General features: G+C 47.0%; 17 protein-coding genes across 17 annotated transcripts in view; 11 read left to right on the top strand and 6 right to left on the bottom strand.

Annotated features, from left to right (window-relative positions):
• Positions 1–186, top strand: part of LHYA1_G004649 (uncharacterized protein) — a gene marked incomplete at both ends in the record, with an annotated part of 533 nt that extends 347 nt beyond the window's left edge. The window contains one exon of the mRNA XM_031149606.1: positions 1–186. This exon is cut by the window's left edge and continues 11 nt beyond it. Within this exon, the coding sequence (XP_031005990.1) occupies positions 1–186 (186 nt within the window).
• Positions 187–5323: 5137 nt separating this feature from the next.
• Positions 5324–6043, top strand: LHYA1_G004650 (uncharacterized protein; the record flags this gene model as incomplete). The annotated part of the gene is made up of 1 exon (XM_031149607.1): positions 5324–6043. One exon carries the CDS (start codon positions 5324–5326, stop codon positions 6041–6043), a length of 720 nt encoding a protein of 239 aa, XP_031005986.1.
• Positions 6044–16286: 10243 nt separating this feature from the next.
• LHYA1_G004651 (uncharacterized protein) lies at positions 16287–18212 on the top strand (the record flags this gene model as incomplete). The annotated part of the gene is made up of 2 exons (XM_031149608.1): positions 16287–16291; positions 16346–18212. The coding sequence occupies 2 exons, from the start codon at positions 16287–16289 to the stop codon at positions 18210–18212; spliced, it is 1872 nt and encodes a 623-aa protein (XP_031005985.1).
• Positions 18213–20628: 2416 nt separating this feature from the next.
• LHYA1_G004652 (uncharacterized protein) lies at positions 20629–21663 on the top strand (the record flags this gene model as incomplete). Its single annotated transcript, XM_031149609.1, has 3 exons — positions 20629–20784; positions 20841–20993; positions 21049–21663. 3 exons carry the CDS (start codon positions 20629–20631, stop codon positions 21661–21663), a joined length of 924 nt encoding a protein of 307 aa, XP_031005988.1.
• An 890-nt stretch (positions 21664–22553) lies between these two features.
• On the bottom strand, positions 22554–23875 carry LHYA1_G004653 (uncharacterized protein; the record flags this gene model as incomplete). Its single annotated transcript, XM_031149610.1, has 4 exons — positions 22554–23027; positions 23085–23188; positions 23246–23467; positions 23518–23875. Coding segments are annotated over 4 exons (1158 nt in total), but the record flags the coding sequence as incomplete, so codon positions are not given.
• A 1203-nt stretch (positions 23876–25078) lies between these two features.
• On the bottom strand, positions 25079–27414 carry trp-1 (Multifunctional tryptophan biosynthesis protein; the record flags this gene model as incomplete). Its single annotated transcript, XM_031149611.1, has 2 exons — positions 25079–27041; positions 27095–27414. The coding sequence occupies 2 exons, from the start codon at positions 27412–27414 to the stop codon at positions 25079–25081; spliced, it is 2283 nt and encodes a 760-aa protein (XP_031005982.1).
• A 309-nt stretch (positions 27415–27723) lies between these two features.
• On the top strand, positions 27724–31098 carry NUP188_1 (Nucleoporin; the record flags this gene model as incomplete). The annotated part of the gene is made up of 6 exons (XM_031149612.1): positions 27724–27794; positions 27850–28232; positions 28336–28856; positions 28926–29991; positions 30130–30994; positions 31035–31098. The coding sequence occupies 6 exons, from the start codon at positions 27724–27726 to the stop codon at positions 31096–31098; spliced, it is 2970 nt and encodes a 989-aa protein (XP_031005981.1).
• A 671-nt stretch (positions 31099–31769) lies between these two features.
• On the top strand, positions 31770–34014 carry NUP188_0 (Nucleoporin; the record flags this gene model as incomplete). Its single annotated transcript, XM_031149613.1, has 4 exons — positions 31770–32065; positions 32121–32556; positions 32606–32855; positions 32888–34014. 4 exons carry the CDS (start codon positions 31770–31772, stop codon positions 34012–34014), a joined length of 2109 nt encoding a protein of 702 aa, XP_031005984.1.
• A 172-nt stretch (positions 34015–34186) lies between these two features.
• On the bottom strand, positions 34187–37058 carry LHYA1_G004657 (uncharacterized protein; the record flags this gene model as incomplete). Its single annotated transcript, XM_031149614.1, has 2 exons — positions 34187–36949; positions 36999–37058. 2 exons carry the CDS (start codon positions 37056–37058, stop codon positions 34187–34189), a joined length of 2823 nt encoding a protein of 940 aa, XP_031005983.1.
• A 2493-nt stretch (positions 37059–39551) lies between these two features.
• Positions 39552–41328, top strand: stcB_1 (putative sterigmatocystin biosynthesis P450 monooxygenase; the record flags this gene model as incomplete). Its single annotated transcript, XM_031149615.1, has 4 exons — positions 39552–39576; positions 39636–41040; positions 41093–41237; positions 41290–41328. The coding sequence occupies 4 exons, from the start codon at positions 39552–39554 to the stop codon at positions 41326–41328; spliced, it is 1614 nt and encodes a 537-aa protein (XP_031005956.1).
• Positions 41329–41464: 136 nt separating this feature from the next.
• mmf1_1 (Protein mmf1, mitochondrial) lies at positions 41465–42087 on the bottom strand (the record flags this gene model as incomplete). The annotated part of the gene is made up of 4 exons (XM_031149616.1): positions 41465–41563; positions 41647–41832; positions 41909–41949; positions 42024–42087. The coding sequence occupies 4 exons, from the start codon at positions 42085–42087 to the stop codon at positions 41465–41467; spliced, it is 390 nt and encodes a 129-aa protein (XP_031005955.1).
• Positions 42088–43718: 1631 nt separating this feature from the next.
• On the bottom strand, positions 43719–46691 carry rga5 (Rho-GTPase-activating protein; the record flags this gene model as incomplete). Its single annotated transcript, XM_031149617.1, has 4 exons — positions 43719–45781; positions 45829–46186; positions 46235–46370; positions 46429–46691. The coding sequence occupies 4 exons, from the start codon at positions 46689–46691 to the stop codon at positions 43719–43721; spliced, it is 2820 nt and encodes a 939-aa protein (XP_031005997.1).
• A 1603-nt stretch (positions 46692–48294) lies between these two features.
• On the top strand, positions 48295–48769 carry tim9 (Mitochondrial import inner membrane translocase subunit; the record flags this gene model as incomplete). The annotated part of the gene is made up of 3 exons (XM_031149618.1): positions 48295–48302; positions 48353–48422; positions 48578–48769. 3 exons carry the CDS (start codon positions 48295–48297, stop codon positions 48767–48769), a joined length of 270 nt encoding a protein of 89 aa, XP_031005998.1.
• Positions 48770–51523: 2754 nt separating this feature from the next.
• On the top strand, positions 51524–52124 carry fam32a (the record flags this gene model as incomplete). Its single annotated transcript, XM_031149619.1, has 2 exons — positions 51524–51878; positions 52009–52124. The coding sequence occupies 2 exons, from the start codon at positions 51524–51526 to the stop codon at positions 52122–52124; spliced, it is 471 nt and encodes a 156-aa protein (XP_031005999.1).
• Positions 52125–60132: 8008 nt separating this feature from the next.
• Positions 60133–62576, top strand: LHYA1_G004663 (uncharacterized protein; the record flags this gene model as incomplete). Its single annotated transcript, XM_031149620.1, has 4 exons — positions 60133–60216; positions 60283–60540; positions 60598–61933; positions 61987–62576. 4 exons carry the CDS (start codon positions 60133–60135, stop codon positions 62574–62576), a joined length of 2268 nt encoding a protein of 755 aa, XP_031006000.1.
• Positions 62577–63383: 807 nt separating this feature from the next.
• Positions 63384–64988, top strand: mcu-1 (Calcium uniporter protein, mitochondrial; the record flags this gene model as incomplete). Its single annotated transcript, XM_031149621.1, has 2 exons — positions 63384–63729; positions 63793–64988. The coding sequence occupies 2 exons, from the start codon at positions 63384–63386 to the stop codon at positions 64986–64988; spliced, it is 1542 nt and encodes a 513-aa protein (XP_031005993.1).
• Positions 64989–67354: 2366 nt separating this feature from the next.
• On the bottom strand, positions 67355–67932 carry LHYA1_G004665 (uncharacterized protein; the record flags this gene model as incomplete). The annotated part of the gene is made up of 2 exons (XM_031149622.1): positions 67355–67816; positions 67840–67932. 2 exons carry the CDS (start codon positions 67930–67932, stop codon positions 67355–67357), a joined length of 555 nt encoding a protein of 184 aa, XP_031005994.1.
• Positions 67933–69033: the final 1101 nt, after the last annotated feature.

The following is a 69033-nucleotide window of genomic DNA, read 5'->3' on the forward strand; positions in this document are numbered from 1 at the left end:
ATCCCAGGCATAAGCACATTACAACAAGCCGCTTTCGAGCAAGGACCTCCTACAGAAGGAAAGGAGAGCAGTGGACCGCCGAATAGACCGGATCACGATGTGCAGGTGGAAGAATTTCTGAGGAAACAGTATCATAGTAAGAGTGGAGACGGTATGCCGGACTTGGATAAGAATGGTGGGAATTGATGGGGTGGGAAAGTGCTGGCTGAAGGAAGGCGTTCTTCTAATTGGGAAAAGTGCTTGTACTAAGAGGAGTTTGGAGCGGAGTATGTGTTTTAAAACCTGGTGAAGCGGCCAGGATGTATAACATACGGCGAGTGCAACTATATCAGGTTCCGATTGCGAAGAAAGAATATTGTTGTTTTGGCACATCATGAACATTTCAGTTTTTACTGTGAGGTCGTATTCACATTTTCTTATTCTAAATTGAAGGGTACCACCAGCACTGTAACTTCATGGCGAAACCGCGTAATATTTCTGCACTTCATCCATCCCTTCCTCCTCCTCCTCATCCCCCTCGTCACCTGCAACCTGAGCCCCGTTAACCATCGCCGCCTCCCCCTCAAACTCCTCCAACCCACCAACAACGGCCCCCAAAATATCCGGCAAAACCCTCGCCGCATTCCCCTCAAATAAGAAATTAACGCTCCTCAAACTCCCCGCAGATCCCGGTTTTGCAGGCTGGGCAACGGGGTAATTCGTTGAGGGGAATGGTTGGGCTGTTGGAGGTGCAAGTTGATAAAGAGGCTTGTTTTATTCTTGATGCGGTGGAGAGACGGGCTGTTATGGAGGCTTCATCGATGAGGAGGGATGGGTGCAGGGGGTCAGAGAAATTGTCTTTCTCGATGTAGGGGCAGGAGACGCATTTTAGGTCGAAGAGGGAGGAGTGGAGAATCTTTAATTGTGCGGGTGGGCGGTTGGCTTGTTGTGAGAGATCTGTGGTGTTGATAGTATAATACATCAAGGTGAAAATGATTGATACGAAAGGCGAACATGAAAAGGGGGGCAGTCACATGACACCGTTTACAAACAAGGGGGACTCACCATCAATATTCTGCGACAAACACATGAACCCCTCCTCCCCCTTTCTCCCCGCTGGTTCTGCCAAAGCATAATGTCCCATATTTGGCTTCGTATTCAAAGCCTTATGTCGTCCATACGCATAGAACAACCATACCGGCCCCGGATCATGGGCTGCGAGCCCTGTATAGCGCATGCCAAGAGGACGCCGAGGAATAGCTCAAGAGCAAATGGAAACGATAGAGTTGTAATAATATTTTGAAGCGAAGTCATTGGTAGAATGATGGTAGAATCTGATACCTCATAAGGCGTGGAATATTCTGCTCATGAAGAATTAAACACCCACGAATGGGCGTCAGTTTCTGCCCCTGACTCAAGTGTGACAAGTATAGCCCATGTAATAGCTAAGACTGGTAGAGCCCAGACTAATACAACGATATAACGAATTGCCCTGGTCGATCGGTATAGCCTCTTCTGATGATATCGCGGGTTCTTAGCAACGGTCGCATCATGTTTCTCTGACACAGCCATTATACAGGGTCCAGGTACGTGTGTTGTTCCATGGTGCCGAAGTGCTAGAGTATTTTTTAGAGGATTTGAGCTCCATGTAGCAATCTGGTGTAACGAAGACGCAGACCATGTTGCAATATCAGCCTGTCCTAGCAAACCAACAGCTAAAGTTCCAACAGCAAGTCCATTCACAAAGGGCTCTTGGTTGCCGTCATATGCAGTTCTTTGTATGAATAATTGAGAGGTTGATGCGTAGCAAAGAATCAATTCAGCTGTCCAAATTGCGTTTGCATACCAGCGTTTGGCAGGGCTTTTGCGAGCGCTGTTGAAAAGCCTGATATTTGTGTTGAACTTGAGGCGCCCTTCCCAATACAAGGCCCAGCGAAGGGATGTGGAATGGATGAATCCCATTGTATCTATTAACAGTGTGACGATAATGTTGACCAGAAATGCGAGTGCTTCGGCAATAGCATCAGTGATTCTCACTTCGCGAACGAGGTAGCTCTTTACATCAATGGAATCCTCTCCTTCACCGATGCGGTAGGATCCATTAGTGGCAATGATATAGACTGACAAAGATATACAGCATGCGATTCCGACCCAGGCTAGAACTAGGCCTATGATACAGAATTTCTTCGTCTTGGTATCTCGCTCGTAATCCGGGAGCTCGGCTGGTTCATCATGGCGTTCGATTTCCAGAACTGACTGATGCTCTTCGGCTGTATCCATGTCGTTGTAGCATTCTTGCACTTGCGTTGTCGGCATTGCGTTCGTCAACAAGAATAATAGGCAGATCATACGCCTTTTCAAATATCCCGAAGTGACGAGCACAAGCAGACTAGCAGAGGAGCTTATGCTTTTAATATCTCATTGTTCAGCTCAAGCAGCCTCCCCATGGATATGCGAGACATTTGTATACCTAGTACCTACATATCAGCGTTTCAACTTTCAAATAAGGGTATTAATAATACAGGAAACGAAAGTCGGGGGTGGCGGAGGCGAGCATTCGCGAAAGGCAGACTCGATCAAGGAAGCATGAGATGGAAACGGTGTAAAGAGGTGTGGTATGTGGTGTGTGGTGGGACAACTGATGCAGGCTTTTTTGGGGTTTTTATCATTACCTACCTACCTTAGGTATACTGCCTTTTTTGGTTGCACAGCGCGGGTAACACAGCACGCTTCAAGGCACGAAGGAACTAAGCCACAAAGCACACTCCTGATAATCTGAGTCGGTGCGGCCTGAACTTCGAATCTTTCGTGGCCTCATCTCAAAGAACTCAACGTGAAGGCTGGGCCCCCAAACTTGAATTCCCACGCCGTGTGAACACATCTTGCTGCTGTTTGACCCGCAAAGGAGTAGCGCATATATTTCAGGCTAACACAGGTCTGGCGGTAACATGCAAAATGTAATTGCGGACATTCCAGCATCTGGTGTTGATCAAGGTCGAATAATTGCATTGTATAGTCAAGGGAAAGTTCGTCCCTGCAGGCGACGATCTCAGCCGAGAACTCGGGTCCTATGAATATATGCCTACCTTCCACAGCCTTCTTTGAATTGAAGCTTGATAATGTCATATTGTTACTAATCACTTGAGAGGTGTGGCAAGACAAACATGAGGAAATTCGTAAAATTGTGTAATATAATGCTCGGCTGTTTGACCCACGGGGCACGGGGGGAGTATGGTTTCCAATCGTAGGTGAGGTCGGCCCATCCTTGTAATTCTCTTTCTCTCGGTTGCTTCTAATGAAAAGTGGGCTGCGATCTGAAATACTAGTATGCTCCAGATTTGCACTTGTACAAACACAAGATCTCAAGAGCTAGTTCTCCTAACACCTGGCAAGACATTGTGCTATAGATTGTGCTGGGAAGAGCGGCCCAGGCTGCACAGCCGGATATCGCATCATCCTAAGAGTTCCACAATAGCACACTTCCTTTCTCAGCCATCCACGTCCACGTCCATTTCTGTCCCTTCGAATCCTTAATAAGCACGGCTTCTCTCTTCAGCCACTTATTTGCAACTCTGATACAATGCATCAATGTTTCCGGTGGCTCAGTCCCGTACTTTAGCAAAATTGTATACACAACTGTAAACTTCCGAACGGTGCCAAAATACCGGAACCAAAGTTTCGTGACAGCATAGAATTCATGTACATTCACACGTTCTTGAAAATCCATTTGTATATCAGTGATTCGAGTGCCGGGAGGAATATACAACGAGACATCATCTTTGGACCAAGTTTGGCCGGCCCGCTCTATTAATAGAGTATTAGATATGTTTACTTCTATAAGATAATAAGAGTCAGGAATTAACTTACTTGAGACATAACTTAGAAACTCTCTGGGTGATTTCCTTCGGCATCGACCTAACAGTCTCATGATTCCGCTGCTCGAGCACAAACATATGCTCCGCGAACAACGTTTCAAGCACTTCGCCATATAAAAGCGAGTCCGAACGAAGTGCAGTAATCAAACTTGTTGCAAGCCCCTCGTTGGCGATAGCGTTGGAGTATATCATTTTCCGGATCTCAACAGGGAGTTTACGGAGAGAGACATATTTCGATTGTATCACAGACTCTGCGAGAAAACATCCAATAATATCACATCGTCGGAGCTCGGACTCGTGAACGCCGCAATTGGTGAGGGTAGAATTAAATGCGGCTGTTTTAAGAAGAAGGCTGTTCTCGAGCGTACAGTTTTGAGATATGCTGCGCAGACGGTCGTAGGGCGTGGCGATGTCTGGGAGGTTTAAACCTGGTGTTCCTGTACATGTCGAATCAGAAATATCTGTGTCGAGAACCGTACCATGCTCGATTTGGCAATTCGAGATGCACGACATTGACGGCACATAACGTTCCCCAAAAACATTCTTTGCAACGTGACAATCCTTCAAATGCGAGTAAATGATGCTGCTTCCGTAGATGGTGCAATCGATAAGTGTACAGCCGACCAGAGATGAGTTGTGAATCTTCAGTTGAAATAGAACACACTGTTGTATGTCGGCCCAGAGCAAAGTATTGCTTTTTTGGAATTTGGCAGTCTGCTTCCTGACGGCTTGTAGAGCTTTGACTTTGGGATGGTTTCGGGGAACCTTTATGTTTTGGCTATACATTATGATCAATGGGCCTTGGCCTTGGTATTCGGTGGGTAAAGTGCAATTCGACAATTGGTGGTCCGTAATGAAAGTTGGCAATTTGGGTTGGATGCCGTTTCGGGTTGCGTTAGAAGCCATCGTTGTTGTGCAAGCACATTGAAAGTTTTCAAGTTGGGAAGTTGAGATAGTTGAAGTCATATAATATTGAATCTAATAGCGCTAAAAAATAGTTGAGGTGGTGGTGTAACCTGAACTTTGCGCAGCGTGCTTGGTTGATATACCTACCTACCTAAGTAGGTAGAGCCACACCCGCTAACATAAAAATTACAGGAGAACAAATTGCGAGTTAGCGTAGCCCATATATACAGGAGCGTTGTACTATGATATACTCACGTGCAAACGAGGCTCAGTTGAAATGAATCCTTCGTCGCAGCTAAGAACCAATCATATATATTCCGTTTCTACCAACCCTGTCTTTTCACGTAAATAATATACTCAGCCTTGCGGAGGGGCCGCAACGTCATGTCTATACGAGTTACTGAAAGAGACACTCTGCGAAGGAGCGCTAATACAAGAACTTACGGTCTCCCCATAACTTAAACAAAGACCATTTTACTAGTTCTCCAAAACACTCAAAATACCTGCTCTACTAACAGCATATCCAAACACCTACTTGAGCAGAACAACATCATCAGTCCATCATGGATAGCGCTCCCCCAACCTACGAGGCAGCAACCTCGCTCTCAAACCCAGGAGTTCGAGACACCAAATCAGCATATACTCCACAACCACAATACCAGCGCCATCTATTCCCCCCCGCCTTCGGCTTCTACCACGCCTCGGGCTCCCACAGCGACATGCGCATCTCCCTCTCCGCCGAAGCCGCGCCCCTCTTCTACATCAGCACCCACAACTCCCTGTCCAGCCAACCCTCAATAATCCTAAACAGCGCGCCCTCCCCCGCCTCCCCTCCTCTCGCCCACGCAGACCTACACACCTTCTCCTCCGGCACCGACATAAGCATTTTCTCGCCCCCAAACCCGCGCCCCCTCCTCACGACCTCCTTCCAAAAAGCCGGCGTCTTCTCCACAGCGCACACCTTCACCCTCCCCTCCCCCACCGGCTCCGGCTCGCAAACCTTCGAATGGAAATCTAGCTCTGGGCCCGAAGTGCGCGCTCTGCAGGGCAGGAGCCATGGGTTGAAGCTTGTGACGGCGGGTGGGGCTGTTGTGGCGGTGTGGGCGCCGCCGCAGAGCGGGAATAATAAAAAGGGCAAGATGGCGTTTATTGGGGGGGCGAGGGAGCAGTTTGGGGGCGTGTGGGAGGTTATGGTTGTTGTTACTGCGCTGGCATTGATGGAGAGGAGGAGGAGGAACAATAATAATGGCGCGGGGGCTAGTGGGGGTGGGGGTGGATGCTAGATTTATAGGATGTTTACTTGGGCTTGGCATAGGAGCTTAACGTGGAGCTGTATGAAGATTTGGGTTTTTGGCGGGATAATGCCAGGCGTTTAAGTCGGCCAAGTTACGCTTATCAAAGGATTCGAAAATACATACGGAAATCATACGTTTTTTGCGCTGCAACTCGGATTCATTTGTAAAGGCAATGCCATGTTGGACATGTAAAGTAGCTCTATGATACACATCTCTCAATACCCATTCTCGTGCTAGACGCAAAAAGTGGCAATATCATCGAACTTAATTTATACGTGAACCATTTTGAATCGGTGCCGGCCGTTTCCCCACGAGCCGTTCATTTGCTATCTGATGCACTGCTCCATTCGTCCCCCACGTGTCCCCATTTCTCCAGGAAATCTGAGCCCACAGAGGCTTTCCCATTACCATTAACATGCTTCTCCATCTTCTCGACAGTAGCCGCGATGGATTTGCCGTGACCGATACCGAGCTGAGAACGTTAGAAACTTGATAATGTCTCGAAGATCATAGGACATTCTTACCTCCTTGCAAGCAGCGCGTGTCTCCTTTTGATTTCTGGTGCCGGTATAAATCCACCTTGGACCGTTATTCTCAGCCAGCGAGTTAGGTGCCTCAGTGTGAGTTCCATGGACGAAGCCAAATTGCCCAAGCATCTGCTCTTCCATGTCCGCATAGTCATCTTCGTCCATTTCTTCCATGTCTTCAAGATAGTAGTCCATTGCTTCTTGACTGGGGAATCCATCGGCGATCATTTCAAAATCCTGAGGAAGTGCTCCAAGGCCAAGTGCTTCGGATTTCTTAGCCTTCTTTGGCGATGTGTCACTGTTGTCGCCAGGTGCTTTACGCTTACGCGAATCATCGGATGGGACGGGCCTAAAGGAATTCGCAGTCAGATGGTTGTCTTAGGTATTGCAGGACACTCTCTGGGTCCGGAATATCCAGGACTACTGGCCTAGGAGTTCCTCGTAGGGGTCAAAATCGAGATTTTCCGACAATGTCTTGTGAGAAACTCCCAGGTCGAGAATCCCGGATCTTGAACCATTATTGGGTAAAAGTCTCGAAGATTGTGAGACATTGTTGGAAAGACTTACCCCGCATAATCCTTTTCCGTTATTGTGGTCCCAAGGTGCTTCGCCAGCTGTTCAAGTAGATTTACAGGCGGAGGACTCGCAGATGTGCTCGCTTTAGCTTTGGCTCTCTTTCTTAAGGTCTGGTATGAAGGTATAAAGGCAGAGAGGCCTTTATTGCCCTGTTTACTCCAATCTAGTGCGCCTTGGAGGGCTTTTTGGCCATTGCAGCGGAAGTAAACCTCACTGACATCCTTCCAAATTGTCGCCGTTGATTTTGGAAAGGCATCACTAAGCCAGAAAGTCATGGCACCTGTACAATGAATTATCAGCATAAAGAAGCCCTGGTATCGGCTGTCTCATAAAATAGGAATGTTATTTACCTTTCACTGTCTTACACTGAATGAGCATATTATAAGTCCTCGATACGCTTGTGTCGCTGGCGTGCTCACGACCTGGTTCGTTAGCCCACGGAAAGGGAGCGCCGAGTATCATGGCTGAAGAAAAGACAGATGTCAGCGCTGTTGCAAGGGTGAGGTGTCAGGTAAACATGATGTGTCCAAGATTACATACCTTGCACGGAAATGAGAACTGAGAGTATGGTGCTCTTGTTGGGTTGCCACATTTCTGTAATAAGCCAGGTTAGTACTGATATTGATGGGTCATGAAACGCTTGGTACCGAAATCTAGGACCATTGTCATGGGAAGTGTGTGTTCATGGATGTACTTACCATCCGGCATGCCATTCCATGTGTTTAGCAGCGACAGGCATACTGTATCAAGATCAGTACAGCTAACGAGAAAGTTCGAAGGAAGCTACTAACCTGCGCCTCCCATGTGAAGGTTTGGATTGAAATTGTGACCATCGTCATCGGCTGTAGGCAGAACAAAGCGCATCTGAGGTGGAGAGATAGGATAATTGGCGTCAAGGAATAAGTCGAATCTTCGAATATGTATCTATTAGTAAAATTCTTGAATGATATGAATGTGGTGGAACCTACATGAACAAGCCACCAGCGTAGGGTCCTCCCTCTGGGCCAACAATTAGCACCTTCATAACATCCGAACGAGAATCAGCGACTTTGAGAAAGACTCCATCTGGGAGGGAAGTAGCCATATTGGCGATCTCTTTTCCAATGGTACTCATCCGACCAATGTTGGTGGTATGTATTACGGAATACTGCTTCTGAAAACAATGGTTGGCGAGAACCTCATCTGTGAAGGTTACTCTATTCTCCTCCATGAATTCAATCCACTGCAAGTTATCAGAGTTAGCATTGTCTAACCAAGAAATATTTTAGAGTTCGGGATGAGTCCTTAAACTTCCGAATCTGTCTAGTTCGGAGAATAAACAATTTAGGGGATTGGCATACGGGTTCCTTAAGGTCAATGCCAGCCGGTTGTGCCTTTGCCGTCCTTTCCATGCGTTCATAGACGGAGAAGACCTCTTGACAAATTCCGATCGACTCTTTCCCAGTCGTGGGATCTTCAGACTTCTTAGAGAGGTCGAGAAATACCCTAGCCTGCCGATAGATATTTTCTGTGCAGCCGAACACAGATGTAGAAGTCTCATGAACGTTGAAACTGAATCTGCTACTTTCCGTCAAAGCACGTAGTCCTGGGCTATTGTTTGTGCCGGGGCGTAGCTCAAAGACCATTTTAGAGAGTTCGGAATCCTGAAGGAGCCCCTTAATAAAGTCCAACAGGGCAAAATAGAGGCGCCTTCTTTCCGTCCAGTCCACTATTGAGTCATTTCTGAGCAAAACAGCTACTCGATCTAGTAGCATGCTCATTCGGAAGAGAGCAGTTGCCATAAAGATGTCTCGCTTGTCGGAATCAACTGGTAGGAATCCTTTGAGAAGTTGAAGGGTTTCGATAATAAGATCATCTATCATAAACAGGCAGTTAGTATTGACCGGAAAGTATGAGGACTTTGGATGAACAAAACAGCGGATTCCATAATGGCATGACATCTTGTTCGTGTCCTACTTGGCTTGTAACATTGAAACCCTGGTGCACTTCTTTGTCTAGGATAACATACCTGCGACATCACCGCCTTCGGAATTTGTTGTGACAGTGGGTGCATGTGCATGAGAATGAGGGAAGCCTCCATACGCCTGAAAGTGTGCGTATCCAGCCCCGGCAGCATATCCAACACCTGACTTCTTAACAGTCTTCATTTTCGCTCGTTTGTCGCTTGCATCCACGTTAGACCTCTTGACTCGCACTTCCTCGTCATCGAATCTTGCCAGGAGAAGCCATATGCCGTAGGTTCTACTCTCAGTACAACAGCAGTTAATAACACCTGCCGGGGTAAAAACATTGTCTCGACTCAACGCCGGCTCATATCCACAACCAACGCAAGTCCTAGCACTGCACTTCCAGCAGGAAACCTCTGCAATCTGGCGCTTGGGAGGGATACATTGACTGTCTCTAAGCCAGGTCTCGATATGGGAGTTGGCATCATCGACCCGGAGTGGCGTGGTGCACTGATGACACTTGAGATTGAGTCGAGCGTAGAAGGTGCGTATCATCGTTAGATCGGCATTATGGCCGAGTTCCTTTTCTCTGATGGTCATGGCGTTCTTTGCTGCCGGCATAGGTGCGTTCTGCTTATTGTCCATAGTGGTTGTATTGTCCTTATCCTCGTCCCCGTTCTGGTCCTCGTCCTGGGGGTCCGACGATTTGTTGGATCGTAAAGACCGGATCCGTTTGTTTATGGACTTCAACATTGGGAGGAAGTTGAAGTCGAAGCGTTGATGTGGCGAAGTGGCAGTACTAATATTGACCAAAGATGAGTGGGTGGGTGGCTTGGGTTGGGTTAGATTGGGTGAATTTGGCGAAGAAAGTTCTTAGGGGCTCCGCTAAGAAAGAGCGGAAGGAACGAGTCGACGAGGAGAGCTGGCAAGAACGTTCTCGCGGTGACCGGGAAGGTAACCTTGGAAGTTATTTTGATGCGTCAAGCGGCGCCGAACATCAAAGTTCGACAGTATTGGTTGCTGCCGAGTTCTGTCAAGGACGAGCAGGCCCAGGCAGCAAGAACACTTTGTTTCGAGAGGGGGGAATCTAGTGGAGACATTCAATACAACATCGAATACTTTGGATTGCAAAGAATCAGGAATAGCGCTCTGCTCTTTATTCTCGGCCAATGCAATGAGGACTGCCTTGCAAATTTGACGTGCCAGCTCCTAGTGGATGGACCTTGCCAGTTCGTCGGAGCTTTCAACCCCTCTCTCTGGAAAGCCTAGAATATTCATCCAAGCCTTGGGAGGTCAGAGTCTGCTTTTCTTGTTTGATATTGGTCTTCGACCAAGTGGGCGAGCTGGGACACAGCCGCGCCTTGGCAGACTTGCAACGCGGCTGAATGGAGAAGCAAGTAGAAGCCTCAGCCTTCTCAAAGGATTTTCGGGTAGCTTAATGTCCAGAAGAATCAAGAATATAAATAGAGGAAGGCTTTTAGAACATGGTGCCCGTTGATAGAAAATCTTCATGGTACAGCCTCGACTCCTCCACAAAAGCTTGTGGTTCGAAGATTCTAGGCTACGAAAGAAAGACCAAGCATCAAAAGGAAACTGACCTCAGATGTTCTGATCATAGATCTCTGCCCCAGATTTACAAGACAAGATGACGATGTCATGCCAGGAAGAAAAGTATTCTTCCAAGCAGCTAAAAAGGGTATCTGCAGCACGCCAGAACCGCAGACGATTTTAAAGTTCACGCTTGCTCAGTCAACTCAATGGGAATTAATTTGAACTCGAATGACGGCGAGGACTGAAACCCGGAGCTTTTCACAGTACAAAACTCCTTCAAATACGTACATTTCATGCCGTTTGTACTTCACGTCTCACTTGCCGGCCACATGTCGTAGCTGAGCTGCAAGGCTGCGGGTTTGAACTTGTCATCGAGCGTTGGCCACACCATCAGCCGGGTTTCGATTGTATAGGTTCATGCATAACACATCCAGTGTTGGAAAGACCTGAGGGAAGAAGAAGGAATAATATCGTGATGAAAGGCAAAGAGTGAGGTGTGAACGTTTGAGATGCGTTGTGACCCGGGCGTCACCCGCGTCTAGGCTCTTGGCCGCCCAAGGCAACCCACGTGATTATAGTCACACGTATTCGGTCGTATTCGTACTGAGGCTTAGGTTTTTCTGGGTCTTTTCCGTTGTATTCCATGCAATCCTGCTTGTTTCTACCTAACATGAAGTAAAACTCCGACCTGACAAAAAGGAAACCAAATCTCAAGAATTGTTGCTTTACAAACACCGCATCCAGAACCAACCTCGCCATACGGCTTGCTTTTCTTCTGAATCTGTGATGTTCCACGCGAATATGTGCAGGCAACCGTGTGTGTATTTGGGATAATCCGAGCTTCCTGGTTCTATTTCACAACTAACAATCGAGGACCGCCAATTTGTGGATGCCTTGTGCTCATTCTGATGAAAGTAGCGCAGCATTCGTAAAAGTTCTTGTCGAGTCTACAAAATTACTTATAACTTCTTTGCCAATAGCGAGAAGAAGAAAATTCATCACTAGCAATTCGTTTCCCTGCAGAACCAAATTAAATATTCCTTGGCAAGATGTTTTTCTTGCACTAATTTTATCAAAACTTCTGCTAGAATGACGGCATCCTCCGTATGCTGCAATGTTCACTCCCGACGCGGCAACGCTATGATCAGAAAAAGTAAGTCAACACACATTTCCCAACCCCGTATACGAACTCGCAATCGAAGATTAATACGCACATGATAATGCCGCCTGTACTTTCGGCGATTCATTACAAAGGTAATAGCCGAGAAAAAACAGGCTGGTGAGTGCATCCCCCGAACTCGAAAACTGCAGACTAATTAAGACTAATGGCATCGATACATAACGGCAGCGGAAACTTTGACGCAGGTAGAAAGATGTCCCATTTTGTGAATTCAGACGGCTAACTGAACGTATGCACTCTACTCTATGCGATCGAGGTTATCAGCGAAACATGGAACTTCGGCTCTGATATTCCTAGATATCATAATTGAAGTCTGAGCTACCCACGCAGCATAGTGTCTAGCCACCCACGCAAGAGGCTTTTCTTGTTGACAAATTATTGTTCCCAATGCTGATACCTTAAGAGTCCGTACACAGGAGATTCCTTCACCTACTTCATATCAAATGCGGTCGGTATTGTGGTTAGGTAATCGGCCTCGTTAATACAACACGACTGTATTTTACATTGAAAACAAAAATGAATCTTGTATTATATATATAATATATTTTGATCATAGTGGGGCGAATGCTGGATTTAGCGTCGAAAAGTGGCTTGAAATACAATTTTTGATATTTTTAGCCTAATAAATTAGGTATATGTATAATACCTAGGTAGGTTTATTATTACAAATGAAGATTATTTATATGGGGGTCTTACGATATCCAAAAAGGGTTTAGACACCGCTCTATTAGACATAGCGGATACACGTGACTTTTTATTAAACCATGTATTTAACCTTGATAAAACCATTGTTACGGGGGGTCATACTGTTTATATAGAATACGTATTTATTGATTCCCTAATCGTGGTGAACATTGCGTATGTTCCGCGGTCAATTGCGGACCTGACGCTACTTGCCCCGTTCGATCAGCTATACAGGTATCAAAGAAGAGTCATCTCTTGAAACTCGGGGGTGCATTTCCGCAATTCCATGAATGTGGACGTGTTATCGTCGAGGTATCTATCGAAGTACTTCGAAGTAATTTATACGTCAGTGGCATGTCCTTGCTCATATGCTTGAATTCCACCGGGGAAATTCCCGTCGAAGATGCACCTGCATGTACGGCGTACGCGTACGATGCTGGAGGTGATCTACTGTATCTCGACGTCCACTTCATTCTTCAGCATTGAGATGAGATGCTACTCCTTACCCTTCTTGCTCGGATTCCTACCATTCCAATTTCCATATGATAGCGAAAGTAGCAGCACACTAGCAAAGTAGCAAAACGGAATTCCCCAGGCCATGGGTGGATGGATGGATGGATATTTCCAAGTTGGGAAAGATAAGATGTACTTCGTACACCGGAATTTCCGAGGCAGTGGGAAGCGGACCACAAATATGATGTACCGGTATTCCATGACATACTTCGTACGAATAAGCGTGCGGATGTCCCGCTTTCCGTACCGTACCTGAAGGGCTGAAACGTGGCAGGGTCCGTCTGTGCTCAAGCATCTTGCGAGATTGGCGACCTGAGAGCCTGTGATGCGGATGAAGTTCGGGATGAGCAAACCGGCATCTGGGTTGCTGTTCCTTCGAAAGTGGACAGAAGACTTCGCAAATTTCCAATGTTCTTCCTTTGAAGATTTGCAAGTAGATCTTTGATCTCCAAGATGAATACATGGATTCAAGCTTGTTTTGATGCAAGCTAGCAAAGTTTAAATTTATGTAAAAAGAGATGGTTACTGTACGGTGAACAGGGAGACGAGTCATGAAGGAGGTGAGAATGTCAAGCTTACTGATATCTCACGTGTCCTCCCAAGTGTTCCAAGCGGTAAGGACCAACACACGCACACTTGAGCATCCCACGTTGTCTACCATCTTTTGGAGCTAGGAAGGCGGGGTACAGTACATTCCTGCTCAAGCTACCCCTCCCCTCCATGGAGCTCCGTATTCTTCCTGGTGATTGATTGCTTTATTTATTGTACGATACGAGACAAGGTTAGGAGAAACAGCCTAATGTTTCCTGTCATACAGCCACACGGAGCGATAGGTTCTGGCAACAACGACGTGTATTCGGTGTACTCAATTGTCGTCTACTTCTGCCAGTAACAACGCGGCTGATGCGCCGTGGTGTTGTCGCTGTGACATACGAACCTCCAATCGCTCGCAGATGCGGTCACACCATCAAACTGGCCTCGCGTGATCAAAAGCAAGACGCGCATTAATAAAAAGCAAAGATTGCTGGCCGACCGGGCCTGGACGTCTGCGAGCAGGGAGGTCTTTCTCGTTTGCTCAAATGATCAGAAGTTGAGGCCTTTAGAAGTCATGATGTTCGGGTCTCTTTCATAATCAATACAGTAAGTGAAGCTCTCTGGGGAGATGCAAACCCTACAGAGTTTCAAGAAACACTTGCACTGGAGCGGGCCGACGGTTGTTCGGTGTTTGCTACTGTAGCCTGCCCTGCCTGCTCTTTGACCATGCGCCATTTTTGATCAAGTACTTTATTTGGCTGACAGCGGAGAGCGTTTGCTTCAGCTGCGCCTCTGCACATGCATGCCATCCAAATGCTACATATGCTATTCGCTGATTCTGGCACAAGAACCCTGAAATCATGCTGCACCAACGCCAATCAGCATAGAGATCGACTCTTGGCTTGACTCGGCCTGCAACTCCTCGACAAGTATCACATTTTAGCCAAAATTTCCTTCTCGTCATATCCATGTCCTTTCCAACCAAGACCCCTGGCCCTGCACGTTGCTAGAAGCCCGCATTTCTGCGCGCTCTCATAAGTTGGCCAAGGAGTGATAATGGGACAACGCATCGTGTCTCACCCGTCCGTCCAGCTACACAATCCAGCATAAGTTAGCCCACTCCCCACTCCGACCTTCAAAAACAATCCCCATCCTTTCAAAATTCCCTCCTCTCATCTCTAAACCCTTATGCACCAATTTCGCAACATTGCAGAACCTCTGCCATCATACTTGCTTGCAAACATTCACAGGATCTTGAACTACGACTATAAACAACAACCACAGCTGCTCTGCTCTGCTCTGTTTTGCTCGTTACTTTAGCCGCTGGCTCAAGTAGCTTCGACACCAACAACTACCAACCGCCAACCACTATTCGAACCAGAGGAAGACTTGTCCGTTTCTTTTATTTTCAGGACCCAGTACTTTTCCAATGACTTGTGTCCAAACCCAATCCGTTGTGACTCTTCCCGTGGAAACCATGGCAGGATTCGACCCACAGAAGCGCACCAGGACCAAGGCTGCCGCCAGGTATATTCTTTTTCCTCTGCTTAATTTGTTATTTTCATCGCGCCGAAACATTATGTTGTCAGAAAGATTGTTTTCATTTTTCCCAGCAACATCAGCAACCAACCCGTTGTCTCGGTCGAGGATTCCGCTTCAAACCCCCTGGCTTTTCAACTCAACTCTCAGCGTTCCCAGGCCCATATCATGTGATATCTCATATCGTGACTGGATTCCATCGGAAGGCTCTGGCGAATTGTATGGCCTTCACTTCGCGCAGTAAGTATCGCCCGTCCCAACCAGTGGAACACGGAGCCCGGATGCTTCCAGCAATCTCCATTGGCCGTGAAGGTGTTTGTATCTTGACCAATCATCCGGGACATAGTGTGTAGCGTCCAAGGATGTGACAGCTCCATGCTCCATCACGTGGTTATATTCCTCATGGTTCGAGATGTTGGTCTGCAGCCCCCCTGCCGACGCATCACACGTCGCTATCACGAAGGACCTTGAGCCTCTTGATCAACCTTGTCCTTACAAGGTCGGTCTACGTTGAAGAACCATGTTATAATGACATGAATCTTCACCAACCTTGTTCAGGTTGTCTGCAACCGCAGTTGGAATTCTTCTTTCAACTACCTCAGGAGTATGATCCAATATCACGTAGGATCTTGAATTCATAGCCGTGGAGTTTACCGTAGGACAATGGACCCTTCATTGCCCCTGTTGCTTCGAACCTGTTCGAAGTTGTCCCGTCGCCCGTCGACCTGGAAGAAGTGACCGTCGCCAACCGGCGACAGAGGGTCATGTTGGCACATTTATGCCCCTGAGTACGTACACCTGCTCAACGCCGACTCCAGAGTCTGGCATGCTACCCTTTTCGCGACCGACCATGCACTAACCAGTTGCTGCTTCCGCTTTGTTTGTAGACAATCCTAAAGCCGGTGAACCATAAATGGACCTTACACCCCAGGAGTCATGGACCGAAGGAGAGGACACCGCCGCTGTGGATACCCCGCCACCCCTCAACCTACTGCCTTTCCATTGTTATCTCCACTGTCCGCCCGGCGTATCCTGCGGGCTCTAATCCTGGATTCTGGCTTCAGCATCAATTTGCTTATTGTTGGTCTGTACCTACAACAACCCGAGTCGGAGTGATGTATATACTGACCCATTTAATCTGCAGGTCCTTGTCCGAAATTGTGTTTCTTTCTCGTTGTGTCATGCAGTCAATTTGTGTTTTAAGTAGTGGTAGCACAGCACACTAACAGAGATGGTGTAGCACTCTCAGTCTTGCAAATGGATCCAATTTTACCAGTGGACTGCCGGACTTTTCTTTTCGTCAAACAGCACCTATCCAGGGTCAAAACAGCGGATCATACTGGAATGGTGAAGGCTCACAGTACTTGCACCGTGATCCTTCAGCTCATGCCCACAGTGGATTTGTTAATTCTTTCGATTCTTATGCCGCTCAGGAGAGCCAAAGCGGACCAAGAAATGCCGGGAGCTCAGTATTAGGATCCAGTCAAACCCAATGGCATGAGGGCCTTGCCTCGACTCAAATGGAGTCAAAAGACATGTCACGTCTTCCATCTCAAGATATCGATGGAGTGCACTCACAAAGAGTCGCTCAGTCATCTACAGGTAACATATATGATGAATCGTCCAGGATGTTTCCCAATGCCCAGGCGTCATTTCATATGTCCTCTGCCAGGTCAGATGCTACAACCAGGTCAACCAGCCCTGAAAATACTGCTTTGTGCACATCTGCCCAGCAGATGGATCTGCAGGATTTCGAATACCCATTCCTTGGAGATGATATAGTCGACGTTCACCCTATTGTCCACAGGGATTCCAATGCAAGTATGGAGCCGTATCCCTTGAATGTCTCGTTATCAGGACCATCTTTCAGTACCTTTGGGACAACAGGAGATGAACCATTCTCTTTCACCGTAGGATCAAACTCCATGGTTAGCCAAGGTCCAGTCTCGCGAGAGTCAGTGTACAATCCAAGTACAGTTGACTCTTCGATGCTGTGGGATAATACTAATGCAGAGTTCCTCGACTCCCAAAGATCATCTCCCATTCTGCGTGAGGATACTTGGCCACACCAACCACTCATGACTTCACCAACGGGCAGCCCTTCGACATACTCGCCAAGTCTCGAAGCCCTATCCCCTAGGTACGTTCAGGATTACCCAGATCTGATGGAACTGCCCCCTTACGCAACCGACGACAGGGTAACGAGAAAGCCCATGGGTCCCCGTCAATCTAAAGTTGCGAGCGACTTAGCGGCAAACTCAAGACAGCAGCGCCTCCTGGGATCTGAGGCCTCTGATGACTCCTTCAGATTGGTTGGCCGTTCTGCTCTTGAAATTGATAATACTGCCCGGGATCATCCATTGTACCACAATGTGTCCGCTAAAACCGATGGACTTTACCACTGCCCATGGGAGGGACAAGTCTCTTGCCAACACAAGCCTGAGAAGCTGAAGTGCAACTACGAGTATGATCATTTGTATTCCTCCGTCTCCAGTTCCCAAGCTAACCACTTCGTGTCTGCTAGTAAATTTGTGGACTCGCACCTTAAGCCATACCGCTGCAAGGTTGTTGCCTGTGAGACTCTTCATTTCTCCTCCACGGCTTGCCTGCTCCGCCACGAACGTGAAGCCCACGCCATGCATGGACACGGTGACAAGCCTTATCTTTGTACCCATGAAGGATGTGAGAGAGGTGTACCCGGAAATGGCTTTCCCCGCCACTGGAACCTTCGTGACCACATGAAGCGTGTACACAACGACGCGGGCCAAGCCAAGAGCAGTTCTCCCGGTCGTTCACCGCCACCTTCTGCGCCCAGCCGAGGCAAGAAGCGCAAGGCAGATGACAAACCGGATTCCCAGCCCACTGAGAAGGCTAGAAAGGGCGTCGCCACCCCACCAGTTGTTGTGCACCAGCCACAGAAACCAAGCTTAACCGAGCAGTATGAGCGAGATCTCCAGAAAGCCACAGCCATTCTAGAGCAACTTCGTGATCCCAGGGAAGCTGCCCGCAATATGAACTTGCTCCATAGCATGCATGACTGCATCAAGGTAATGGCTCAGACAAGCAAGCGCATTAATGATGCTCCATTCACGCAACAGAGCGGCTGAATGACCAACATATCTGATTTGAGACAAGGACTTTGTGAGTACAGAAGAGCAACATATATTGCCCATAACCCTACCCATGTCGGTCCTGATGCTAACGTCTGAACGTTCCTGAAGAAATCATAAACATGGCCACTTCGATCCTAAGACCTTTTAGACAAGCCAATGGAGAATACTACAATTAGTACAGCGTTCCCAGTACGCACTGCTTCCACATGAGGAAATCGACAGTTCAAGTCATGAAACCAGTCATGCATATTTGCCATGGATACTGCCGTATGGATTGCTTGCTGCCCATGGAACCATAATGCCGGAGTGGATTGCCAGGACAAAACCATGGATAAATGCCGTGAATCTTAAACCGGATGTCCTATGCCGGGATGCACCGGATTTGCTCGCTCCATGAGAGCGTAGAGTGTGATTGAGGATGGAATGGGGGAGGTTGCTTAGTTGCTTCATTTGTGAGCGTGCGTTGTGCAGCGTTGTCTGTTGTTGATGTTGCTGTTTTCTGCGATGAAAATTGTTATGGCTTATTGCTATCGAGGAGAGGATGCAGATTTAAAAACACGGCGTAAAAAAACAAAAGTTGATTGGGATGAGTGATCTGAAGAAGGTTGATGAGAATGTGGAGGCATGGTGGTTTGAGGATTATATAGAATGTGAGCTTGTTTATTGTTGATTAGCTATCTTGCCAGTAGCGACCTACTCCCATACATGTGCGTGCCTTCGCTTCTCTAAAGGACTCACTCACCATTGTTGTGATAGTCCTCGCAACAGACAAGGGGAAGGAAGAAGCAAATACCTGCAATATAGCGTAGCACGAGCACTTAGATAAGCAGCACATTTTAAACCTTCCTTATACCAACTTTGTTTCATTCTAGTTGTCTGGCCTATCTATCTATTCATCTGAACCCACTTCAGTCGCCTGCACTGCCATCTCCGCTACTTTTACCACTGCTGCTGTTGTTGCCGCTGTCGCTGTCGCTGCCGCTACTATCACCTCTATTATCATCACTTGCCTCCATCACATTCTCATCTACAAGCGGAATCGATATTCCAACTGTTATCGTAACAGGGTTGCCAGCGTTGCCAGCATTACCAGCGTTGCCATCATTGACTTGTTCTTCTCCGCCGTCTGCTTCTTCGACGGGTTCTTCTCCGCCATCTGCTTCTTCTTCTTCTCCGTGTTCTGGTGCGCCATGTCCTGGTACGGGAGGGACATAATAGCTTCGCTCTGTTCCCTGGCCCGTATTGTTGGAGATCATGATTTTAGGTTCTTCCCAATCCCCACCCGAGGTCCGCGCCCCCGCGAAGGGAGACTAAGGTGGGTGTTGAGAAGATAGGCTGTGGGAGAGCGGGGTTAGCTAGGGTGGTTGGCGTTGTGATGGGCATTGTGAGCTTTTTGTTTGGCGGTTGGTTGGATTTGTTGGATTTGGATTTGGATTTATTGGATTTGGACTTATTGGATTTGTATTTGGGGGGTCTCATTTTGGATTGAAGAAAAAACGAAATTTATAGTGCGGGTGGGGGGGGACTGTATGAGTATGATTGTAGATATAATAGTTGTTATTCGAAAGAATGATTGAGAAGCTGTTATTCAGAAGCAATAACCAAGGAGCACAATCATAGCCTGTCACAGCAACACTCTTAGTCGAGGTACATTCGCATTCACATACCAGAATAGGTTCGCAGTGGGCTTAGTATATCTTCAATGAGTATATTGAGCCATGCCAACGGACTTGAACTTCCCCGTCCGAATTCCAGTACATTCCCACGATTATGGATATCAAAGCGCGAAGATCGATAAGATTATGCACTCTTGTCGAGGAGGCTTTGTTGTTTAAAGATGCCTTGTAAGAACGGTAGTAGAATAGTAAGTCCCGCATATATACAAATCTAGAGGAAATAGAAGAAGAGGTTGAGCTTCTATTGCGAACGTTTGCAATCATTACGATTGAGGTCTCCTATATTCAAAAACTGTGAACGCTGGCAAGGTTGTGGGAATAAAAACGACCAAAAGTATTTTTCGGGATATTTGCAAGAGGTTCAATACATACCTAGGTATCAAATAGATATTGAGGAAGATGGACGTGGAAAGAATGGCAGTAACTGCCGTCGATCACAGCCTATGATTCACAGGCAGAGAATAGAACGTGCCACGTAGAGTAGAGGGCACTTGCATCCTAAACTCTTTGGCATCAATTCACCTGAACCAATAACATAAAATGAAGCGCCCCTGAAACATCTTGCAGTTGATTTGATATTGTAAAGAAGGCAAAGGAGATGGAGCCGGCATGAGGTTGAGGATTCCCTATAAGATACTGTAGTGGCTGACTAATGGTTATTCCAGCCACATCAAGCCACACATGAACATCACCTGTAAGCTTCCCCTCCTCCACCTACAAACAGAACATCAACAATGGCACGAACCTCAATAGCAGCCAGCGGTTCCGATCCTACCACCATAACCCTAACACGACTCCTCACACGACTTCATCAAACCCTCATTATTCCCAATGAAGCTACTGAAACTAAGCTGCACACCTCCAGCATCGAGCGAGAGAAGCTCGGAACGGTACATTCAGCCCTTTGCTTCCAGGACAATCAATAGGAGGCTGATAATTCGAACAGAGTATAGAATACGCTAACGGTCTACTGCTCGAGCTGGAGCAGGAAGCCCTGAATATTAAGAACCCAAACAAGAAGCAAGAGACGCAGGCGGAGTTATTCAAGAAGCGGGAGTTGATCTTGCGGTTAGAGGAGCGACTAGGAGAATATGAGGACGTATGTTTCCTTGTTCACCCTTTAGAAAGTGAAGGCAAAAGCTGATGCAAACTAGGTTGGCAACGACGACCAGGCCCTAGAAGAAGAAGGAGATGCATCCGAGGGTGAAGACCTCCTCGGCGCAGACACACCTTCCTCATCACCCTCGCGCGCCTCAGCACCCTCTCCAACCCAAACCCCAGAACCCATCTCACCCATCGACTCCCAACCGCCCATTCAATCACAACCTCGACCGCAAACAGAAACAGAATCCACCCTCCGCGCCCGCAACCCCACTCTCTTCGAAGCACGCTCCGAACTCCTCGGCACCTCATCCGCAACATCCACTGGCCCCCCAATAACAAGCACAACAGAAGCCCTCCTAACACACAACCGCACCGAGCAAGAAGCCCTAACTACCTCCCTCCTCAACATGGCGGCCGCCCTCAAATCTTCTTCCAAAGCCTTCTCCAGCTCGCTGGAATCAGAGAAAGATATCGTGGATCGGGCTGCTGAGGGTATGGATAAGAATACGACGGGGCTGGAACAGGCGAGTCGGAAGATGGGTATGTTGCGCAGTATGAGTGAGGGGAAGGGGTGGTGGGGCAGGATTTTGCTGTATGCGTGGATTGCAGGGTTGGCGGTGCTGGCGTTTGCGTTGGTTTTCGTGGGGCCGAAGTTGAGGTTTTAGGGGATGGTGCGGGGGGCGAGGGGTCAATATCACAAATTACGGCTAGATTATTGGATCGGGAAGGAGTTGATGGTTGGGCTTGAATTAAGCACGTTTCAAAGATACCACGTCGAAGTCAGCAAGGCGTTGGATGAGATTATTGGATTGTATTTTATCTGCTTGGATTATGTGCTATATGTTGTGGTATCGTCCGCTCTGCCATTTGCAGGCCTGCCAGAATGTTGAATTGCATTGTTTGACTGCCATGTGATGATATTGAATGATATGTATGAAATGAAATGAAACATTTGAAAGGGGAGACATTTTACTATCCTCCACCCTTTGATTCGCAACGTTAGCTCATGATATATGATGGGAACTCGAGTGGCAGATCGTCCTTGTACTCTCCAGCCAGAATTTTGAAAACCCTTGAACTGATAATAATTGCCGCTATTCCTAGTATGATCCGTAGTATAGACGATATTTGAGAACCAGTTCTTCCAAATTTTGAGACTATATGCAAAGATACCAAAGCCGAAAGCCAGTGATGATGCGTAGAGTAAGGAAGTGAACATATAACGCCATAAGAAAGCCCCAAATACGACGTGCTGCTGATTTCGAAAGAGTGTAGACTGGGTGGTTTCGATGCTCGCCGAAGTTTTCGTACTTCTCTAGTTTCTGACGATCCTGGATATCTCGATATAAGCCGTAAAAAGAATGTGAAGTTTTGACATGAAAACCTGAGTGGAGTCGGTTGCTGAGGTTACTAAAGTTCGATGCCCCTAAAAGTCATCCCAGCTATCTGACCTGATGGTGATTGCTGAGCCGTGGGTCTATTCCACGCAAGGCCAAGCTAGACATGGAACCATAGCTTAGAAAGAGGAAGCGATCGAGTTAGTCGTGTCCCACCTGATGCCAGTAGTAATATATCTTGGCTGAGAAGCTTCCGTGCTCGTGGTAGTACTGCCATCATGATCCTCCGATTCTTCATCGTCGTCGTCCTCACTCTCGGTATCAGAAACAGCATCTTCCCCGACTCTGATATATGGAGTGGCAGCCACTTCGACCTCTGGCTCGGGCTCTGATTCAGACTCTGGTTCAGGCTCCCTCAACTCAGGTCGGATATAACCCTGTGAAACGAAGCCGATTGGGCGGCCGAGGACAGGGGGCGCATATATGAAGAATCCCTCATCATTCTTAGTTTCCTCGAGGCGCATGTCCCATTCAACGCCAGTCTTGTCATGAAAGAACTTCCGGAATATGCCGAAAGCTTCGTAGAAGGTCATGGGGCGGCATTTGTCCTTGTACAAAGTGATTGGGCGACCGGGGCTGCTGAGCTTCGCACCACACATGTAAACATTGGGCTTAGCATTAGACTCAAAAAGCTGATGAGTGACTAGTTAGTATTTGGATGAAAAGTGCAAAGAGTCGTTGAGACTCACGAAAAGCGTATATTTCTCAGTCTTGACTTTGCCATCCAGGTTGATTCGAGTAAGAACAACTTTGTATTCGAAGGCATCCGAGTCATAGTAAACATGATTGAGATCTGTGATGGTGTCAGCAATTAATAATCCGAAGCATATATGATAGAGTAAGGACTCACTGTTGTTGCATAATTCCTTCGAAACTTTGACACCATCTTCAAAATTTGCCTTGTGCTCCTCAATATTCTTCTTGCCCTCCTTCAACCTCTTTAACGCTTGCTTGAGAGTATAACTCTTGGCGCCTAGCAAGCGTTTTTTTAACCCGGGGCCCACGAGACAGTCAACAATCCAATCATAGTTCACTATCTCGCATTTGTTGCCTAACTGCAAAGCTTTCTTGACTGCGAGAAGGTTATCTACTGAGTGTAGTAGAAGCCTAACCAAAGCTTACCTTGGGTAGTCTTCTTCTTATAATCTTCAATGGAGCATATCAGGTGAGTTGTGTCATTCGTTACAGTGCTTTCGTATTCTGCCCCATGGCTCGTGACATGTCGAGCAAATTGTTCACGAGTGACTGCCTTGCCGGAATTGATGAAAGTGCCCGAAGCGGATATGACCAAGCCCCTGAAAATCTGTTTCATCGACTTTTCTTTCCTGGGTGGTCTCGGTAGGACTTGGCTTTGGGTGGCTTTCTTCGATGCGGTGGAGTTAGCTGTTGTTTGCTTCGAGATTGCCTTCAGAGCCACGAGCGTCTTAGCCGCGACTGTCTTTTTGGCGTCCTTCTTGAGCTTAGGTTTCGTGGCTGCCATATCGACGTTGACCAAAACAGTGTTGGCGATAGGGTGGGATCGTAGTGGTCAAATCTATTCGTTAATGTTAGATCAATGCCTCATTATGTAACATATGAAAATCAAGCTTGCTGGTTGATAAGGAGCAAAAAACCCCCAGACGTGTGAGAGATAATCAACAAAGTAGGAGAAGATGATTGTCAAATACAGTGAATGATAATGTTGAAGTCTCTGATCTTAGAAGAAAAGACGAGGGTGCGGAAAGGGGTAAGCGATGTAAGCGAAAGGGTCCGAAAAGGAAAGGACTACCAACGAGCCGCAAAAATGTGAGAACAAACCTAAAGTGAAAGTGAAGACGTACCAAATGGTTTACTAAGAGGAGACGTGTGAATCTGAATGATCTTGAACTGTATCGAATCCGAGGATTACAATGCGAGGAAGTGAAGCAATCGCGGAATCACGCGAACGACTTGGCCAAAGGTGGCGAGCGAGTTGAAGAACAAAACACAGAGGACCGAAATTGAGATGACGAGGTCGAAGCTGGACTGCTGGTCGTACTTGGAAGAAGAAAGCACAAGTTGAGATTTGAATGTTTTCGAGTTGTTGGCTCCCACAATGGTGGGTGCTGCAGAAGACAAGAGCGCCTGGAATTGAGGTGGAGTGGAACAAAGAGTAGTGAAATAGAATTGAATGACATGACCAGATGGTTCTGCTACAAGCCAACTTAGATAAGGGGTGAAGTGGGAAAGTAAGTACATGTGATGAGAAAAGGTGATGAAGATGGAATGTTATAAATTCACTTGGTAGCAAGCGTAGGTAATGCAGGAACCAAGTTGAAAGTAAGTCAGATGAGGAAGCGACGACTGAGAATAGATCAAGAGGGCAATGGAGATGGGTTGGTCCTCTGAGAGTTGAAGTCTAGAAAGTAAATTGAGGCCAAACCTTTACACCGATAACATTCGCGGCAGATGCGGTGGAAGGGATGCTCGGTTCGGAATAAACATTTACGAGTTGATGGAACGGAAAATTTTGAATAAATTGGGGAACATTCAAGGACCACAACACCCGATGAGATGCACGAGCAAATATTACTTAACAGGCACTTGCAAGCCCCTTTTCATGGTTTGAAGAGTACATGAGGTCTACAGGAGATCCCAAACTTTGAAAATACATATGAGAAATGGTAATTGTCAACGAGCATTTATTTTGAAGGTTTCTATCTTTCTACCGGACAGATTTGGCAGCTTTTATGAACGCCTGTATCTTTGCGATACTTTGGACTCCACCCTCCTCAACTCCACTACTCACATCAACGCCGATGATCCTGTCACCGACTTCTCCAGATGCTCGTACAGCATCGGCCACGTTATCTGGATTCAGCCCACCGGCTAGCAGAACTCGTAGACTTTGATCTTTGTTCAAGACACCTTGGACTTCACTCATATCCAACTTCACCCCTGAGCCGCCAGAGGCTGAATCTAGCAGAGGCACAGTGTGGTATCCTCTTCGTCCAAGACCAGGCTGGCCAGGCTTGAAACTCCGGATAACAGGTACAGGAATGATGTTGGCCCATTCTAATGGCTCGTTGCCATGAAGCTGCACGATATCGAGATCATACGCCTTTTGCAATTCCAGGACCTCTTCGAGAGGCTGATTTTGGAAGACCCCTACGAGTAGTGTGCGGTGGCTTGAAATCTTCGACGCGGCATTGGCAAAGTAATCTGATGCCTGGTTACCCACGCGATCACTAGCCACAGTTCCAGTAGCGACTCGCGACTCGTGAACCACCTTTGAGATTGCAACGGCGTCTTTGTAAGGAACGCACCTTCCTCTTCCTGGAACGAGAATCATTCCTATCAGGTCAGCACCGGCTTTAATTGATTCTGCTGCAATCTCTGCGCTTCTTGTGCCGCAAATCTTAACAAGCAGGCTCTTAGGTGCAGGTTTTGCGATAGGCTCTGATCCGCCAAGGAGCTCACGAATGAAGTTTGCCGTGTCTTTTGCGCGCATCAATGCCTCACCCACAAGCACTGCCCCGACTCCGTTCTTTTGGTATGCCTCAACATCTTTCGGTCCAGAAATTCCACTGAGAGCACAGACGATGGTTTCTTTGGGAACTTGATCAAGTAGTCTACTGGTTGTGTCTAAATCAACCTCAAAGCTCGTGAGATTTCTGTTGTTGACTCCAATGACTTTTGAGCCAAGCTTCACAGCCACAGTCATCTCTTCAGCTGTATTGACTTCAACTAAGGGTTCCATGCCGAGAGATTGTGAGTATTTGTAAAGTCGTGTCAGAGTTGCTTCGTCCAGCATCTTGACTATCAATAAAACACTATCAGCTCCGGCAAGCCTAGCTTCCAAGATCTGATATTCGTCAAAGATAAACTCTTTACGCAATAAAGCTGGGCGATTTGACATTCCCTCTAAAGCCTGTCGAACAGCACGCAAGTCGTCAATGCTGCCCTTGAACCATTCTGGCTCAGTCAGGACAGAGATGACACTTGCACCAGCTAGAGAGTATGTTCTGGCCTGGGCAGGGGCGCACGCTGAGAGCGATATTATCCCCTTTGAAGGAGAAGCTCGCTTAATCTCAGCCATGAGTGATAAAGGGAAGGGCGATTTCCTCAGACGATCAACAAAAGATATGAGTGGAGGGGCAATGTCCATTTCGTAAGCAGCTTGTAGATCGCTAGGTCGCTGTGAAGGGATTTCCTTTTGTTTTGCGACTTCCGCCTTCCGATGTGCGAATATTTTCTCTAGTATATTCTCCTTCTTTGCTCCATCGGCGGCTTGCTTGCTTACACAAGCAGCCTCCTGCTGTAGCTTTTCATTCTCTTCCCAGGTTCCCCCTCGCATGTGAAGAAAGTTCTTGAGCATCACCCGACCCTCTGCGGTCAAGATACTCTCCGGATGGAACTGAACCCCTTCAACAACATATTCCTTGTGCCGGACGCCCATGATAGCGCCCTTTCCTCCATCCGGTCCAACCTCAATCCAAGAAGAAATTTCTAAGCATTCGGGCAAAGTTGGATGTGTGCCAGCTAGTGAGTGGTATCGTGTAACAGGAAGGTCTTGTGGTAGGTTGCCGTAAACGCCCTTGGAATCGTGCCGCAGTGGAGAGGTCTTCCCATGGAGGATCTCTCCAGCATAGCTCACATCTCCTCCATACAAGTCAATCATGCATTGCCTGTATCGAAGTTAGAAGATCCATGCTTGAAGAATGTAGTTCTGGTGACTCACTGCCCCATACAGACACCCAAGACGGGGATTTTGCCAGCAAAATGCTTGATTGCATCTCTACTGACTCCCGAATCAGTCCTCGGGTGACCAGGACCGGGACTAATGACCAATTGGGTGGGATTCAATGCAGCAAGTTCTTCTATGCTGATCTCATCGTTGCGGTAGACGTCGACCTTTGCCCCCTCAAGCACGAAGTATTGATATATGTTCCAAGTGAAGGAGTCGAAGTTGTCAATGATGACTACTTTTGAAGCATTCGCAAGGGGGGGGGCAGCTTGGGGTTGTTGGGGAGAATGATCAATTAAGTCGAGGGCAGGCATTTTGCTGGAGAGTGTAATATAATTGTGAAGTCAAAGAGGCAGGTACGTACTGTACATATACCCTACCCTACTGAGATACGAGTTACGAGCACATTACAGTAAGCTTTTAGCTGGCTGGTGCGCTAGCGGAGAGAGGGGAAATAAATATTCCGGCCGACCATTGAGACCATTCGCGCGCTATGTACTTCCAGGCGCGTCGCCCTGAAGACAAAATGTTACCACGACAGGAATCTCAAACTGAATGTCCCTTCGCAACCCACACTTCCTCCATGCACCACACCAAGCCTGCCCCTTTTGAAGCTGGTAGCCATGGTGCCCCTCCCGGCCTCCAGCTATTTCCCTCCTCTGAATGAATGTCTCACTGGAGAACAGCTATTAATGTGTGTTGATCAATCTCCCACCCTCACCCTCTAAAGCCTGCTAATTATTTCACAGCTCATGGAGGACTGTATCCTCTGCTATTGAGGGCAGCAATGGCGCAGAGGAACCCGCTATCCAGAGATTTCTTGCTGATCCAGCTGTTCTGCGACTCCTCTCGCGCCCATTCGATGCCTTCCCCCCACGCTCCCAGCAAACAAAAGCTGCGTTTGAAACTAAGTCCTCCGCAATCAACGTCACTCCTTCGTCAAACCTGCGGTTCGATATTAAGCAAGTGAAGGAGGATGCGTTATGGCTGAGTGAAAAGGCACAGATCGACGAAACATCAGCTCTAAGAGTTGTGGTTGAGGAGTGTCAGTCCCGAGCAGCTGCCAGACTTAGTGCGCCCTTTTCCGAAGATGAATTAACAAATATCCGTGAGGCAGCCGGAAATAGCACCAGTAAGTAACTTTCAGGATTCAATGTCCGCCTCAAATGACTGGGGAGTTCTGAGGCACTAGACCGAACCTCTTCTCAAGCAACGCTGATTCCGATAATTTCTAGGTCCGGTTACACTTTCCCTCGCCTCGCGCGGTAGAGATGGAGTAGATATACAAGCAGAATTCGATACTGAAGACCATCGCCGTCAACGTGTATTCATGACATATCTTTCTGAACGACGACATCTCCTAAAGTGTGTCAAGCTTTTGCTATCTGCATTTATGAACCATACGATTGCAATCCCAGACGATGGCAACGGCAACGGCAAGGGTAAAGGGGTTGGCGCAGCTTTAACGTGGTTAGAGAGCTACGGACAAGCATTAGTAACAGAGGTTGGACAGCTTGACGAATTTGTCCTACAATGTTTTCAAGCTATTGAGAAAAACATCCGAAATATTGGTTCTGGAAATGGGTGGCCAGCTGTCGAAATCGAATGGACCCGAAACCAACTCACAGAGGCGACTCATACGATGGAGATAGTATTCCACACTCTTTCGTTCAACGGTCAATTCTCATCTTCGGACGTTGTTCTTAAATGGCTCACGTTTATGAGGTCGTATGACTTCCTCGATGACTTCGATGCGGTATGGGCTCATGAGAATGTTCTACGCTGCGTAGAGATCGTTGACCGGCTTGCTAACTGTTCTTCATAGGAAGAACCAGAAGTTCAGGTTCTACTGCCTCCGTTACGATGTGCCGCTTCGATGGTCTCTGTTTGCATCCTAAGCGTGGGAAGTGCTCTTGATTTTCTCTACGAATACGACCCACGAACGAGTGAGGCGCTAATTTTATCCGATTCTTCAACAAAATCTCAGTATTTATTGAATACTGACACACTTTCCGCAATCCATCAAATCCTTGTTGATACGTCTGGCAATGACAAACCATTGGTCACTGCTGGCCCCGTTCTGCTGGCGTGGTCATTTATTCTGAAGGCTCTCCATGGGCGGGTTGACGCTTACACCGCTGCTCAAATTGATGAACACGATTCGAGGAGATTTGATCGTCAATCTTCAACTGATACGGATGGCACTTTAGCCTCTGATCCATACGAAAGCATGGTAAAAAATATCATGGAACCTATAGGTGCCGAAAATCCAATCGAACACTTGGTTCGTATGGCTATCGACTACTGTCGCGCCCTTGAAAGCCTCAATGGATTCGCATTACGGCTCGGCAACACCTCAGAAGCTTTCTTTTCCAGCAGAACCGGTGGAATGATGCGTATTGTCATACTCGATCTTATGAAATGTAGCAGGATTAGTGGACTCGAATACCGGGCTGAAGTCATGGAACCGCTGCTTTCCTCGCTTTCTGGTGGTCAGAACTATTGGGACTTCGTAAACACCAAGGAGTTGAACGGTGCTTTTGATCCTGTAGCAATCTTTTTAGAGGACCAGGAGATGCTTGAAACATTTCTCGATCATGCAATAGCCCGATATCCATACGAATCTCTGCCATTCCTTCGAATCATTCACGCTATTTCAACTTCTTCGTCGTCTTTGAGCAAGCCTAAATCCGCCCTCACTATCCTGGAAGCCATACATACCTTCACTTACCAGCTACCCGACGGCTTTGTTGACTATGAGACAACGCAAGAAGAAGATAATAACAACAACGTTCTTTTGAAGAGAGCAGTAAATCTTTTTGCGCCACGACCAAGGTCGATGCCTGCAGGTCATTCGTCAGCTCTGACATTGGTGGACAAAGACTTCTGTGGTAAGACAGCCCATGGATTTCTCCCAGGCCAGTGTTGTTCCCATAGTCCATTGTTTCTTGCCCAACGGGCTCCGTCGATGGTACTTAATGATTCAGAGGCACTTTAAAGCTAACTATTCGTCTTCATAGTTTCTGCAGGGACGCTTGGCCGTATGCTTTCGGATTCGCCTAAAATCGTATTTTGGTTCCACCAATACTCTGGTTTAAAGTATTTTGGGAAACTATTGGAGACTTTCCTTACGGCCAGCGACTTAGTAGATGCCACAACAAATTTCGGTATTGATCGAGATTCGACCATCGAGGTCATCGATATTCTCGCCAGCCTCCTTTTAAGCACCTCAAACTCAAGCGTGACCAATTCCAATTTCAAGGATGATGCTCGACATGTCCTGGAATCGGCAAGCTCGGGATTGGACCGCAACCGCGATATCATCACTGTGATCTTTGATATTTTCGAAGAAGAGCTCCAGAGACAATCAAGTGTGTCTGGATCTGATGTGCCTTTGGGTGTGCTCGTGAGCTGCGTACATTTTATTCACGCATTGATTCCGATCTCACCTGACCGAGTGTGGCCTTTGTTATCACGGAGTGGACTTCTCGGAGTCGCTCGTGGGGAAGGCATATTGGCAACAATTGTGGAGAGTGTAGAGCTTGTCTCGGGCCGTTATGATTTCCTCATATCATGCGCCCGCTTGTATGAGGCTCTTGTAGAGGACATTGCCTCGAATGCTATAAGAAGGAGAAGCGGAGTCAAGGCTTCAGCTCGGTTTACTGATCACGACGAAGTGGGAACTGGTGTACCTGACCTCCTACTTTCAAAGATCATCCTCTCATTCAGTCGATATCTAATTGACGTTCTCGAAAGCTCCTTTTTATGGAAATTTGTCACCGAAAATGATCGCCGTCTATTGACCTGGACTTTATCAACGACGTTCAACAAAGTACTAGAGTACGTTTTTGGCATTGAAGCTGCGGCCGATCCTGTTCAGAATATAGACGATATGTAAGTTTCAAAGATTATGAACAACTTACATGCTGACAAGCTATGTGCAGACTTACGACAGAGGCCGTCGACTTTCCCTCAAAATTGGCCGACAAGGCCTCTAAAGCAGCGTCAAAGCTTTCCTCTAGAATCACCGGAATATTGATACCATCTGCATCACATATAGTAGATAGTTTTTTGGCCTCTTCTTCAAACTCCTTGAGGTTCCAGCCTCTCCTAGTCTCGTGTCTAGATGGCCTCAGCACCCCAGATTCTAACACTTTCGTGAACGAGGCGACCTTATGGAAATCACAAGTCACTTCCGTCCTAATTTTTTCCAAAACTCTATTACGGGTTAGCAATTACCTTGATCGGCCTGTTTCTCAGCTGGAGCACAGCATTTTCAAAATTGCGCCGCTCATTGCTCGTTTATACGTTGTCAACGAGCTCTATAGAAAAGATGTCGTTGCTCTGTTTGAAGCTTTGATTATAACCGCAAACAATGGCTCAGAGCCTCCGTCACTGCTAGGTCATCTCGGCCAATATGCGGCGAAAAACTTTCTCCGTAAGAACCAAGACCCCAATCATTCGCTATCCTGGGGCTAGAGTGTCGAAAGCCGTACTTTTTCTAGAGCTTCAACGCCAGAAATGTGTCACGGCTCATGACACCTTGTTGCCTTCCTGTCCTGCCTCAAGAAAGAAAGCTAACTTCCTCTTCTTTCCAGACGTCCTTTCCGACTTAGACAGACCACTCACTCGGGACGCGAATACGAGGGCAATATGGCATTTCTTGTCAATGATTGTCAGCAACAAGCAACAATGGTTTGCCAATTACCTGCTCACCGGCAAGACACCTAGAGATGCGGTAGGATTAAAACCTCCTGGCAACGGTGGTTCGCCTGCATTGGACAAGCCACTTCTTACCATGGCACTGGAAACTCTTTCAAATATCCACGATATGCCCAAGAGTGTAGCTTTACCAATACTTGAATTTGTGTCGCTATCTCAGAATTTCTGGCCCTGGACGGTGTCCGAATCACCCAAGCATGGTGAATTTATCAAAGCTATACTAGAATATGTGGGAAGCCTTCCGTAAGTAAGAAGTCTTAAGCCTCGTGGCACTTTTACTAACTTTGATTTCTTTCAGACCACTACAGCCATCTACGAAATTGGAGGGCTCGATCAATGCCTGTCTTCAAATAAAGGTACTAGCCTATATTGCAGAGTTATTAGCGATGCACCTATTCCATTCAAGGCAAACGGGAACACCATCATCCATGGGAAACCTCTCCGATACCTTAGAGCATTACTTCAGATTTGCTGTAGGGGTCCCGAGTTTGAATTCCTCTCTACATACTCAATTGAAGCGAAATTTTGAGGCACGTTATCCTGGATGCACTCCACAGGATATGAAACGGACATCCCTTGAAGATCGCCAAGTAGGGAAAGATTATTTCTATCATTTACCACTTGCTAATAAAATGCTCTGCCTTGATCAAGCTTGGACTGGACGAAAGAATGATGGTTTGCGGCTTGAATTTGAGACTGCTAATGTCAACTTGTCCCTTGTTGACGCGCAAATTGTATGTCAATATACCTCCCAACGCACTGTCCAAGGCTAATCAATCCCAGGCCCTTTTCCACAGCTGGAAGATTCTTGCCATTGAGACCACCTGCACCGACGTTTCCAAAGACGTGAAATTGCAGCAGGCATTTATTAAAACATCAATTGACTGTCTGATTGCAAATTCAAGGAGCCAATATCAAGAAGAGATCTTCTCACGACTTTGCCATCAACGCGCTGATTTCGCACTCGTACTTACACAACGTTTGATTGAAGCCAAATGCACGGATCCTGGAATGAAACAACTGTTGAAGAAATGTGAGTTTGTTCTAGATTCTGAGACTTTTCAGATGCTGACTTTGAGCTTTCAAAAGCTTGGGAGACAATCCGTGAACTACGAGGCACGTTCGACAGAGACCTCGCGAAAGAAGATGCACCATATTACAGGTCCCTACTAAAACTCTTGTTCATCTCGATACGAGCTCACTCACCTAATGCTACCGAGGTGAATGCGAACCTTGACGCCTCTGTACGGATGTCACAATCAGCTCCTATTATACCCGTCATCCTGGATATCATCAAGTACGTTGTTTCTATCGGTTTTCGCCAAATCGCCTCCGCCATCCATGAGAATGCTGCCGAGTCCTCCCCAGAGGATATCGGCCTCATTACTGGTATTTTCCAATCCTGCCTGCGTGTCCCAGGCATCGAACTCTGCCAATCTCAAATCGTGTCGATAATGGCTGCAAATGGTACAGCTCGTGTAGCTACCACCCTCTTCTCCTGGTCTGACAGTCTTGCTGTCGAAGGCGACCCAGTCTATGGCGAGCTCAGCATCCTCTTCCTCCTTGAACTCTCCACCCTGCCTCTTATGGCCGAACAACTAGCCATTGATGGCATACTTGGTCATATCGCCTCTGCAAATATCACTTCCTACATTCGCCGCGGTAATGCTAGTCCTTTCGCCGAAGGCGCCGGTTTACAGCGGTGTTACAGTATCTGGCAACGTGGTATCTTACCTCTGCTTCTGAATCTCCTGGATGCAGTGCAGGCCTCGATTGCCATTGAAGTAGCCCTTTTCCTGAACCAATTCGCTCCCCTTCTGGACCAGTCTGTGAAAGCCCTGGAGGCCCCTGAATCCTCCCGGACAATGTCTCAGGCCCAGACGATGTTCATTTCGTTCAGTATGTGCTCTGAGGTTCATTCATTGGCACTCTTAAACTATATCCTGAACAGCTTTCCCGATTTAGAAGTACCAGGCGTCAAGTGGGATGCACCTGCCGTTCTAGAAAATGTCGAATTCTGGCTAGGGGCGCGGGCGATTTTGAGGGAGAAGATTATTCCAATGGGAGTGAGAGATTCCGAACTCGCGAAACAGAGACACGGTAAATTGTTGTACAGCGCGGTTACCCGATTGGAAGAGCGTATAGTGGATGAGTTGATCGGTATCCGCGATATTCTAGGGGCGGAGACGTGAATGTTTGTAAGAATATGAGACCTTTTGGCGTTTCTGGGTAGATGACGAAAAGTTTCCGGGTCGGAAGTTAGATACCATGCATGAATGTAAAGGTTTACAAGGAATCTGCTAGGCAGGATGATCTAAGTTTTGTGATAATTTCCTTTCCTCCCCATATACACATGTATTACTCTCAACCAAGAATCATCTCCCTCCACTCATCCGAATCCAATCGAAACGCAGCCCTATAAACCTTCCCCAGCCCAACTCTCTGATAAAGTCCCTTCTCAGGATAGTACCTCACAAGCAGGACGAAGAACAAATCCCACGTACTCTCATGTCTCTCTTTCGGAATGTAATAAGTCCAAACAGGACACTCATCTTCCGTGAAGGCCTTCGCCTCTGAAAGAGCAACGAATTCACACATTGTATGCCCGTTCTTCTCTTTCTCTTTAATCCATTCGTTGTCAACAATTATGGAGCCGCACCAGTCCCCTACTCCGTCAGCTATGTCGCATCTGCAGAGCCCCTCTCCAATCTTGTTCTTGTCGGCCTCACTCGTGTCCGCTCGTATGACATGCAAGGACGTAATCCATGTCCAGAACTGCAAGACGGGTTGATCAGGGAACTCATTGTCTGGACGAGCGCTATAACCCTGTGGTGCTTTCAGAACGCGGAAAGGGTTCTCGGGAAGCGTCAGATTGAAGTCGTATTGTTGTCTGCCTCGTATTTCAGCTCGGACTGCTCGCCCGAAGATATCTACCAATTCTTCCGAAGCCTGCGCGTATGGGTACTCTCGGTTGATGCGATATTGATCACAGGGTCCGGGGTTCAGGTGTGGCTGTTTACGCTGATCTGTTTCTTGCTGGTAGTCGTTGTCTAAATTGTCTTGTGGTGCGGTTGAAGGGATAGGGGATGGTGCGTAGTCCTCATAACCCATGTCACGGTCTTTACGGGGTAAGAGTAGAATGTTTTCGCGAGATGGCATCCGCGCAACCTGCATTTGCTTTGACCTTGAGGGATATGTTTCCGTGCTACCATCGTCCGTAGTTGTGTGTGCCCTCCGAACGAATTCCAGTACTCCTCTAGGATCTTGGTCTCCAAGTGGCCAACGACCTCGATAGCCCTTCCACCTCGTCTCCGTACTCCTATCCTCTTCAGCCCTGTCCTTATCCCACAAGGGTCGCAAATTCCCATGCCCATCGCGGATGTGCCAAACGATCCACGTATGGTTCACCAGCCACTCGTGAACATTTTCCAAACAACCATCAACCATCTCACGCCTATACTCAATTTTGGCGCCCATCCACCCGCACCAGCTCCAACTCGGGAACTCTATATCACTATTCTTGTTTCCAGAGGAATCTCTTTGCCTCATCTTCGAAGCTGGTTCCCAGAGAAGAGCAAGATCTAGATGGGAGCTCGGTAAGCCGAATACAAAGGGAACCATCATGTTGCCTTCCATAAGACTGCAGACTCCACTAAATGCAGCCAGAACATCCCCGGACTCTGTGAGCTCCCGTGATGAATAAAGAGATACACAATTTGTGTAAAACCACAGCGCCCGACTTCTTAACTCGCGCAGCATCTGAAGAGGAGCTTGCACCGAGTCTAAGGACCAGCCAGAACCCCGCCCATCAGCAAATATATCTTCAGACATACCCGTGGAACGGCACTGGAAGTATATCCTTCCTTGCGTAAAAATCAAGCAACGTTTGGACAGAAGGCGCTCCTGGAAAGTCCACGCGCGCTTGTTCCATCTCGATTGCTGGACGCCAATCTCAGGCGGCCTTGAGACCATCAGATGCACACCTGGCGCACATTCTGCTTTCAGCTGGTCTGAAGCGTTATCTGGATCCATGGCCAAGAGCCCCGTAGATGCATCTTCGCCATCTGCGGCGCATATTGTTAGGGTTGCATTGCCATAAATGAGATGCATCACGCGTGCATTGAGGCTCCATGACCTTCGACTGTCCTGTACAATGCAGAGTGAGTCTATCCAGATGTAGCGAATACCGAGTCGCTGCACCACTGCTATACTTTCACGAATAGCATCGTGCAGTTTCGGTAATGATCTCTCTAGGCCTCCAATCATCCGATGCTCCATAATGTTCGCCCGGGTAGTAGTATATGGCGGGTGTTCTGGGTTGGGAATGCCCCATACATAGCTCAAAGCAACGTAATCCTCGAATTTCAAGTAGCCATCGAGTATCTCGTACGGTAAGGAGACAAGTCGCATGTCAATGACATCGATGACTCCAAAGTAGGACTGCGCCAGAACTTCGTGAAAAGGGTCGTCATCCAGCACAGGACTGTTGCAACGAGACCCATGGTTCAATTTACATAAATCCCACCAGCTCTTGATTAATGCCTGTTTTCCCTTCGAGGGATCAATACTTCTCCCAAGAAAATGTGTGCTCTTTCTAGCGGCAGACATTGCAAACGCATCAGAATTGGGCAATCCGGTATAAAGATCCGGTGCGACGAAAACAAGGTAGCATTCATATTTTTGAAGATCCGGGTGGCCCCAGCATATTTTGATCCTGCGGGTCCGATTTCTCTTGCTGCTGAAGCTCTCCTCAGTTGACCCACGTCCATCGATCTCCCAGACGAGATGGCACGGTGCATCGTCCAGTTCTTCAGGGTTGCTGGCATGAGATGAATAGCCGTTACTCGTATTAAATCTCATAGAAGCTCTTCGCAATACAGCTCTAAATTCTGTTTCGAGCGATTTAGACACCAGCTCGCAAAAGGGACAACTGTCACTGCGGTCTCTGATCTCCTTTCTTGAACCGAGGACCTGTTTCTGATGGCCTGATTTCAACGAGAACGCTCGTCTAGATGCGTGGCGCGGCGGGAGAGAAACCTGAAATTTTTTCCCTGGTACAGAGTCATTCTTTATCATAAACTTATCTACGCTTAGATTGAGGCCAGTGCAGACGGCGCACAAGTTCTTCTATTGGATATTAGTGACGATAAGTATTACACTGCGGCCAAGTACGTACCTTTGGGTTCTCCATCGTTCCATAAGACTCGTTAACTAATGTCTCGCCATCCAAGTCCATAGCTCCGAGCCATTGTAAAAGGCAGGAATGAAATTTTTGAAGTTTCGGCGGGGTAGGATCTTCAAATCTGGCTTGCAGCTGTAGGGTGTGGGTGTGGTTGTAATACACCGGAGATGTATCCCTGAAGAGTAAAGTAGGCCGCTCCGCCCCCACAACGGATACGCCTTGTATAGCCTTTGTAGCGCTTAATATTTACCCTACCTTGAGAAATTACTGGTTCTCATTAGAACTATGTCACATAATGTGAGGATTATATCTAGACACAAATAGAGCACATTCCCCGCCAAATGAACCCGAATTCGACATATTAGTCCCCGGAGACCCTGTAGCGGTAGTGCATGCACCTACAGTACGAGTAGTATTTGGTGGAGACCCCTACCATCAAATGAGCGAAACCCTCTCTCTTTAGGATCTATACTTTACCTTCAACTGAAAATAATAAGATCATGCGCAGAACACGTTCGGCCATAGCCAATGCTCATAGCACACTATGCCTGAGCTCTCTATATAGCCCTTGATCCGCAAAAATCCTCCCTTCCCTTCATGCCTTTGCCATGATGGAAGCATTGGCGCGGTAGCAAGTATCGCTGGAATTCTCAGCCTCGTGGAGCAATCGATTAATGGTATTATCAAACTTCGTCAACTTTACAAATCCCCTTGGGTCTTGCATTCCTTCATCATGGTGTTTAATCTACATATCGCAAATTCAAACCGTTCTTACGCAATTGCAGAAAGACTAATCCGTAGACACCTGGGTAGACACTAGACAGCATAGTTTGTCTTTGGTGTTTTGCAAATCAACTAAAGTCGTGCTAGAAGGATATGAATCGAAGGAATACGGACGCAGAAGAAACTGACATAGGCCTGAACAAGTTGGCAAATGGCTTTAATGCATTTTTGCAAAAGAAAAGCTCAATATTGCTGTTGATGCTAATGGGAGACATCAGCTCAGCTTGACAATAAGTTCAACAGTCTCAGAGGCGTAATTACTCGCAAAAAGATATTGAGAAGCAATCTTTAATATGCACAGAATCTTGAGTCCTCGGGGTCTAAACCAGCTCGACTACTTGAGAGGACAGTTGGATATCTTTGAGAAACAGGGTTTTTGAAACACCCTCAAAATGTAATGAAGCCGTATTAAAACCAATGGAAGAGCTTTAGAGAAGTCAAAAGACACCCCCATCCCAACCATAAAGATACACCGGGTTTCGATGCCCTTTCCGATGCGGTGTCGAGCTTAACTTAGGATTGCAAATTCTACAAATTCAGGCCATGGTCCTAGACCGAGTGAGAAGTAGAGATGGCCGGAGCTATTCAACGTACAACTCCAATCACCTTAAATCGACTCTATTATAGAAGTTCGAGTGCTTTCTTTCGAAGCAAAATCTTGAGAGTACAGTTGCAATGAGATCGTTGGGGTTCAACTTTGGATTGAAGAAGTTTTTTTTCTCAGTGAAGGATATTGCTATTTAGCTCGCATAAGTGATAGAGCAACATAAATTTAGAGCATGCGATCTCAACTACACTTGATAATTGAAGGGAATGGTTTAGTCCACCTGAAAACATTTCGCGGAGTGAATAGGAAGTGAGATTCTTTGAGCTTTCATTGTTCCATACCGCCACCTATTGCATGACATCGAGTGCTGCTGTTGCCGTCAAAAGCTTATAGAGGCAAAAGTAGGAGGACGAAGGAAAATATTGGCGAGAGTAGTTGCTATTTCAAGCGAGAAGGGGGTTTTAAGATTCCTGGCCTGACGATGAGCTTAACAACGACTTCAGGGATGTACTTGAGGTGCTTCATGCCCGTTGATATTCGAGCTTGTGATCTGGAAAATTCAGCGACAGCAACTTGCAGTCCTCATCCAAAGCCTAGATGAATCTTTACTTGAAACGGTGCATGAAAACACAGAAAGTGCTACATTCAGGCTTCAGGAATTGATCTCAGAACGTAGAAGGAATCTGGAGCAAGTCAGCAGGACTCCAAAGTCAAGAATAACCCACGAGTTAAAGTAATGATATCTCCTGAAATTAACTGCTACCTTGATTCCATAATAGGTAGTTGTTTTGGGCGTCACCACGTGATAAGCCCCCCTTTTTGTTGAAAAAAGATATATAATATATGAGACTGCCTAGAATTGCTTCTAGTGCCCTTGTACCAGTGCATCTACTAATATAGCAATACAATATCTCGCGCCTATATTACACTTATACTAAACTTATTTACCACGAGGTTTTATAGATTTCTAGGGGTCGTGACTTCCAAGTGAGGATCTTGGCGCCAAGCTGATGTTCTGATATGCTAGCGGACCAGCCGACAAGCCGCTATTGGCACGCCCATTCGCAATCTTTAAATCAGCGACACTTGGGGCTTACGTTAAAGATATAACAACGTCTTAAGTGTGTAAGATGCTCTTTTCTCGTGGAAGGCAACACAGCCAGGACAGGACAGGATTTGCTTCACTCCCAAGACCGCGCTAGAGATAACTTTTTATCATGACTTACAACGACGCATCTGCGGGTAATGCCTCCTTCGCGCAATCTGAAGACTTTACTTGTACAGCGGTTAATTGTGCATAGACGTTCAAGATAAATATGTCCTTGGACTTCTATGCCTCGCTGCCGTTGCATTAAGCGCAGCTCTGTTCAAATTAGTCTATGCACCTCTTTTCTCCAGTCCATTGTCCCGCATCCCAGGCCCCACGGCTTTTGCAGTAACACGCTGGCGTTTGGCCTACGAAGATTGGAAAGGTACTCGGACAAGCTATATCCATAAACTTCACTTGCAGTATGGCAACGCTGTCCGGATTGGGCCTAATGAGGTGTCTTTCAACGATCTAGCTGCTTTGCGCACAATATATGGTGCCGGAAGTGGTTTTGAGCGAGATACTTTCTACCGCATGTTCGATGTCTATGGCCGACAGAATCTTTTCACATTTGCCTCCTCCAAGGCGCATGGGGATCGCAAGAAGTTGCTTAATCATGCGTATTCAAAAACAACAATTATGAAAGGTGCTATGGCGAATATGGTAGAGGAAAAGACACGCCAATTCATACGCTTGCTAGAAGAGGAACCTGAAACAGCGTCTGAGATTTTTGCCAGCTTGCACTACTTTGCCATCGACTCAATTACCTCTTTTCTCTATGGCGATAGGCACGGCGGCACCAGTGCTCTCAAAGGCTCATTATCTGATAGAGCGCTTCTTAGTGATGTCATGGATCCATCTCGAAGGAAGCTCTCATGGTATGCGGTGCACTTTCCTAAATATACTAAATGGCTCTACACTCGCACCGGTGCCTTGGAACACATTATCACGAGCATAGGCATGCTTCCAATGCAAAAGCCATCCACTTACACTGGAATTCGTGCCCACGCCTTGAAATCGTGGCAAATGTTCATAGCGGCACCTCTGGAAGAAAAGATTGAGAGTGTCAAGACGACCATTGTAGGACGACTTTGGCAACATCAACAAAGCGGCAAGGGGGCCAGACTCTATGACCTTGACATCGCGTCAGAATGTGCTGATCACCTACTCGCTGGAATTGACACCACGAGTGATACCTCGATGTTTGTTATCTGGGCACTATCTCTCCCAGAAAACATCAAATTCCAACAGAAGCTTATTGACGAAATCTCACAAATTGAAGAATCTGTAATGGTTGAAGGTGGATTCCCTAACGTAACTGCAGCTGACAAACTTCCCTTCCTCGATGCTGTCATTAAAGAAACCTTGCGACTTTACAACCCTTTGCCTGCTTCTGAACCTCGCAGTCTTCCTGTTGACTGCACAATCGCGGGGTTTCTGGTACCAGCGAGAACGGTGGTCAGCATGGCACCCTTCTCGTTGCATCGTAATCCAAACGTGTTCCCAGACCCACTCAAATTCGACCCCGAGAGGTGGACACGGGAATCGAGTGATTTGACAGAGATGAAAAGATGGTGGTGGGCGTTTTCCAGTGGAGGGAGAATGTGTATAGGTATGCAGTAAGTTGAAACTGGCATTTGGAAACAAATATGTGGGTTCTAATCTTGATAGTCTTGCAATGGCTGAAATGACCACACTCGTAGCGGCTGTGTATAAGAATTATAGTACCAAGATACAGGATCGTCAGGAAGGTATATCTCCTGGGATCACAAGCAGATTCGAGGTATTCTCAGATGCAAATTTTGCAAAAGTTGGGGTAGGTTATGCGGGCATCCCTGATACTTAATGTATATGCTAACTTTATGTAGGAGCACACATGCTGGATTGATTTCAAGAAGCTAAAGTGAACAAGCTTAATATTGATGGACGTGAGTATGCAACGTACTTCATGTGAGCATGAAGGTCAAATCGAGGCAGACATTTGTATTCGTTACCTAGCTAGCTCGTCAATAAAAGGATTATTCTACGTCTACAATAACCACCTTATATCTCCGCAGCAACACACTCAATCTCAACCTTAGCCCCTCCAGGCAAGCCCTGAACAAACACGCAGGCCCTCGGCGGCTTTGGATCTGGCATCAACTAAACACTTTATATCAGCCTTCCCTCAAAACTCTTTTACCCGTCTTCCTATCAACCAGAACCCCTTAAAAGATATAACATACCTTACTATACACTTCATTCATACCCGCATAATCCGCCTTATCCACCATATAAATATTGACCTTCAACACACGCTCTAGCGCACTACCAGACGCTTCCAAGATGGCGGAAAGGTTTGCAAACGTCTTGGCAGTCTGCTCCTTGATGTCTTCAGATACCAGTTTTCCCTGCACGTCGGCGCCGATTTGCTACATGATATAAGCATCTATCTACTTGGGGGACGAACTCCAATTTGATATCAAGACAAGGACTAGGGGCTCTTACACCGGCACAGTATACAACCCCATTGTACACTTTGGCGTGATCTGCAAACCAAAAAGTCAGCCGCTTGACGTGATATAATACCTCAGATTTTCGACTTTCGGTTAAGAAAACTTACGGAATAGCCCAGGAGGGAAAGCACACGCTTTATCACTTAGCACTGCTTTGATTTCGCCGCCCATGATGAATGAAAGTCCCAGGGGGAATTTTCGGAAGTTTAGAAAAGTAAAGTGAATGGATTTGAGGTCAAGTAGCAAGCAATACGTAAATTAACTCTGATCTGATCAAAACGCGTCGGACAATACGGCAGTCGATAATGAGGTTGATTTTATAAGTGGAATAATCAAGCGCAAAAGTGGAGGAACAAAGTCGGGCGCTACGCCGATCGATCAAACTTACCGATCAATCAACTTATCTCGACGTCTCTCGTATACTCTACTCGGCTAGATTTATATTGAAGAGTGGAGTGGATGATCAGGTAAGCACATATGTAAGTAAGGTCAATAGAACAGTCAAGTTGATAATGATTCTAAGTGCCATACCCATTTTATCATCTTTCTTTCTTTTTTTCATTGTCTATCATTTTTCTTTTCATCAATGTTCTCGTTTTTGAGCGAGAAAACATTGCTCAAAAAACAATGTCGACTTCATTAAAACAAGTACATGAAAAGGAGCGGCCAAATACCACGGTGGTCTGCGATTTAGGCTCGGGCATGTTGGAAGTCGTTAATTCTAGATCGCAGCATTTGCAACGCAAGATGCGTGGCAAGGAGGTCTAGCTTTTGCTCTTGGAGGGGCTATTGGGACGTGTAAGATGATGGACTTTCCCTTTTCTTCCTTGAAAGAATGGAAAGAATGACTATAAATTCAAGAGAAAGAACGGTTTAATTAACGCACCACTATAGCGCTCTTTGTCCAGATGCGCAGCGCGCTTCCTAAAGGGGGACCCGCGGGGCTGTTTCTGGGGTTTGCGATTTGGTCGCTTGTTATGTTGGCTGTGAATGAGTGTTTTGGTATGTCGATCCCAATAACCTGTGGGAAGAAAGAAAGTTGTGGAAAGAAAGAAAAAAAGAAGTTGAAGGCTGGGATATCTGACGCCGACGTCCTAAGTCGGGTTCGCCGCCCTGCTATCCTATATCACCACATACTCTCGTGACCGTCGACTCCTTCTCGTCTCGTTTCCTGGAAGATGGGATGGATGTAGGTAGAGCTCAAATAGGAGGGAGAGGGAATGGGAAATAGGAAAGTTACTCGTGCAGTACATGAAATAGTTGAACAAAGCTGACCTATACAAGACGATAAATCTAAGGACCTACCTAGCAATTTAGGCAACATCGACCTGATTACCTACTCTTTTCTGCAAAGATCAATTAACAGAATGACAAAGAATGGCCTCCTTGCCACAGACACCACGCCTCACAGAGTCTAAGATAAGAGTTGCATGCATACTCTACGACGAAACTTCAGATTATTCCCAACGGTAGACTTTTCCATTCCATTCCATTCCTCGTTCCTTCCTTCCTGCCCACTTACAACGAACGCCCTACTTATTACACACCACAAACCAACCCCTCTAGCATCCCTATCCCATCCATCGTAGATACACGTATGCTCAAGCATCCCATCTATAAAATAAAACACTGGCTTTCTTTTGCACGGTAGACTAGTTGGTAATGAGTACAGACCCAAAAGGAAGATTATTAAAAAACCGTAACAGCAAAGGAAAACGGGCCCCGGGGTATCCGATCTTTAATTGAGAAAAACCTAAACGCAAAAGAAAAACCTCTCCTCTCCCCCTTATATCCTCCTCGTGTCACCGCAGTGGTTGTTCGGTTTGAGAAGGTGTTGGTTCCTCGGCTACTTTCTCCTGGAGTTGCTCCCTCGGTATCTCGATGCTTTTCCCTCTGGTGGGAGGGAAAGTGGTACTTAAGCTCATACGCTCAGACGCAGGTGGGCTCTTAGTCCGTTCCTTTTCTGCCTCTTTCTCCTCTCGCTTTTCCCGAAGCTTGTTCTTGAATCTCCCGAGAAGACCCCTTTTCTCTTCGGTATTTGCGTTGCTTCCGCTCTCGTTGCTTGGTTGAGGATGTGCTGCAACAAGGGTAGAATCAGACCCCACAGGAACCGTGTCACCTGTGAAGCTCTTTCGTGGACGCGATGCGCTTCCAACGGAACTTGAGCTAGCTCCGGCACCAGCATCTGATCCCATACCTTTCTTCGGTGAAAGTGCACTCCCCGGGGTTTGGGAATTATCGCGCTGGCGTGAAAGCCTCCATCGAGATCGCTTCTCTTTCAATTCCATGATAGCTTGCTCATCTCCGTGATCCATATCAGAATGGTCGTTAAACGAAGAGTGCGAATGAACTGAAGCCGTTGGTGAAGTGATGGGTTTCAACGTTTGGTCGGAGCTTTGAGCATGCTCTTGCTCTTGGGGGTGTTCTTGGGGGTGCCCAAGTGGGTCGGCTCGAGGAATCTCACTGACTGGTGGAGTTGGCGCTGTGTTGGATACCTCAGGATGCCCAGAAGACATACTCTCTAAGACAGGGTGCTCTACTAAGTCTTGTGGCCCGTGGGTAGGTAGGAACGCCGGAGATACAGAAGTTGAGTGCTGCTGGCCGTGAAGCGAGTTTGTCGAGCTGTGGGCACTTGGATTCGAGCTACTCGGGATCCGCTTCCTTGGATTCTTCCTCAGCTTATTAGGCTGCCTCCTCTCGCTGTCGGCTGTAGGCGATCGATTAAACAGGTTAGACACAGTTCTCTCTTTCGCCGGCGTTTCCAGCAGTCTCTCGCCATGCTCATGATCACCAAGTAATCTCTCCTGGCTTGTGACAGCCGATGAAGGAGCCTGCGAGGATGGCGCCAAGCTTGATTTCCCCATTGGCGAAGCAGGTACTAGACCGGGCGAAGAAGGTGCAACAGCCCTTTGTGCCGGTGATAAACTGCGGGGAACTGTCCCTTGTTGGGGGACGAACATGGCACCTGTCGGCGATGGCGATCCAGAGTTCTTCTGCAATCTGCCGGATGGCAATCCGGGCGACTTTTTTGAAGGAACAGTATTACTTCGATGAATGCCCCCAGTGTTAGGATGGGTCAAAGGATTTCCGTAAGCAGGACTCGCTGGACTTGGTGCACCATTCGATTGTCTCGAATTCCTTGATGATACCGAGACGTTTCGGCGAACTCCCCCAAATTTCCGGATGCTATCTGCACCAGCGCTCGCATTCGATGCGGATCTCCCAACCATCTTTGATTTACTTGGAGTGCTAGGCGTTCCTGGAGGCGGGGTACCTCCTGACACCTCTTGCACGGTCTGTTCATCCGCAGCTGTGCCCCGCATTCCGATCAGGAAGTTATCTTGATTCTCAATCAAGAATATCAATACATCCTGACTCAGTCGGTACTCGCTAGGTGCCATATCGTGAGATGGGTGTGAAAGCATTCCTGGTTGGAAGATAGCTGCGAGATTTTGAGAGTTCATGCGATTCTCATCGGCCTTGGACGCGAAGACGGCGAGCAAGTCGAGAATGTAGAGTAAAAGTTGGCGATTAAGTGGAGGTAGCTCAGTAATTAGTCGCTGATAGGTAACGATAGCTTTGTTTATGTCGAAGGTGTCTGGCAATTGCATGCCCTCGTTATCACCAACAGCTTGCATTACGTGTCCACGAAGAGGCGCTCGAAATCGGTCGTACAGATCTAATGGGACGATAGGTTCGGGAAGCTGATTAAGATATCTTCGCAGAACGTTCGCCGCATCGTGGACCGTATATCCATTCCAGTCAAGGCCTTTTCCGTACCTGTCCGGCGAGTCAAATATCGTCTTCAGTTCTTTGATCCGTTTCTCTGAACCACTGAGTCGAAATATGCCCTCCACATTAGTAGCTGCAAATATTAGCTTGTCTCGGTCAGATGTGACAATAATTGCTCACCTTTCTCCTTCAAGTACACTCCACATTTTGCTACCACAATCGGCACATAACCATATATATAACTTTTCCCTTCGGGATCGACAAGTGAGATGGCAACGTTCGCGTAAGTGATGCTTTGGCGGAGCGGGACCCCGAATATGCCTGTCGGGTGGTCTACTGTATCACCTGATTGTTTAGCATATCTCTTTGATTTGTGAGACCAGCGTGACTTCATCAAACGTAGCTTCAACGCATCTGTAGCAAATATTTGTGGAGAGGGTTTGCGCATCCGCTTGGTGCTAGGTTGTTTGCCTGCGCCAAATATCTCACTTGGATCTGGCGAAGTCATAACAGTAGAGGCTGATTTCGGTCTCCGAGTCTTGTTTCGCAAGATTAGGAACAGTTTATTGGAGTGTGACCATCATACTTTGTGGTCTCTGTCGTTGGCAAGGAGAGTGATTGGGACGTCTTCTGAGGGAGTCACAGCTCTTGTTGTTTGATGAATGCTGGACGCATCAAAACCCGTGAATAATAGATGCCCTCCACTTGCATCCCCCAATTTGCTAGTCTTCTCAGCTGGAGAGTGCCTGGTATTGAGGAAGTAGGACTACTAGTCCTCACCATGCAGGAGCGTAATTGTGGGAAAGAACTTCCATATTCAGCTCTCCAAAATTCGTATTGAGGTGCCTGCTTTCAAATGACGGATCGTGGAAGTAATTACCCTGTGTCTCATGCTTTGGGCGGTCTTTCCTAAATCTCGCCCACCATGATTTCAAGTTCTCTGCCGGAGGGGGTGCTGCCGGGTGTGCAGGGGTGACGGGGGCAGGCTGAGGGCTCGTGAAAGGCTGCTGCGACGAAGAAGCTGCTGGGAAGTCGGAAGTCATATCGAAGACGGTCGACCCAGTCTGCTAGTCGTCGTCTGGAGGGCTATATGCTGGCTCTGGCGATAGAAGCCTCGCGCGGCGTCGGTAGCCGGATAGTTTGATGATCACTCGCGCAAGCTGAGCTGTGAAGTTCGGATTGATACTGATATCGGTCGCAGCAAACATGTACCTGGGGATGGAAGATAGAAGATGCTCTAGAGCTTCCGATATCTGCGAAAACAGCGACCGGTCTCTCTGAAGAGGTGTAGATCGAGGTGGAGATTGCGGGTCGCTGGAGGTGATTGGGCGCAAGACGCGACCGTGGGCGAACAGGCGAGCGCTGCGACGGCGGATGGCTGGAGGATGAAAGCTGTATGAGTGGACGGAGTGAATAATTGTGCAAATGCAGCGAGGATGTGACCGCGTCGTGCGCGACTGAGTGTGCTGGGTGTTGCCAGTGAGCTTGGTGCTTGGTGAGTTCAAGTTCAAGTCCAAGTTCAAGACGACGGATATGCGATGCGGTTGCTGCAACTTGGATGTCCCAATCATCTCTCGCTTACTATAGCGGGTCGCATTGGGTTTGGCGGGCGGTAGGGTATTTAGGTAGGTAGGCTGGTAGGGTAGGGTAGGTACCTAGGCCCAGGCAACTTTATTCCTCACACCAACAGCTGACCCAGAGATCTCCCTTCACTTCCAAGATGTTCATGCTCATTCATCAGTGCGGGGAAAGGATGTGCAAAGGTCAGGTCGTCAGGTAGTCAGGTAGTCAGGTAGTCAGGTAAGTCTTCTGATTCATGCAGCCAACGACGTACCTACGGTAGATACTTGGGTTTAGGTAGGTAGTACTTTTGAGGGTGGCGATGATGAATGATGAGGCTGGTGGATGGCGAATCTGCTGGCAATAGATGACCAGACAAGGGTGTATCTGTATATCGGTAGCACTACGACCTACGTACCTACATATCTACGTACCCTCGTACCTATTACTCCGTACTCTTCCCTTTCCCCAGGTCACATGAAAACTTTGACCACCTCCACCTCCAAGTATCAAAGCACTGCGGCGCCACATGGCGGGAACGCAACGCCAGCCACTTTTCCATAATTAGCGTCACTATGATGCAAAGGTTTTGTGCCTACACCCTTCCCAGCAGGGAATCTATGAAACCCCCCTTGTGATAAGACATAAAATGGACAATTATGCAGAGGTCCTGGTATATAGGTAGTAAGTGGTTGTATATTTACCGTTTGATTTTCTAGAGATATACCAGAATAGTCATAGAATCCCAGACTCCAACAGACTCTACAGTATTAGTTTATCGCGGCTACTTATCAGATGAAAATGCGACCCCAATATCCTGCCCAACCCAATCCAACCCTACCCAATGCATCGGTCGGAGAAACTCAGAGCGAGGCCCGATGACACTAAGCTTAGGTAATATTCGCTTAAAATTCTTGGACTGACTAGTGGACTGGACTGGACCGTCAAAAAAGTATCCTAAGCCAAGTGCAAGCTATCAGCCTCATTTACATTGACGTCTCTCCTCATTGCAGCCCTTTCTCAAAGAAAATACTCGACTCTTCAAATAGCCCCTCTCCCTACGACCTTCAAATACCTATCATCGAGATGGATTCGTGCGTACTTAATGGCGAACGCTGCTGAATCAAAGCTGACTTGTTGACAGACTTACGGCTTCGGAGCAAAGAGAGCTCCAGTCGCGCATGGAGAGGAAGCAGATGAAGGAATTCATGGGCGTACGTCGATCCTAGCTCTTACCTCAAGCTTATCAGATCCATTGTACCTTTCGAGTTGCTGCTTTCCAGCTGCATTTCCTGCTCAAGAACAGACCCTACAGGCTTCAAATGCATTTACCCATCTACCAAAGGAGCTCAGCTAACAGACTTCTCAGATGTTCTCCAATCTCGTAACCCACTGCTTCGACTCCTGTGTCGACGACTTCACTACCAAATCCCTCGTCCAGCGCGAAACCGGCTGCGTATCGCGATGCGTCAAGAAGTTCATGGCCGGTAGTGAGAGGATCGGTACAAGGTTCCAGGAACAGCAGGCACAGATGATGAACCAACCACCACCCGGGAGATAGGATCTTCGTGGTGGAGATGGATGGACTTTGGGGTCTGGGGATGAAATAATGAGCTCAGTAGATCTGGAGGATTGTACGATAGAGATGGGAGGGGGAAGAAGAGGCTTCTTGTAGGTCGATAAACATTTTACCTAGGGAGCTGGACATGGCGTATTCGTCATCTGCTTGATGTAGTGTACATGAATGGTGGTGGTTTTGATAATGAAAGTCAGATTCCACTCCACTCCACTTCCACCGAGTGCAAATCTCTGACTTCAGAAAATGGGTGCAATTGCTCTTGCAAGGAAAATTCATAAGTGGAAACCAATATACAAATCATTTAAAGAGTGAATGCACCGAGCGGCAAGTACCAGCACACGTTTATGAAAATTACTCAAATCCAAATGCGGCAATAAGAGCTCGAAAGTTTTGTTGCACGTCGCAACTTCAACCTGCCCTCCAAACCTGCCCTCAACCATTCCCGCCCAAACATGGCAGGTCAGTTTGACCCTGTAAAACCGAGCTATACTATCAGCTTTCTTCCTTGCCCTATCTACTCTTAGTATCAAAAAACCCACTCCCTCTGATCCGAATTATATCTCATATTTTCAAATGTCTTATTGCATTTCGCATTTCCCATTCCTTTATATATATAGGTTCTTTCGATCTAGAAATACAGTAACAATAGCCGTTGATTTTGTCAGCCCTCGAGCCACCTGATCCCTTTTTTTTCCTTTTTTCCTTTTTGTTTTTTTGCCCTGAAACCCGAGCTGGCAGGCTTCTATGCTTGGTTTTTTAGTGTCATTGGCTGGACGCTTGTTTAAAAGATTTCAAAGTCCTGCTATTTCCTCTTTAGGAGTGAGCAATAGTATTTCGTGGTTTACCTTAATGGATATCTTGTGATTAAAACGACCTAGGGGTCTTTCCCTGTTTCGGAGCATTCTATGTTTTTTGCATTTGATGCGGTAGAATCTCTGGGATTTCTCGAAAAATGCTTTTAATAGAACTTTCTTTTAGTGATTTTTCAACCTCCGCTATATTGCAGCAGTTGTTAAAACAGCATCATTTACTATCTTGTGCAACGTTACTAAAATATTGTGCAAGAGAAGATAAAACTCTTAATTTCTTTATGTATACAGTTCTCATACTTGCTAACTTTCTAAATTGTAACTCCAAGGCGAATCAAATGCGCCTCACACTGTGTGGGTCAGACTTGGACTCGCTAGCCCGTAGAATTCGGCTCTCGAGCGTATCCCTTTTTTCTTTCTACCTGTGAGATAATTAGAAACGGGAACTGATTACTGGTTATTGAAGTTGATTACGCGAGATGAGCTTTGCATGCAATGCAGGGTAGTCGTGAGGCTCAAGACATCCTTTTCATTGAACAACCAAGTCACCTGAGTTCGTTGGCTCTTATAGCTATAGCCCGTGCATGCAAACCCCCTTTCTCATCTATTGTAACCTCTGACGTACGTTTCTCCAAAACCCACCCTGCTCACAACCCATAGCTCCTTTCCACTTGTCCCCAGAAACAGACATACCAACCTCAGACTCCACAGGACTCATTATAGAACGCATAAAGCCGTCTAAACCCTATAAACCTCGCACCACACAAAACCTCCCTAGCCTCCTCACGCATCTCGAAATCCGCAACCACGATTTCCGTCTCAACAACATTGGCATTAGCCTTCAGTGCCCTTCACAGCATATACCGTGAGTAACTCCCCCGTCTCAATAGTCAAGCCCCAGTGCGTAATATCATCAGGCGAGTACGGCTCGTCTCTTCTCCCGTCCTGCGCTCCCGCATATAAAACGACGAAATATCTCGCAAAATCACGGTTTAGGCAGCTGTCGCCTAGGAATAGCGTGATGGGATTGGGTGAGTTTGAGGGGTAGAGGTAAAGGTGTCGTTTGAGAGTCACGGCGGGCTTGCGGGGGAATGTGGATAGGGAGATAGAGGCTGTGAATTTTATGGTGCGTTTTTTAGTTGGGGTCATGGCTTTTTTGATAGGGGAGGGTAGGTGTTGTGCGGAGGTCTTGGGAGAGGAACCTGTGTCATGATGGGGATTTTGGTTGTGAAAAGGGGGTTGCCTGCTCAGGAATAGCGACACTGTACTAACCCCCCAGCATATAACATTCCGAAGGATTTCCAAACCCCCCCCCCTTCATCCGCGAACTTTAAGGATATGGTAATAGCGAATTTCAAATTTCTCTATCCTTGAGTCTTACTCAGATGTAAGGTGCGGACATGCAAGTAATTATGCAAGTGGTGATAAAGTGGTTAGCATCTTCTGTTTACTTAGGTTTTCTACTTGTCTAGATCTTCAGAGCTACTAACATCTCTAAACCCATACATAGGTACCTTCTCGAGATTTGACCATGGCAATGTTCTACCTATAGTCCTATGAGCTCCTCCTTGAAACTGCCCGCAGGTGGTGAGTCCAATATCGCTTAACCCCTGAGCACAAGGCAGCAAATCCATGGTTGAATAGAAACACTTGTATATCCTCGTATAGAACATGTAGAAAAGGAAAAGTTGGACTTGACTAAACTTATTATATATTGACTGAACGAATCTTTGTTTTCAACAAGTCGTTCATTCTTTCCCGAGCAAAGCGCGTGAACAAAACCAGTCCAGTGCCCCACAATAACTCATCTCCTCTCACCGCTTTCGCCATAATTATGATTCTGCCACCCCAGCCTAACTACAGACCTCAAACTCCCCTCCTTCATCTTCCCTCCTCCTCCCTCAAACAACACAACCCGCCCCCCATAATGTCCGCCTCCGACTACACATCCACCGTCCGCGGCTCCCTCAAACTAAAAGGCTCCGCCCCCGTCGGTGTAAAAAAGAAAAAGGGAAAATCCTCATCCTCAACATCGAAATCCAAAACGCCCTCCACATCCACATCCACATCCGAAGTCACCACCACCACCACATCCACACAAAAAGCGCCCGCAGAAGAAGATACCTCTACATCTCCCTCTCCCTCCAATCTCAACCCCAACCCCACCTCCAACTCACCCCCCCGACCACAATCCAAACCTCGATTTAAAAACCCTAGAACCGATATCCAGCGATGGCAAAACACCCTCGGAGCGCGCATACGAAGAGATGCGACGGAAACGTGTTTGTCCCCCCACTTCTCTTCCCTCTTCCCCCCCCCCCCACACAAACCATACGCACATACACATACACATAAGATAAACAAATAAACAAGCAAAGAGCTAATATTCTCCCCTTCCCCAAAATCAGCTAGCAGATAGAATAGCCCGCGAAGGACCGAAGACGCATAAGCAGCGTGTGGAAGAACTGAATAAATATTTGTCTACGTTGAGTGAGCATCATGATATGCCGAGGATTGGACCTGGATAATGTTTGTTTGTTGGATTTGGGATGTGGAGATGGGTATGAAGGGGGTGTGGAAGTGGAAGTGGAGGGGTTGGGTTGGGAGAGAGGGAGGTGGTGGAGGGACGGGATATGGATTTAGTTGGTTGGTCTTGATGTAGAGATGAAGAAATGAAGGAAGGATGGAAAGAAAGATATTGCGTTGTGAGCGAGGAAGGGGATCTGGAAGATGAGATGAGATGAGAGGGCACACATGGTTCATATTCCTCCTTGGGACATATGCCTATTGCCTGTGGATATACCCGAATATTTTACACCCACCCTACTACTCTCGTCCACAGCAGAATTCGAAAGAACTCATCACACCAAACTAGCAATTTTGAACTTCATTACATCAAAGCAGACGATAATACATGTGCTGTATGTAGTGTATTGTATGTATTCCAGGCTTCAATAATCTTGTTCCTGCATCCTTTCCTTCCTATGCCATCAGGCACCATTAGAAACTTTATACCACTATTTCCAACATACACCGAGCTCATGCCTGTATCCTTGCGGCGTCCCTTGACTTTCTTTTCCAATCTATGATCGATCCTCGGCTCTCATTAACCTAATACCACACCACTACCAAACCACCATCTTTATTTTGACCTGGCAGTCCATCCCCAAGTCTAATCGAACGAAAACGCCACCCATCCAAGTAAATTCGTGTCCAGCGAGCCGTCAGGTCGCGATTAAGGAGAGACATTAGTTAGTATTTTATATGCTGATCCATTCCGACCCCCTCGCTATGCAACGCAATTCAAAATCAAATCAAGCTGAACTTTTCCCTCCTCGCATTATATTGCCACTGCGGCAACCAAGCCCAAGGCACCCACGACGACATTCATCCCAAAGCTGTTCTGGTTTCCACCATTGGTTTGTAAGCTTGCACTCGCGGTGTTGGTCTTTGTTCCCGCGGCCCCGCTCTGCTCTCCTTGTTGGGCTGCTGGCACAACCGTTACAGCTGTAACAGTGCTGACAGCTCCATCTGCCAAGGTAGTCTTGAAGACGACTGATTGTGTGACTGAGCTTTGACTAGCTTCAGTAGTGGATGTTGAGCCTTTTGTAGTGCTAGTTGGTGAAGTTGACGCTGCGACCGTGGTAGACGTGGAAGAAGCCTGAGTGGTAAGAGACGAAGAAGCCTTAGCAGAAGTCGAAGAACCTAAATTGGAGTCAAAATTGGAGCTTGGAACAGAAGTAAGACTTGAAGAGAGTAAAGTGACAGAAGTCGCAAAGATAGAGCTCGCGCTTTGAGAATTAGGGGACACAGTTGCAGCAGCCGCAGAACCATAGGTCTGAATCGGAGAACGCGTTGTAGGCGCAACCGACACGGAGCTAATACTCTGATTGGGAGCATACACTGTTGAAGTAGGTGAAAGAACAGAGTGAGAGCTCTGAGCCACCGAAACTGAGCTATAGTCTTGAATCGGAGAATGCGTGGAAGCAGCCGAGACAGCACTATAGTCCTGAGTTGGGGTATACACTGTTGCAGTAGGTAACGATCTAGAGCTAAAAACCTGAGCCACCGACATCGAGCTATAACCCTGAACCGGAGATTGCGTGAGAGCAGCCGATACAGCACTATAGTCCTGAGTTGGGGCATACACTGTTGCAGTGATGGTCTGAGAAGAACTCGAGCTCTGAGCTACCGACACCAAGCTATAGTCCTGAGAGGCTCGCACTGTAGTGGAAGCCCAAATCGGAGAACTCGAGCTCTGCATCGGAGAGTACACGAGTGGTGTAGCCGAGACAGCGCTTGAGCTCTGGACCGGAGGCACTGTTGTAGTGCTATCCTGAGTAGTCAAAGAACTCGAACTCGAACTCTGAATCGGAGAGTACACGGGTGTAGCCGAGACAGCGCTCGAATTCTGGACCGGTGCGACTAATGGAGCCCCTCTAGCAACAGAATTCAAACACTGGGAAGGAATGGAAGTTGGACTAGCCGATGAAAGGAATATATAGGGTTGAAGAGTATGATACATGCTTGGAGGCAGCAAAATGGAGCTTTTAATTTGAACAGAATACAACACAGACGAATTTACAGGGGGAACAAAAGATGCACCATAGTAGAATATGGAAGCACCGTGATAAAACATACCATCTTTACTTGTAGTTTTGGAAGCCGTGGACGTCGTTGAAGCGGAAATTGCGGTTGTAGCTGAAGAAGACACAACCGTTGAAGCTGTAGATTTTGAGGCTTCTGCGCTTGTACTTGATTTGGAAGCGGACGCCCCAGTTGATGTTTGTACAGAAGTTGAAGCCTGACTGGTCTGTGCTGTGGTAGACCCGGAAGTTTTGGTATCGGTCGAGGAAGATGCCTGTGTAGAAGTGCTTTCCGAAGTCACTTTGACTTGACTCGTACTCGTACTCGTAGCTGAAACTGTAGCAACAGTTGAGGTATTGGTATTGGTTGCACCTTGTCTCTTCGCCAGCTCAACCAAGCTCTCTGCCACCTCTGCATTCTGTCGGTGCACCACTTCCATGGCCTTTTTGTCCTCCTGATACACGCCATGCTGGTATTTCTCCCCCAGATGCGTGTGTAGAATTTCATGGAGGGAGGAAGGTTCCACGGCATTGAGAAGTTCCTGGAAGTTGGTAACCTTAGATTCCTCCACCTCTACAGGTGCAACCGGGTATGGGGGCAGAGCTGGAGCGGCATTACGGTGATGGTTGTCGGTTGAAGCAGAGAAGGCAACTGTAAACACAGCGAGGGCCAGGAGGGTAAAGAGAAGACGTCGGGTTCGTTGCATCTTGGCTGCCTTTCTTTTCCTTTCTTCGTTCTCTTCTTCGGTCTCTCTCAAAAATCGGCAATCGTTTGCAGATATATTTGGAGGAAGTGCAAGAGACTTCTCGACGTCTTGAGTCTTTTCCGCGTTAGCTGAATTCATGATAAACAAATATGCGGCCAAGCAATTGCCGGGATCAGGTCTGAATTTGTTGGACGAGTAGTGTCTCGACTCTGGGAGCGAGTGGAAAGCAAGAAGAGCTGTAGGTAGAGGAGTATGACAGCTGAGTCCCACAAAACAGGAGGTGAACAACGAATGACTGGACCAAGCGGTCAATTGAGTGTGGAGGATGGGGAGGAGAACGTGAAGATGTGAGGTGAGGTGAGGTGAGAGAGGCCAGAGGAGTGGGAGGAGTGGTAGGAGTTTCGGCACAACACAGCTTAATTTGGTGGCACTGGCTGGCTGGATGCTGTTCGTCTGTTGCACGCTGGCAGGAAGCGACGGCTTTGAAAGGCTTCTTCCTCCATCCAGCCTTCGCCTTTGCTCTCGCCTCGCCTGTTCTTTCAAACTTCAGGCCCAATACGGGTTTGGTGGAGGCTATGCAGGGAACGTGCAGGGTGCACTGTTCACTATTTGCCCCGCCATTGAGGATGACGCTGACGCCGCCCGTGGAAAAATTATTGCTTGGGGCCGGCGAATAGCATCCAGAATTTGAACAGGGCATTTTATCAATACGGCAATTGAGGAACGTTGTACTTACTGGACTGTAGACTGACTGTACTCGGTAGATTGTAGATTGTAGAACCCAATAAGGTATCAATGGCTTCACCTTCACCTTCCCCTTCCCCCTTATCACCAAGTAGGTAGGTAGGTAGTATAGAAATGCTGCGCTAAGAACGAGAACGAGTGTCGGCAGTGAAGGTAGAGTCAAGACGGAAAACGAGAGAATGTCTTGTGCAGGGAAGGAAAGGAAAGGAAAGGAAAGAAACAGGCCATGTTGCTTATATCCAAACACGAGAAGTACATACGAAGCTACGGGCCCTCTAGGTATTACGCTGCTACGCTACCAAGCAGGTATTTGGAAGCAGACTACCGAGTAAACACCACTCCGCCAGTATTATCGCGCTGCCAATGACAACAAGCACCTGCAGCCACGGTACTAACTACCGGAATTCCCTTTATATGATTTAACGATGCAGCAAGTTATATGCTACCAAGTATTTGAATAGGAGTAGGCATATTTCTCAATTAGCAATTGTTTCTAGTAAAATCCCATAGAAAGCTACTGGTATATCCTCACTCCTCACCAGTAATCAAGAATACAGACAGATGCAAGGCCCCCCAGTGATTCCCTGTCTACCGTATCTCTGAATACCTGTATTTCACTTCACCTCTGCACAATACCGTATGCGCATCCGCATCCTTGCTAGCCACGCAGCTTCTCCTCATTCACATGCCACGCTATGCCATACCTATTACATACCATCAACCCCCTATCGCGTAGTAAAAAGCTTCATTTTCGTGTTCCGTTAGCTGCTTTTCTCCTTGGCCTTATTTTATTAGAATCCCCTGCTCAAACCCAACCCGAACCCCACCCGATAAAGCTTGTTGCTCCGTACGGTAGACAGCTCGTACGTACTACGTCACCGATTTGAATTGCTGCAGACTGCATGTTACTCTACCAACCTTCAAAGTAACACGACCACGGGAATAAATATTCTTCATCCACACGAAACCTTTCTCTATCCGGCACGCCACGTTTCCCCCAACACAGTAAGCTTTACGGAGTATCGTCGTGGCGTGAGCTGTTTTTCCGTACAGAGCATACGAATCTGGTGGGGCATTCCCGTTAGTCCTAAAAATAGATACAGGTAAGGCATAGTAAGTACGAAGTAGCATACAAGGATTATCAGTCCGTACTTATTCGCCTCCTCCCTAATGAACATACGAAACCCTCAATAATAGGCTCGATTGTACTTCGTATATGCGTTTATTATCTACACAGCCTTAAACCCGGATACCGATTTATGTGCAAATCATTTGCATAGGTATGTCTTCACCTACACTAGTATCACGCATATTTGCTTGTTATTTTTAGTCCTGCGAGTTTTCTTCACTGTCGTCTTGTTGGTTGATCCTGCCAAGTAGATAGGCAGATGTAATTATCCACAAGAAGATAATAATCTTGGTTCTTTTTGAGGGACTCGGAGGATAATGAAGAGTGATAGCAAATTGCGAACAAATTGGCCTAGAAAGAAACTAGACTTTTTTATCCAGTATCGCATATTCGTTCGCAATTACTCTGTAATGCTCGCTTCTCCAAAGTAAGCTGCAGGACTTACGTATCTAGGTACCTAGGTATCTCCTCGAGCCATTTGCTATTGGCTGGCAGGCAGCAGAATTCCTTTCTCGGCAATAAGTGCTTCAGCCCTAAATACTTGGCAGCTTCTCAGGGGTGTATTAGAAGCAAGTAAAGCCACTAGATAACTTTATGGATATCGAGTCGAGTCAAGTGCTTCTAGGCAAATATCTAAACGACCCTAGCTCAATCTCTTTTTCCAATCCCTCTATCCACTATCTCATCTTCACATTCCTTCCAACCTAATTATCCATCTCCCTATACCAACTAGAAAAACATCACCTGCTCAATTAATACGAAACCATACATAGGCATGACTTTGCTCTCGCATACTTCTTCTCCCAGCAAGCATGGCACAGCACGGCTTTCTTTTCGCCATCTTTTCAATACTATAGTAAAACGTCTATGATATATTCATATATGCACTCTCTCGCTTCACGTATACTTCTAATGCCGGAGTGAAGCTATTAGATAGTAGCTACTACTAAGTCGGATAGTGGCCACTACTAAGTCATATATTAGCGTATAAATAGTTAAGGCTAGGGGAGTGCAGTGAACAAGGAGACTAGTATATGATCTCTGAATCTTCTACTATATGTAAGCTAAGTGTGTTCCAAAATATTACTATGCGTGAAAATAACTTAACATTTTGCATCTGTTTACTTAAGAGAGAGAAATTGCTTTGATTAGAACTAAAAACAGACATCCAAGCATCTTAAGTGATAGGAAGAATATAACATAGATTTTTATCCTCGATTGATTTACTCGATATTCTTTTCTCCTTGCTACATCGCTTGCTAAATCTCAAAGGGGCCAAACTAGACTAGAATGCCAAGATTCAGCTGCACCGTTAGGTAAGTGTTAAGAGACGTAGTCTTACGATAGGACTTTTGCTAGTTCAGATGTTTTATTTTAATTTTAGAGAGGAGTAGAACGAGGGAGATGAAGCTGGGAAGAGTCAGATTTCGGGATATCACGTGTGGCTCGTTCATATTTAAACACTCTACTTCCACCTGCACTTCCTTGGAATAACGCAATACAGAGCACAGATCTCTAATATCAGCATATAATATTTCTCGCGCAAGCTTCATCAATCCCCAAACCGAGTCACGGTACTCAAAAAGATATTTACCCTTCTGAAATATCGCTTAGCCCCCAACACACCACCCCACCCCACCCCACCCCTTTCCAAGACTCAAGCGAATACCTACCTAGTCAATGCACGCACCACATAACATGCATATGTTAAATTACTCCGTACCTAGACAATGCACAAGTTCAGCTTGAAACGAGTAGCAAAGCTTTCATCTGCAGCTGAACAACACGCACGATTCCAAAAGAGGTCTTTGTTGCACATCGCATTCTTGCTGCACGTCAGACGTTAAGGGTGGCACTGACCGGTTGGTAGCTTAGGTCAGGCGGGTAGGTCATGGGAACAATGTCAAAGCGGATAGATAGATAGATAGATAGGTGGCACTAACAGGCTTGTTTGCTTTATCTTTTGTGAATAATTATATTGTACCTTTCTTTCTTTCTATTCGTATGTCATTGCATATATGCTGCTTTGCTTCTTGATGGATATTGAAGGGGAATCCTAAACCTTTTTCTTTTGCTTTTGCGTCTTCGCTAGAATACCCCTATTTACTAGACGCTAGTTCTATGCACCTGGCTTCTTCAGCCCAAGACCTATGTGCTTTTATGGCGATACTGTATATCTTCTATTACTACTCTCTGAATTTACCTACCTATATCACTATTTTCACTATCCTGTTACGTCTAAGTACTTATTACCCTCTTAATTATTCCCGCCTAGCCTGAAAAGGTCCATTCACAATAACAACCAACAACAGACGAACTCGTAATCTCAGAAAATCTCGCAAAAGTCTTAATTATCTATTCGCAAGCAAACCTAGATTCTTTACTCCGTTTCTAGTATTTCTAAACATATTTCCCCCTACCTTCTTCCTCTCATGTCCCCGCTTCATATATCACCGTCGGAGACCGGCTCTCCTTATTCGTTCCATGAGGTTTTCTGGAGCGCTGTTTGCGAGTTCGCCATTTGTGCAACATTCATTCGATTCTAGAGGGGAGGGGGCGTCTAATAGGAAATGCGCACTATTGTCGGGTTTGGAATGTGCATGTGGCTGTGGTTCTGCCTGTCTGGGACTTTGGACGCAGTGAGTACGCATGCATGTGTCTGTTGGGGGGAACGGTGGGGTCTTTGGGAGATAGGTTGTGTGGTATGGGTGGATGTTGAGTGGAGAGTGTCAGGAATAGCGAAATGGGTTTCACGGTTAGAGTCATATATAAAGTCGTCACTCATATGGACGGACACGTTTTGAGGCAAACACTCACTCGATTATTTTCTTCGCTATATGTACCTCGTTAAAATGAAACATCAATGTCTTTTATTATATGTAAACCTTTATAGTTCAGACTAGACTAGTAATTGAAATTCAAGCTTGGTGGAGTGGAAACTCTTACTCCAAATGAGGAATTGCAACAAATCACAAATACTTCGTACTGGTATCAAATAGTAAGGTAAGTGACTAAGGTGAAAGTGGTTGGTATAAATCTATACCCGAAATCTCACACTTAATAACAAATGCCGGATTCGCATGCCTAAATAGTTTTCTTGACAAAAGGTGTATCTTGAGATAGTTATTTAATTCCACATAGTGGCGGCTAAGGATATACATAACGTCTGATTCCGTTCCTTCCAAATCAAAAGATTCTTAGCACAAAGGTAGCGCGTAGGAATGACTGCGCCTCAATTTAGGCCGGCAATGACCACATGACACATCTTCGCCGTCGTAAATCGCGCGCCCCACCGTCATCACCAACATCGCATTGCGCATCGTACTTGACTCCACTCCTCAAACAGTAAACGTAGACACTTCTCATCATCATGTTACCCTCAGAAACGGATATTGCGAACTTCATTGCTTTTGCGCCCGAGGCGGATGAGGGAAAGGCCTTCGTGTTCCTCGAGGTAAGAGCATCGTCCTCTCGTCAAAGATAAGGATTGTTTATATACTTATGTGCACGCATATTGAAGGGCTCCAATTCGGTTGAAGAAGCTGTCACCCAGTTTTACGAGAACCCCGATAAATATTCGGAATCCGCAGCTGCAGTGTCTAGCATGTCCAGCATGTCCACTCCAATGGCCAGTGCCAGTGATGCCAAGGAGGCCAAGACGCCTATCTACTCTCCCCCGCCATATGCCCCACCTCCTGAGACGACGAGGACCATGCAGCAGCATCGACCTCATACAAATCCAGTTATCCAAGCTGGTCATGTCCGTGCTCGTGATGAGGTACGCTTCATCTTCATTTCAAGATGGAGATGAGCTAACATATTTTGACCTCAACAGCAAGAGATGCAGAACCTGTTACAAAGCGTTCAAATGGCTAATGGTATCTACAATAGCGATATTGAGCCAGAGCATGAATTTGATGGCTATTGCAACTGTGCAGTACATCAGTATAAGTATAGGAAGATGGCTCGGCTTGACGTTCAGAAAATGTGGTCAAAGGCGGTTTTATATCCGGGAGAAAAGGCCTACCATGACTGCTACCAAGCGAGCCTATTTACCAACAACCCTTACAGATACCGTATCGTCTCACCGTATGGAAACTTCATCTTTTCCTCCTACTATGTTCAGAAGCCTAGCCCCAGTTACTATGCTTCGTCCGTTCACCAGACTATAGCGCTGAATGCAGCTCTCAATCAGGAAGCACAGTCCTCCATTGATGCCAAAGAACCACGGATCAACATCTGGAATATCGAGCAATTAGAATCCTCAATGTCCAAGATGACTCTCGCCACAGATTCATCAAGCCAAGCTGATGAGGAGGAGGAGCCACCGGTCGAAAAAGGTAGCGCTGAAAAGGGTGGCCTCGAAAAGAGCTCTGCCGGAAAGCGTCAAAGTATGGCTGGTTCTGTCGCAAACAGCAAGACGGAAGGTTCAAAACCATCAAGGTTTGCAACCTTGAAAAAGGCCGTTGGTATGAAGTCGCCCGAGGAAAAGGCAGTTGCTAGGACACAAAAGATGGGTGCTAGCGGCCGAGTGTTGCGAAATGCTATCCTAGAAGAAGAGCAGGGTCGATGGCCAACACTGGAATGGCGACAGATCGTTGCGACCTACCAAGAAAAGGTTGGCATGACGCAGAAGATAGCCCACCTTCGAGCCCATCAACCTACTCAGTACCTGCACCTACTTCGTGCTGGATACTTCGAGCCCATTCCAGTAGCGTGGGCAAACCTTGCTTCCAATCCTCTAAAATTTAGCATTGAAGCCGCAGCTGGATGGCGGGGAATCACCCCAGCTTGGAGAGGATATGAAGATACGGCCGAGGAACGCTTGTATTGGGTTTTGAATCACAGAGAAGGAGGAGCGGGAGTCAGGATAAAGCCGGACATAATCTCTACGATGAACATGGCTCGTGCCAGGATGGCTTCTGCGGTTGAACCACCCCCTGCTTACTACTCCCCTAATGATATCTGCCATGTGCAACATACATCCGAGGGCTACTCAAAGCAGGTCATGCCCGCTCCTTTCATACCCTTTGATGCGCCTGAAGTCTCTACGGACGATACCATGATCCTGCTGGATGTTTCCGGATCCATGGACTTTGTTCCTGTACGACCAGTCTATAACCAGTATCTCATTACAGGCTATACCAAATCCACCCAGCCAAAAAACAAAGGTAAATTCAGACCCTATAACCGTATATATATTGTACTAACTTTTGTATCATAGATGTCGCCAAAGCCATCATCCGTCGCTTTACCGACGCAATGGCCAACCACGATCATAACTTCAGAGGTTACGATTTTACCACCTTTGCTAATCAAGCTAAGTACATTGGCGTCGTCAACCACCAAAACCTCGACGCAATGTGGCAAAATGTCAGAATCGGTGGAGGAACCCGAGTGATGACTGGATGGCAAAAGATCAAGGATCTCCATTTCCAAAAGCATTCTGAGTCAGCTACCCATCATCCAGTATATGGTTGGCAAGCCGGTCCACGCACTCCTATGCTGAGAATGCTTCTCTTGCTTGATGGCGAAGCGACCGATATGGATGAGTTTGAACTTGATCTGCTTGGTCTATCCTGGGTACACGTGACAATATTTTTGATTGGCGTTGATGGATGTCCGCATCATCATCGCCATGCCAATGAGCTACAGCGGATTAGTCAAGTCAATCATCACGTCTCATTTGTTGATGCACAGGGGAATACACCGGAACGTTTTGTTACGCATGAGCTGCTCAAGCGGCATCTGGGATATGAGGTTACGATGTCTGAATTCGAGGAGCTGGAACAACCGCCACCATACGCTGGATAAGGTAGGGATTTTGGTCGAATCGTTCGACGAGTTATAAGGTCTTTATTCCCAATCCCCATTTCACCGCCATAGCCACACGCTCTCTCGAGATAGCGTGGAGATTTGCAGAACAAAGAAACTGAGCATACAGTTTCGGCGCTCTAGGAATGACCAACAAAGATGTCTTACCTGTCCCTGATCCAGTTCTAGCTGTGTATCGGTATTCCTTGCGTGACGGGATCTGAATCCACATATTATACGTTGAAGGGGAACTATCCAAGTCTATGATGCTAGACTTATAGGTAGGATGAGCTACTGAGATACAAGTATCAGATTAATATGCGCCTCGTCAATTTACGAAGGCTTCGTGGAAGATTGGTGGGGGTTGAGTAGGGTGCAGTTAGACAGTATAGTTGTTGTCGCCAATAAACCGTTGACTACCTAAGAACGTTTCTAATGATTTCTTACCCGGAGCAATTATGTTGTCTATTATCTTAAATGAACTAAATCAATCATAGCATTTAACTTCAAAGTCCCTACCTACCTAGGTACCGTACCTTAGGTAAGGGATATATAAGCTAGCGACGCGATTCTCCCCCTTTTTATAGGCGACAATCACGTGTATATACCCTACGTCATGGTCCCCACGCGTTACTCTGGGCGCGCGCTGCCAAGGCAGGGGTATCAACTCAGCTACCATATTTTAAATCCCAAATAAAACACCCCAAAACTAAAAGTACAATGTCTCAATAACTTCACATAATACCCGAGACACAAATTCTCTACTTTACATTCCTTTCCGAACTCAAAATACAGCCAGGACCTAGGATGCGCGCCGCAACGCGGTTGCTCCCGAAAGCAGCATCGATATCGATATCGCTATCAACATCGCAATCTCAGAATCCCATCAGGCGAATTGTTACACAACCAGCGACGACGACGCCTTGCCGGGATTTTTTCTCTGGGACGAGAATTTTAAGGCAGAAGGATAAAGAGGATTCTAGGGCCAAAGCGAAGGAGCTGGGCCAGGATGAGCAGGAAAATGGGTTTGATAATCAGATGGATAATGCTATTGGGGAGCAGAGGGAACTGCAGGCTAGGACGCCGTGGCATAGGGAGGGCTCGGATAGACCGCCTGTTAAGAGGGATAGGAGTGCGGGGGCTATGACTAAGGGTTTGCTTGTCTCTCTGCTTTGAAGTTTTGAATTGTGCTAATCGATCGTGTTCTATCAATTAGGGAAATTCCTCACGACTCCCTCCCGCCTCATGAAACTCATACTACCGCTCACGACCCTCGACAAGAACAGCGATAGGAAGGATATTGAACCCCTAGCATTACTGGTTCATCCCCAACAACCACTCTCGTATCTCGAACGCCTAATCCAGTCAGAACTGCCTATGATAAAGACGAAGGATGGCAAAGAGAAAGTCCCAGATGTGTTCTTCCGCGCCGAAGACAGCGCTCAGGATGAGATTAAAGCTGATACGCGGGATTTCGACGAAGATGAGGATGCAGAAGAACATGGGAGCGATGAGCAGATGGTCGACGGCAAGAAGATGAAGCTGGGTAAGATCGAGTCTGGTTCTAAAGACACAGAGGCCAGAAAAGAGAGGCAGATCGAGGCCGGGCTAAGAGGCGGGCCAGGCGAAGGAGGGGTTGAAAGTTATTCTGGACGAGGCCACGAAAGCCCGTCTACAGATGGCGAGAAGAAATTTGTGCGCTGGTCGTCGTCTACCGAAATTGGAGATTTCATCCGTGATGCTGCGCGCGGCAAAGAGTTCGCGGTTGAGATCGAGGGCGCCAGTAAGGAGATTCGAGTCGGTGTTCCTAGCTTCAACGACCGGACGCATTATCTACGTGTTAGATTAAGGAAAGCGAGTAGGAAACTTGCAACCCTTACTACTTTGAAGAAGGAATGCGACGAGCTTGCTCATAGGAGCGCGCAGCGGATAGCAATGGGTGGGTTTGGTGTCATGCTTACGTGGTGGCTTGCGATTTACCATTTTACGTTCCAGACGGACTATGGCTGGGACACCATGGAACCCGTCACCTACCTTGTTGGGCTCTCGACGATCATGACGGGCTATCTGTGGTTCTTGTACCACAACCGCGAGGTTTCGTACCGATCAGCGCTCAATCTGACGGTATCTCGCAGACAGGATACGTTGTATCAATCGCGGGGCTTTGATCTGCAGAAATGGGAGGCGTTGATTGAGGAAGCGAATGCGCTGAGGAAGGAGATCAAGAGCGTGGCACACGAATATGATGTGGAGTGGGATGAGCGGAGCGACGAGGGGAGTGAGGAGGTGCATGATGCGCTGAAGCAGGAGCGAGCTAAGAATAGGAGTAAGAGGGAGGATGACGATGAGGACGGGGATGGGGGATCCGGAGATACGAAGGGGAAGGAGAAGAGTACTGGGAAGAAGGAATAGTCCGCCACTTACGTACGTTGTAGACATGTATATGTGGTGTTCATGTTTCGTTTTATATATCCGCATTGGCGCATGCGTATAGATGCTGCAATCTTACCAACAAGTTAGAAAGCAATATGATACCAATCTCTTGTTCATATCCTACCTGCCATACAACGCGGCTTCGATTCCCATTGCAGCCTTACTCCGCAACTGTCACATGAACTACATTACAAACAAAAGTCAAGTAGGCGATCGAGGACTTGACTTGATGGGTACCCGTACTCATGGATATCAAGTGACGGCTACGCACACTTTCCATCACGGATAGTCTCGGGGGTACTTGAAAATGGGAGCGAGCGAGCGAGCGAGTATAGCATCCACGGGTCTCGCTGTCATATACGCTTACTCCATAACTCTAAGGTGTGGGCTAGCGTTGCGTATAATATAGCATCCGTATCCTGGATCATCTAGTTGTAGATGCATGCGTGTAACGTGCGAATCGATGACGTCTGGTTGATCCGCGCTGTGGTGGAACGGAATACGGTGCGTGTGGTGGATGGGATTATACCGGGTATGGACATGTGCTGGTAAGCCGGGGCATAGCATAGCATAGTGGTTTCCTGGGGAAGTGGAGTTGTGTTGTGTTGCATTGTGCATGATGATATGGGGTTCGGGCTTGAGTCCAGGTCCGCGATACAAGCCTTGCTCAGGTTACGGAGTAAGGTAAGGTACCGCAAGCCCCCCCTTTTCCAGCCTTGTGTTACGATGGGGCTCGCTCGTGATTTCATGTTCGCTTACAGGTTACAAAAGAGAGAGAGGTGATGGTATTTTGGGAAAGAAGTGATGGCTTGTAGAGAGGTGGAATGTGTTTAAGGGGTGTGGTGAGTTTGGGGTTGTTGAATAAGGTAAGGTAGGGAGGTAGTTATACTTATGCGAGTGATGAGATAGATCAGCGTTGTGTTGAAGTCTAGGGGCTTCAATCGAGTGCAGGGGTTGGGGCCGGATTCGATGGTTGGCTGTTGTGTTGAGGTAACTTCCAGTTATTATATTCTTCTGTCTCCTAATACTGTTATTCAGTCTCCGTCGTAAAGAAGCTGAGCTCGAACATGGGAGAGAGAATGAACAGCGGGGAAAGCGACACGAGAAAGTGCATACTCTGGTGGTGGGGATTTTTAAGAGATAAAATCTTCTTGTGTCTTCATGAGGTACCGTACGTATTCCTCTATATATGGAGATCTTTTTAGTCATTCCGACTTCGTTCCATATCAGCAGTCCAGAACTGTTGAAAGCTTGGAACGCGTCGTCCTAACACAGACACAGATAGAAGCATGTGGACTCTTACCCCGTAACTCGCCCATGCTACTTGTCGGATACGATATAGAAAGAATCCAAGGAATGCTGTACCTACCACACCCTTATATCGGTACATGCATCCACCAACAACCTTACCTCGCAGTCCCTGCAGAATGCCTGGTTTCGGCCTTTATCCATCCCGCTATGCCCGTAAGGGGGGATTCTGAGGGGACGGGATAGAGATCCGGTATGTGGGTAGATGCCGCTCTGGCCCTACTGCAATCCAGGGACATGGTACTGGTTATTTCTAGGATTCGAACCTTATGTTGATCCTTGGACTGCAGTCGTTTGGCAAGGCTGAGACGCCTTTGAAGCATGATCTCACGTCAGGTAGATGTCCCTGTGTAGGCCACGTATCGCGCACTTTAGTAATGTAGCACTACTTTCATGATGCACCAATATATGCGACAAGATTGACCTCAGGGAGATCAGAAATTTGCATGGTTTTTGGTCAATTAAGTGTTGAGTATAATGCCAAAGATAAAAGAGTACTGTACTAATGAAAGAATTCGTAAGTCATTGGTATATGCCCCTTTTTGTGAAAACGATGCGTGTGTTGACAACCTTTGAGAAAGAGACGAAGGAGACCATTTCCAATGAAGCCACCCGGCCTTGTGCAACCTCATATCCGATAGTGTCGACCCCGACCATCATTCAATACAAGTTTCACCTCGCAACGTCTCTGACGGGATCATAGTAGCTTTTCGTGCGTTGCCTCTCGTCTTGCTCGTAGCCCTGGTGACCCTGTGTATAGCTGATGGTGCCGTATGACCCGTAGTCGTTCTCGTGACCAGAGGACGATGACTCTGTTCAATATCAGCATACTCACATATATCAAGCTGAGAACATTACGACAGCATCAACATATCTCGCTGATGTGTTAGAACCTTGTGTAGTTCAACCGGCAGGGAGGCGAAGTCAAGCATTATTGGCAATATCGGCAATGGATACTTCGCCAGATTTTTCAATATTTCTATCTGCCGAGCGTGGGGATAAAGAAGAATAAGTGAGAGGAGAAAACCCACCAGAGGTCATAGAACCGTATGATTGAGTATCGTAGTACGCACTGCTAGCACCAGAGCTCGCGCTCGCTGAATGCTCATGATGGGAACTATGCCGGGACCGCGTTTCCCAGAATCGCCATTACTGGGCAGATTCCTATTTCTTCCATCTCTATACCGGAACTTATGATATAAGAACCATCTTGCAATCCAATTCGGGCATTCGTCGGGGCTAGATCCAGCCAAATTCCAGTAATACGAAGTTTGTGCGTCGCCGGATTTGGCAATAAGTTTCATTGCCTCATCCTTTGACTTCTCATTGATATCACTCCAGTCGTAAGGAGGTATCCGCTTGCAATTCTCCTTGAGGTGGTGTTTGTCTGTTGTTAACCACTTGTAGTATTTGTCTGCTTCTTTCTGGATAGGTAGGGCTGTCAGTAAGCAGTTATGACCGTTCACATTAAGGTTGATGATCTCTACAGGGATTGAGGTCTAGCGAAGGCAAGGTAACTTACCGCCATCATGGTATATGTCTTCGTACCCATGTTAAGATGTCCCAAGAGTTCGTCTTTTGTTTGGCTCATGGCTAGAGGGGCGAGACGAGCCATGCTGGTGGTCTTGTTGCGGGGACTTTTGCTTCAGGGGTGGTTTTGATCTCGCGATAGGACGTGCAACTAGCTGAGTGCGTGATATGAGGACAAGGGTTTTGATGGCGAAGGTTTTGATATTTCACTCCAGGTTTTACCAGCGTGGAGACTCTTACAGGCACCCCTTAGATGCCTACTAAACAAACTCCAAGAACAGTGGCGTCATGAGGGCGACTCAAAACATCTTGAAGGACTATATGGTTCTCCACATATGGCGTGCATTTACAGGTTCTCGAGGATTACGACGAGCAAATTATCTCAAACGGCTGTTTACTGGTCATTGCCATCATATTGGCTTTTTGATGAGACAACGTCTTCAACCAGTGATTGCCGTAAATCAGATAATAGGTTGCAGCCCCGAAACCAAGCATCAAACAAGCATGCTTTTGCACATCCAGGCTCCTTCGTGGCTTTTTAAGGCCCTTTGGGCGATCATAGTTGGGCTGCAGAGCGGGTAAGGCTCCCTGTTGATCTCTTTCCAATGATATGCGAATATCGCTGCCACTCATCGGATATACTTTAGTGCAACGAATGGGAAAAGCATTAGCTGTGGGGAACATGCATCTAGCTAGCTCAACCTTGCTATTCAACGATTAATCTGGAAGGGCATAGTGGTCCCTGCATGGAAATGGTCTTACATGATAGGTGGTACAACATCGAGGACATGTATTTTCGGGAGCGGCCTGGTGAGTCCAGCCAGTGTCGACTAACGATGGCAGGTCAAGACTTGAAACAGGACAACGATACTTGGTATATTTAGTCTCGGTATTTAGTCAAACCAGAAGAGCGGAAACCCGAGAACCCGGTATCAAACAGCATAACAGCATCGATAAATATGAATAGTAGATTTTGACGTTACCAATGAGGGCAATCTAAGACATATTGAAAAGGTACTTGCCGGTCTGCAGACTTCTGCAGAAATAGGCCTATCAGCCAGGAGAAGCGGAGATTTGCAGGAGGATCTCAAATGCAGAACGAGAAAACGAATATGTTGATGAACCATGAACCTAGTCAGGCTGTACATCTGACGTATGGTAGAGAAGGATAATATGACAACTCATG

This window comes from Lachnellula hyalina (assembly GCF_007821495.1).
Source record: "Lachnellula hyalina strain CBS 185.66 chromosome Unknown contig00053, whole genome shotgun sequence".
NCBI classification, from domain to species: Eukaryota; Fungi; Ascomycota; class Leotiomycetes; order Helotiales; family Lachnaceae; genus Lachnellula; species Lachnellula hyalina.